At 32.2% G+C, this 55276-nt stretch overlaps 5 protein-coding genes across 11 annotated transcripts; 3 read left to right on the forward strand and 2 right to left on the reverse strand.

Moving 5' to 3' along the window:
* The first annotated feature begins 15420 nt into the window (after positions 1-15420).
* LOC110600286 (probable serine/threonine-protein kinase SIS8) lies at positions 15421-28525 on the forward strand. Of its 4 annotated transcripts, XR_002485674.2 has the most exons (14): positions 15425-16765; positions 18476-18913; positions 20023-20126; positions 20583-21868; positions 21960-22000; positions 22660-22728; positions 23648-23748; positions 24394-24472; positions 24580-24678; positions 24788-24856; positions 24944-24993; positions 25093-25269; positions 27932-28287; positions 28424-28525. XR_002485674.2 is itself a non-coding variant. In XM_021737102.2 (13 exons), exons 1-13 carry the CDS (start codon positions 16286-16288, stop codon positions 28077-28079), a joined length of 3141 nt encoding a protein of 1046 aa, XP_021592794.1. In that variant the 5' UTR covers positions 15425-16285; the 3' UTR covers positions 28080-28525. The 4 variants fall into 4 exon arrangements, 2 of the variants coding, with proteins under 2 accessions (XP_021592794.1, XP_043806089.1); XR_006348417.1 differs by having other exon boundaries at positions 15421-16765; positions 25076-25269; positions 27932-28525; XM_021737102.2 differs by having other exon boundaries at positions 27932-28525.
* A 280-nt stretch (positions 28526-28805) lies between these two features.
* On the forward strand, positions 28806-30296 carry LOC110600288 (peptidyl-prolyl cis-trans isomerase FKBP17-2, chloroplastic). Its single transcript, XM_021737104.2, has 3 exons — positions 28806-29344; positions 29648-29692; positions 29798-30296. Exons 1-3 carry the CDS (start codon positions 28986-28988, stop codon positions 30147-30149), a joined length of 756 nt encoding a protein of 251 aa, XP_021592796.1. The 5' UTR covers positions 28806-28985; the 3' UTR covers positions 30150-30296.
* A 1199-nt stretch (positions 30297-31495) lies between these two features.
* Positions 31496-37030, forward strand: LOC110600289. Of its 4 annotated transcripts, none has more exons than XM_043950158.1 (10): positions 31496-31639; positions 31732-31801; positions 31973-32040; positions 32597-32658; positions 34299-34380; positions 34461-34694; positions 34933-35061; positions 35150-35211; positions 35299-35415; positions 36893-37030. In XM_043950158.1, coding segments are annotated over exons 1-10 (876 nt in total). In that variant the 5' UTR covers positions 31496-31588; the 3' UTR covers positions 36894-37030. The 4 variants fall into 4 exon arrangements, with proteins under 4 accessions (XP_043806093.1, XP_043806090.1, XP_043806092.1 ...); XM_043950155.1 differs by lacking the exon at positions 36893-37030 and adding an exon at positions 35934-36108; XM_043950157.1 differs by lacking the exon at positions 36893-37030 and adding an exon at positions 35940-36108.
* LOC110600287 (golgin candidate 2) lies at positions 36809-44593 on the reverse strand. Its single transcript, XM_021737103.2, has 10 exons — positions 44305-44593; positions 42997-44154; positions 42250-42360; positions 42052-42111; positions 41394-41451; positions 39182-39234; positions 38919-39011; positions 37978-38103; positions 37436-37483; positions 36809-37336 (listed from the first exon to the last, which is right to left on the reverse strand). Exons 1-10 carry the CDS (start codon positions 44356-44358, stop codon positions 36995-36997), a joined length of 2103 nt encoding a protein of 700 aa, XP_021592795.1. The 5' UTR covers positions 44359-44593; the 3' UTR covers positions 36809-36994.
* A 3160-nt stretch (positions 44594-47753) lies between these two features.
* LOC110600376 (ras-related protein RABA6b) lies at positions 47754-49495 on the reverse strand. Its single transcript, XM_021737221.2, has 2 exons — positions 49149-49495; positions 47754-48297 (listed from the first exon to the last, which is right to left on the reverse strand). The coding sequence occupies exons 1-2, from the start codon at positions 49370-49372 to the stop codon at positions 47829-47831; spliced, it is 693 nt and encodes a 230-aa protein (XP_021592913.1). The 5' UTR covers positions 49373-49495; the 3' UTR covers positions 47754-47828.
* Between the last annotated feature and the right edge of the window lie 5781 nt (positions 49496-55276).

Raw genomic sequence — 55276 nt, forward strand, 5'->3', positions numbered from 1 at the left:
TCTTGAGTGCAAAGATGACTGCCGCCATCTCGAGGTCATGGGTGGGGTAATTCAACTCGTGTTTCTTCAGCTGTCTCGAAGCATAAGCAATCACCATGTCGTTCTGCATTAAAACACAACCCAATCCCACTCGGGACGCATCACAGAACACTGTGAAGTCCTCATTACTGACGGGCAGAGCTAACACCGGTGCTGATGTTAATCTTCTCTTTAGCTCCTCAAAGCTCTCTTCACAATGGTCCGACCACACGAACCTCTGATTCTTCTGAGTCAGTTTGGTCATAGGAGCAGCTATCTTTGAGAAGTCCTGAACGAACCTCCTGTAGTAACCTGCCAAACCCAAAAAGCTTTTAATCTCAGTCACTAATGTGGGTCTAGGCCAGTTAGCTACAGCTTCTATCTTCTTGGGGTCTACCTCAATACCTTCGGCTGATACAACATGCCCCAAGAATGAAATGCTCCTCAACCAAAACTCACTCTTAGAGAACTTAGCATATAAACCATGCTCTCTCAGTGTCTGCAGAACTGTCCTCAGATGCTGGGCATGCTCCTCTGCATCTCTGGAATACACTAAGATATCATCTATGAAGACAATAACAAAGTGATCCAGATACTCACTGAAAACTCTGTTCATGAGATCCATGAATGCTGCAGGGGCGTTAGTCAACCCGAACGGCATTACTAAGAACTCATAATGCCCATATCTGGTCCTGAAAGCTGTCTTTGGCACATCTGCTTCTCTGACTCTCAACTGATGATACCCGGACCTCAGATCTATTTTAGAGAAACAACCTGCTCCAGCTAGCTAGTCAAATAGATCGTCGATCCTAGGCAGGGGATACTTATTCTTGGTAGTGACCTTGTTCAACTGCCTGTAGTCAATACAAAGTCTGAGGGATCCATCCTTCTTTCTGACAAATAGCATTGGAGCACCCCAAGGTGAGGTACTAGGGCGGATGAAACCCTTATCTACCAAGTCCTGCAACTGTTCTTTCAGCTCTTTTAACTCTGCTGGCGCCATCCTGTAGGGAGGAATAGAGATAGGTCTGGTACCAGGCAGCAAGTCTATTGCAAACTCTATCTCCCTATCAGGTGGTAGTCCTGGAAGCTCGTCTGGGAAGACGTCTGAAAACTCTCGAACTACTGGAACTGAGGCTGGTTCCCTAACCTGTCTATCTAGCTCTCTCACATGAGTGAGAAACCCGTGACAACCCCTCCTAAGCAAACGACGAGCCTGAAGGGCTGAGATCAAACCTCTAGGTGTCCCCCTCCTGTCTCCTTTGAAGACACACTCTGACCCATCCTGGTCTCTGAGGCTAACTACCTTGTCTCTGCAGTCCAAGGTAGCACCATATGTAGATAGCCAATCCATCCCTAGAATGACATCAAAATCCGTCAAATCTAGAACCACTAGGTCAGCTGGAAGGCATCTACCCTCTATGAACACTGGACTGAAGCGACAGACTGACGCTGTCACTGATGGGTCACATTTGGGTCCACTGACCCAGAGAGGACACTCTAACTCAGAAATGATCAGACCCAATCTCTCCACGGCTCTCGAAGCAATAAAAGAGTGAGAAGCACTGGGGTCCATCAAAGCATACACATCAGAACACCCAATGATGAGATTACCTGACACCATTGTGTTCGACGTGTTTGCCTCCTCTTGTGTCACTGTGAAGATCCGTGCTGGGGCTACCGGACCTTCACCTCGGGAACCTGCTGCTGAAGAAGAGGCTGACCCTCTCCCTCTGCCTCTGCCACTACTCTGAGGTATGGCTGGAGCTACTGGCTGTGCTACACTGCCTGAGCTCATCTGCTGGGATGGTGCCATAAAGGTTGCCTGAGGACATTCCCGTGAAAAATTTCCCTCCTGCCCACACTTATAACAGGCTGAAGATCCCAACCGACAAACTCCTCTGTGCGGTCGCCCACATCTCATGCAGACTGTACTACCTGTGCCAGAGCTTGAGCCACTACCCATTCCCAGACTCGACTTGATCTTGTTCCAGAACTTGCCTTTCTTAGCTTTAAACTTTTCTCCTTTCTTGCTGCCAGAAGCTGCTGCACTGGGGGTCTTAGAACCGAAGACTGTGCCACTTGCTGTTTAACTGTTCCCTGAATAATGGCACTCGCCTCCATTTTCCTGGCGGCATCCACTATAGAGTGGAACCTCTCTTTCTTTGCTGGAAGAATTAAGGAGGAATACCTGGGATGAAGTCTCATGGTATATCTCCTTGCCTTCTTCTGGTCAGTGTCATAAGCCTGACCCACATACTGAAGCAGATCCAGGAACTTGTCTGTGTATTCCTCTACACTCATCTCCTCGGTCTGCCTCAACTGCTCAAATTCAATCACTTTCAGCTCCCTGGAACTGTCAGGAAAAGCCCACCCAGCAAACTCATTGGCGAACTCTCCCCATGACATGCTGTCCAACCTGGGGTCCACATAATTCTTGAACCACTCTCGAACCTTTTTACATTTGAGTGTGAACCCTGCCATCTCAATGGCTCTACTATCATCAGCTCCTAACTCATCGATTATTATCTTAACCGTTCTGAGGTACTCAAATGGATCATCTCCCGGATTGAATTTGGGAGCATCCAACTTCAGGTACTCTGTCATTTTCACTTTGCTTCCCTCAACTGAGCTAGGTTGAGGTACTTAGACAACAGGAGCTACTGGTTCTGGTTCTGGTGGTGGAGAAGGTGCTGAACTTGGCTCTGGGTATGCTGTACTGGGATGAAAAGGTGTGGGTGGATATATGGGATATGGTGGGTAAAAAGGAGGATAAGGCATATAAGGCATGTAGGTAGGATATGGGGAAAAACTAGAGTAATCCGACGTACCCCCAATCGGATACCCTGGGCCCTGTGGAAAGGGTGGATAATGGGGTGAATAACCAAACCCCGAGGCCTGAGCGCCTCCCTGAGATTCTCCCATACCCTCTTCCGACCTGCCCATACCCTTGCTTTCCTCTCTTGGCTGATCCACATCCATAGCCTCCCTCACTTCCTCTGACCTTCCTCCTCTATCTGTTCCTCTTCTACTCTCGTCAATAGACCTTCTAGGGTCTCTTGACGTCTCCTCCCTGCTAGACCTCTGAGACCTTGCCCTTGGCAACGCAGGAGGACGAGCATCTGAACCCTCATTCACTGGTGGGACTCCAGTCAATCGTGCAGATCGACGAGTTCCTCTCATCTTCACTTTCTGGAAAACAATACCTAACAGCACACATCAGCATATAAACATCACATAACAACAATGCACATGCATAACTCATGGCATTACACCTCAGCAAATAGACAGGACTCAACATCCTATCCTAGTGGACATGCTTTCCTATTGTGCTTGACCTACTATAACCTCTATGAGCCCGACACTCTCTATCTCGGTCCGACCATATGAACCTAGGGCTCTGATACCAATCTGTAACAATCCGGAATTCGGACCGCTACCGGCGCTAGGATCCAGGTCGACTTAAGGTCGCCGGGGCCCGTAGCAAGCCTGCTATACTGTCTGTGTACCTGTAAAATCCCATACATGATCATACATTTTCTGTAAAAACATAAAACTGATGCTCTGAACCAAGGCTCAACCTGTGCATGCACTATCTCTGTACTATAAAACCCCTTACTAGAGCTTGCTCTAGACGGGTTCAACTCATACTCTGTTAAGCCTGGTTTTTCACATACTGATAAAAACATTCACAGCACATAAATAGACTATGTATACAAAAAGGATTTACACCATGGATCAAGCACAATACTCTCCACTATACAAGACTAAACCATTTCTTTATAATATTACATGTCCACACTATGCTATTACAAAACTTCTTTACTCTTCCTGTACTCTGCTGAACTTCCCCTTAATTCTGATCCTGCAAGACTGGGGTTAAAGGAGAGGGATGAGCTATACTAGCCCAGTGAGTAGAACAAATAAAACATGTTAATAAATATGCTCACATGGAATGCATCACATCACAAGTAAATCACCCATCTCAGACGGACAGATTCAAAATTCCCTCTGTTCTGTGCCCGGCCCGGGAAGGAGCTACTCAGGACTTCTCTACGCACCCTATAGTGCTCTGTGCCCGGCCCTCTCAAGGCTCCTCAGGACTTTACTTAGAGGGCTAGTGAATCCAAAACTATGTCTGATCCGTACAAGCATAGAATAATGCAATGCGTCACATTAGTGTAGTCTAGTGCACTCAACCTATTACATATCATAATGCATGGATCATGCTCAAAGCATGTAATTTCTCAATGTAAAACAGTAAATTTAGTTCCACTCACCTCTGGCTGACTCTGGCTGACTCTGAAGCAGTGCTCACTGCCGACCTCTTTGGTTCCTCTAGTCCATTCCTACACAGATGGACTCAAATGAGGGACCAAACTAACTCAAGAACACCTTTAGAATACTCCCCAAAACCCCCTTAAAACATCCTAAAAGAATCAAGAAAAACATGCAAAAGAAGGCTGGACAGGGCACTGTTGGCGGCAGGTTCGGCGGCCAAAAGTCCCTTCCAGAGCCGAACCTCAAGCACTTTCGGCGGCACTTCGGCTGCCGAAAGTCCTCTCCAGAGACGAAAGTCCCTAACCTTCGGCGGCCGAAACCCGCCTCCAGAGCCGAAAGTCCAAACTTTCAGGGGCAAGCTTGGGTAAGCTTAGGCAGCCGAAACCACCTCCTTAGCATGTTCGGCGGCCGAACCTTCTTTCGGCGGCCGAAACTGGATTCTCCCGTAAGGCAAAAACTTGTTCTGCTTCATGCAAACGTACCCAATCTCCACTCAAACATGCAATCAACAACTTCACAACCTGCATATACTCAAGTATAGGCACAAAGGGGTCCAAAACTGACTTAAAACCCCAACAAACAACACAACTAAACACATAAGCATGCTTTGACCACAAATCAACCAAAACCTCAACTTACCCTACACATGCATCTCTACCCAAAAACTTCATCAAACCTTCATAAAACATGAAAAGAAGTTCAGGATCTTCACTTACCTCTTACAAACAAGAAGATAAACGATCCCAACGTGGAGATATGGAGAAACTCTCCCTCAAAGTCTCCAACTTCAAAACTTTTGGTTGATTTGCTCAAAAGCTTCAAAACAATATAAAACCCATCAAAACTTTGCAAGATTTGAAGAAAACATGAAAATCACCCAAGGAAGCTCATGGTCTCACCTCTGTCTGTGAATGGAAAGAAAATCTTATCCATTCACCGACCTAGGGCCTTTTATAGGTGGCTGGCCAGACCACCTTCGGCGGCCTATCGTGAAACCAAAACTCATGCATGTTCGGCGGCCGAACTTCACCTTCGGCGGCCGAACCTTGCATTGCTTTCTTGGCTATTTTCTTTCAAAAAAACTCATTTCCTTTTACACGTAAAATATAAAACATACTAAAATCCTTTACAAAAACATAAAGCTTACCCTTCTAGCGGATGCCGACATCCGAGATTCCACCGGAAAGTAGAATGCCGATGCCGAACTGTAGTCGGGTATTACAGTTTCTTTCTTGGTTGCCGCAAGCTTTAGTCTGAGGCCAGCATCTTAGGGACATCATCAACATCGTTCTTCTGGTTGTTCCAATCCCTTAATGGCTTTGATATCTAGAGCTCTGCTATGCTTTCCTTGCTCATTGGATACTTGTTGATGGACTTCTTTCGGCAAAGAGAGGATTGGTCATCTTAAAAAATATTAACAGCACCCACAGCTTGAGTTATTTTGCTCTGGCCAATGTTGCCATGCCTTCTCTCTCGTCTAGTTTGGTGGCGACATATTTATATGAAATTTTCTCTATCTTTCTTTTAGTCTTTGTGTTTTTAGAATTTTAAAATGTTGGAGGTGCGTCTGTATGGTTTCTAAAATTATTTTTTGGCCTTACTTTTCAGGCTTGATTGCTTCTCTTAGAGGTGGACTGACGATAACATTTATTCAAATGGACAGATCCTTCAATTGGGTCGAACTAGGATTTATTCTTAGAATTCTTTCTAGGTCTCGGATTTTAATTTGTCTGAGTTAGAGTAGATATAGATCTTCTATTTATACTATAAGTTGTTGCTATTTTTTTGGATTTGGACCTATAGCCTTTTTTTTCTATCGACAAATTTTATTTTTGTTAGAAAAACAATTATTATAGTAGAAAACAAGTTTATATCAGAAGTACCATCAATACTTGTCGCATAAGAATAAATTTTAATACAAAATGACTTTATTCACATAATTATTTTTTTTTCTATTTTCACAAACATATATATAAGCCTAAACACAAAATAAATTTTATAAAGAAAAAATAAGTATGTAAAAAATTTTAATTGACCGAGAAGTTGATCATATTTTCAAATGGTTATGGCAATCATACAAGGACAAAAAAAAAAAAAAAGCAAAAAGGTATTATGGAAAGTTGTTATTCTGATTACCTACTTTTCCTTTCTCATCCAAATATGGATAAAACTATTACATCAATCATCAATTCAGACCACCACATTCAATTTTAATTTCAGTTAATTTAATTTAATTTTAAATTAAATTGATATTAGATAAAATTATAATTAATTATTTAGTTTAATTTAATTAAAATCAAAACTAAAATATTATAAGTTGTTGACTGGTATAAAATTTCTATAGTCTTTAAAAAATATATCATTTTATACATTATTAAAAATACTATTTAATGGGAGAGAGTGTTTTACTAGAAATTTTGAATTTAAATTTTAAATTATAAATTACTCTTAAAAATTTGAGTAAAAATATTTTATTTTTTAAATGAATCTATTCAGCACGAATTTAAATTAATAAAATAAATAAATTTTCAATATTAAATAGTTTATAAAAAAACCATTTAAAAAAATGGTTAAATATATCTTTCATAATTTTAAATACATTTTTCATTTAAACTCAATTTTTTTTATGTCATTGTCATTTAAACTATAATCACGGGTGGATTTTCACAAGTGTACTTTTATATCAATACAAATAAGCTATCTCTAATTAATTTCATAAATAAATAAATTTATTATGTTGTACAAATTTTTTTTTTTTGTAATATATATAATTTATAACATTATATATATATATAGAAATGTATCATCTTTAAAAAAATTAAAAATCATTGAGATTTTTTTTATTTATCTATTAGATAAAAAAATACGTGGCAGAATCACTATGTAAAAAGTAATAAATTAAAAAAAAATGTAATATAAAATATTTATAAATTAGTTTTTTCACATATCACTATAACAGCAAAATATTTCTAAATTTTATGCTTTTTCCTTTTATGATGATAATTAAAGAAACTCATAGGATAAATGTTTGCCCGTTTAGAAATTTCAAATAAACCAAGTATAATCATCACAATTAAATTATAATATTTTTTTAATAATGAAATTAAGAATGACATTATAAAATAATAAAGAACTGATTAGATTCCGTTAGAAATTTTAATAATATTGTTTGGTTAATATGATATAAAAAAAATAAATAGATTAAACGTTGAAAAATTTTATTAAAATTTTTCAAAATTTAAAAAAAAGTGAGTTTTAGATAGTTAAGGGAAACTATTTATAATGAAAAAAAATTTAATATGTAAAATTATAAAAATATTTTAAAAATAATTAAAATATAAAATTAACTCTTAAACGGTGGAATTTTCATTTCGAATTTTATAAAAATCTGCGGTTCTCGTTACATTTTTAAAAGTCGTGTGTCTTGAAATTGTCTTTTCGAAAAACTACCGTGAATCTCCATCGAATATCGGCGATAAAAATTAGATTGATTCAAATCTATTATAAAATTCAAAACTAATTATTTCGTGTCATAAAAAATAAAATTAAAAATAGTTGTGCCCGTTTTTTAATTTGGAATGGAGTTGCAACAAAAATAAAAATATTAAATTTAACAACATATTAGAAATGAAGTAGCAATATAATTTACAGACAGATAAAAATTCATTGCTAAATCCGGTGAAAAAAATTAATATTATTTATAAAATTTAGAAATAAATTCATTTTCATTTCTAAATTAGAAATTTATTTCTAAATGTAAAACTTGTAACAAAATTCTTAAAAATTAGTAATATATTCCAAATTCCATCACCACAAATTTATCTTTTAATTAGCATGTTTTATGTAATATTAAAATCATAAACAATATTATTAATAAAATTATCAGCATACATATAATATAATAATGTTCATAAATTCCGTAACTTAAAAATTTTAATAAAATTTTACATGAATTTACAATATTATTATACGTAACATTTATTACATCATATACGTTATATGAATGTCTAAATATATTATTTTGATATTATTTATTAAATTAAAATAATATAGATTAAAAAAAATAATGAAATTTACTAGTTAAATTATTATTAAAATATAAAATAGGAATGATAAAATTATCGATTAATTATCAATGAAAAGTCATAATTATATTTTTACTTTTTATTATAATATTTATTTATAAATAAATTTTAAAATTTCTTTTTAAAATATAAAATTAAATAAAAAGTCAAAACTTAGACTAGATTAGAAATATAATTTTAAAATAGCTTAGCTTTCTAACTACGTAATTAACCTCTAGAAGCTAATTAGGTTTTTTAATGATTATGGATTATTTTAAAGCCTAGATAGATAAGAAAAAGGGTTATTTAATATTAGTATGATTTTATTTTAGTTAAATATTAGAGTAAATTATACTTTAATTTTTAATCTTTGAGTTTTAATGTTATTAACGGATTGGTCCTTATATTTTTAAAATCGAACACTTATATTTCTATGTAGTCAATCCGTTCAAATTGGAGGTTTTCCATCCATAATTCTGTTAATTATAACGATCCGAAAATTGAACCGCTACTGGCTTTATAGTTCAAATCGACTTAAGATCGCCGGAACCTATAACAAAGTTACTATATATCCTATTACACCTGATATAATTCCGAACATAATCTTAAAAACATATAAAAATATTTTTGTCTCATGAACCAAATTTCGACATTTACACACTAACATAACTTAAAACATAAAATTCATAGTTAGCTAAGAAGGTTAGCAGTGTTTTAAGTTTTATCATATAAAAATATTTTCATCTCATGAACCAAAATTCCACAGGTATCGGCTCTAGAATCTATTGAGTAGAAATATAATCATAAAAATAGTTTAATAAAATATATAATCGTATAAATGCGTCATAACACAAATAATTCACATCAATATTGACTTGTTACTAGTAACCCTCCATAATTTCAATAATTTTCGTCCCGTAACGGGTGCTCCTCAGAACTTTCTCTTAAACATAATATAACATATCCATAGTGTCAGGAGCGTACAATAGGCACTTCGGTCTTTCTCTTACATAATGCTAGAGGCGTAGAATGGGTCTCGACCTAGATTTCTGTATCCATCATAACATATCATAATATACTCGAGGGCCAATAGGTCATCCAGCATCAATCCACAACAACAATTAATAATGCAATGCATCATATTTGTGAACATTAATGCAAAACAACCTAATCATATACCATGGCATTCGGATGCATAAACATGCTTAAAACATTTGATTTCTTTAAAATAATAGTTTAACTTAGTTTTACTTACCTCTAGCTAACGCAATCCTAACTCTGAAACAGTTTATCTTATTGCCGATCTCTACGGTCTTCCAAATCCAATCCTACATAAATGAAATTAAATAAGGGACCAAACATAACTTTTACAAATATTGAAATTACCCAAAGACCTCTAGCTGACGCAATCCTAGCTCTGAAGCAGTTTATCTTATTATCGATCTCTACAGTCTTCCAAGTCCAATCCTACATAGATAAACTTAAATGAGAGATCAAACATAACTTTTACAAATATTGAAATTACTCGAAAAAACCCCTAAAAATATATAAGACAATATGTAGAAAACGATTGAAAATGGCTGGATAGGGAATTTTCAGCGATAGGCAATTTTCGACGATAAGCTCGGCAACCTAAAATCCTCTTACAGATCCGAAAGTCAAAATTTTAAAGGCAGGTTAAGCGGCCAAAAGGCAGATTTTACAGACAAGTCCGATAGCTAAACCTGAGTTTTTTTGTAATGCAAAACCCGATTCTGCATCATCCAATAGCCCTTAAAACATTATTAAACCCATTTACAACAGCTCAAAACCATAAAGAAACATCTAACATTGACTTAGAAGGTTTAAAACGACTTTTGAAATACCAAGACACCAACATGCAATCAATTCAATACATTTGCCATACAAGGATTAAGTATAAAAGATAAACATAACGTTGCATGCAAAGCTCAAACCCTTAAAACAACTTAAAATTTCTTTAAAAAACTTAAGCAATAGAAATACATTTGCTATAAAGGATTAAGTATAAAAGATAAACATAACGTTGCATGTAAAGCTCAAACCCTTGAAACAACTTAAAATTTCTTTAAAAAACTTAAGCAATAGAAGAGAGACAAGGATTCTAACTTACCTCTTGGAAAAACAATAGTCACATTAGCCAAGAACTCGGAGAAGAGGATAAGATAGACTTCGAAGGGTCCCTGAAGGCTAAAACTCGAAAAATTCAACTTAATTCTTCAAAACAAAGGTAAATCTCATGAATTTTTAAAGGATTTATAATAAACTTAAAGCGAAAATTATCAAGAGATCTTAAGTTCACCTCTGTTCGAAAGAAAAGAGAAAAACTCCTCTCAAAATTGAGTTGGAGGCCTTTTATAACTGGGTCTGTAGCATGTGTTCAGCGGCTGAACCTGAGAGGTTCGACGATCGAACCTTTATGATTTGAAAATATCTCTCTTTCTTTTAAACGCATTTTAAAATACTTAAAATTTATTTTATAAAAACTCATTTTACCCTTTTTAAAGTTTTCAGTTTCAAAATTCTAGATTCCAACAGAGATTCTATCAGAAAGTTGAAATTCTGACCCTAAAGTTTACCGTATCTTACATTAGTCAACTAGTCAAAAGAAGAATAAATATTTCAAATACCTAAACTACTCTCATGAACATTTAGTTCTTTCTAATATAGATAAAGAATTTTATATTATTTAAACTATATTTTAATCCTTAATTTTTAGCATAATTAACAGTTCAATCCTTGTATTTTTATTATTAAATCCTTAAATTCTTTTATATTTAATCTGTCTAAAATTATAATTGTTCTATCTATTATAGACATTAATTCAAAACTAGTGAATGGTCAGATTTCTTCTTAAAGTACAATTTATTTTTAAAATACTTTTTATAAAAGTTTACAATTTATTTAAAAGTTATTTAGTACCACTTAAAAATAATTGAAATTGTAAATATCTTTTAAACATTTTGAAATTATAAATATTGAAGATTTTCATAAATTAAAATTGAAGAATAAAAAGTGTAACTAAATGAAATATAATAGATAAAAGTTAATGGAGAGTTAAATGTTCTTTTGAATAAAAAATGAAAGATCAAAATATTTAAATTATAAAAAATGAGGACGGATTGAGAGACCAGTCCATTAATTATATTAAAATTTAAGAATCACAGTATAGTTTATCTATTTGAAAAGGATAATAAAAGATATTTTCATACTTTTAATGGTAAAAATAGATAGAGAGATCTCTAATTTGGACGGACTAATTATTTAAATATTTAAATATTTAATTTTAAAAATATGAAAATATGTTAATTATGTAAAATTTAAAGAAAATATAATTTATCATAAATATAACCATCATTATCTAAAAAGGATATTCCTCTGATTTTGTACTAAAAAATTAAATATAATAATTATTTTAGAAAAAAATTAGTAAGAAATCAGATTCAACTTACCAATGAAAGCGATTTAACTATATTTTATTTATAAAATAGTCATCAAATTTTAATTTTAAATTGAATGGCGATAGAGTCTACTTTTAATTGCTTTTAAGTTAAGATTTGACTGCAGAGATAAAAAGAGGTAAAAAATGATTTATTATTTAATCATATCAAAATACTGATTAGTTTGTTTTTTTTTATTTTAAAAAATACAATAAAATATTTATTAAATTTTAAAAAATTAATTAGTTATCCATTCTATTAATTTTAGCAGTGATTATATTATTATTTAGTTTATATATTATAAAAAATTATTAATATTTATTAATTAATTTTTTTATATTGAAAATATTCAAATTTAAAATTTTCACAATATATAATGGCTAGAGAAATTAATTAATAATTTTTTTAAAAAAATTATGAATGATTTAATATATATTTTTTAAAATTGAGATTTTAGTTAATAAATTTTTTATATCACATGAATTCAATAATATTAAAAAAAAGAAAGAGATATTATTGAGACGGTAGAGAATTAAAGAGAAGAAAGATAAGATAGAGATTAATGGGAAATAAAATATAAATTATTAAGCTTTAATTGCTGTCTTATTCTAATTACAACTGTTATTTGAGATAATTATAAAAATAGAGTAAAAAATTAAGAGATAAGTATTACAATACTCAAGTATGATATTACTATTAGATTTATGTTTTTTTATAAAATTTATTAATTTTTTTATTTTAAAATTACTCAATTAAAATATTTATATATTTTATAAAATTAAAATTTTTAATTTTTTTTATAAAAAAATCTATTAGTTATAATTTTCATCAGAATCACCTAATAGTATGAATATTTAAAATTATAAAAAATAAATAAAGCATGTAAACAATTTAAACAATTCAATGCGGCAAATGATTTTTCTAACAAAAGGACTAAAGAGTTAAATTTTATAAAATACAAATAGGATGACTAAAGAATTGAATTTTATAAAATATAAAATCGTTTTAATTGAATGATTTTGAAATAAGGATGACTTAATTAATTTTATAAAAATTTAGGTACTTAATAGTAATTTGTTCTAAAATTTACTTGATTAGGTAAACTAAAAGTAAAACATGGCAGATAAATTTTTAGCTTTATTTAATTACTATTAATATTTTCTAGTCTAGTTAATCCAATTCTAATTTTTTATAAGAATTAAAATATTTTTGGACATGATTTTCTAAATAAATAGGCGTTGTATGAATATCATGTGCCTAAGGCTGTTTTGCTTTGTGTTTAAATCGAAAATCTAATGTAACTAATTTGGTATAGTGGAAGCCAAATCGATTTGATTTTATTTATAAGTTTAGTTTTTCATTTTTTAGTTAATTTAGCATAAAAAATTAAACTAATCGAACCGATTGATTTATCTTTTTTCTAAACTTTCGGTTATTTTTATTATCAGTATAAAAAATCTTTTTTTTTTCCTACACAACTCTTTATCTAACAATCTTGAAGTTTCACTTTCCCATCAAATTTTCCCATCAAATTTTATTATGGGGCCTCACCGTCATAACTACAATCACCTTACTTTTGTTAATGAACCTCACTCAAAGAAATCTTAGTAAGATGAAGGCACTCTCGTCTAAAACCCTAGAGTTGATGAAGCCCCTCAACATCATCCAACTCATGGTGATTGCATAGTAGATCTCGTCTCCCTCAATAAAAGCTTAATAAAGGTAGATAAAGCCATTCAATATCTTCTTTTAAAAAAAAAAGTCATTCGAAATCATCCCTTCGATTATAGCAGATATTATTAATTACTATGTTAGTTTGGTTTTTCAAAAATATATCACTTGAATTTTTAGTGTAATTAAATGATATTATGTTTTCATTGTTCTTCGATATTGAAAATTGAGATTCTGTTAATTTTTTAGATATACACGATTGTAGTAGTAATAGTTTAATTGTAGATAAATTTAAATTTTTTTATGAGATTTGTTTGAGAAAATTTGAAGATAAATTGTTAAGATTTTCTTTGATTGTAGAACTAATTGATCAAACTAAATCAATTTGATTTATTTCAATTTAATGTAATTTGGTTAGTTTTTTAAAACTAGTTTGGTTCATTTTGCACTAAATTATGATTCTATTTTTTGAGTTAAGTTTGATTTGGAATAAATTGTTGGATACTCCTCCATAAATTCAGCCAAACACGGTAGATATCTTTCATCGATTAGGTTGAATAATGTGATACTCTATTAAATTAGATAATTCAATATTTATAGTCCCGTTACTTTTTCTTTTAGTTAAATAAACAAATCCCTTTTTATTTCTCACGTGAATTTTCTTTTTACAAAATTGGTTGGATAAGAATTTCCTTTTTTTAACAATATTTTCTTTGTTGCCAAACACAAGAAAATTTTCCTTTCGGGTAGTAAAAATCATTCCAAATTAATGTGGAAAGTCAAGATTCTTTCCCTAATGCCAAAAGAGATCATAGTTGCTATCCTAAATGGCAAGCCAATCATATCCCTAATTTTATTCCGTTATCTTTCCCCATTGGATATTTGAGGCAATGTAAACAAAAATATTTATTTTTTAAAAGCATTATAAAATAATAATATTTTTACATTATAAATATATTATTTATTTTATAAAAAAATTACCACTTAAATTTTTATAATATAAAAAACTCATTAATAAATTTTTAAATTTTAAAAAATATATTAAAATATCACTAATATTTAAAAAATTCTACTAATTAATTTTTTTATTAATTTTATTTTTAAATATTTTATTATCTAGTCCTTATAATTTTAAAAATTTATTAATTCATCCCTTAATTTTTTAAAAAATCTATCAATTAGTCTATCCGTATTAGGGCATTTCAAATTTTTTATAATATTTAATAAATAAAATTAACGTAAAAATTATATTTTAATATATTTTTTAAAATTAATAAATTAACTAGTTAACTAGTGAATTTTTATATATTATATAACTAAATAATAATTTTATCTTTTTTTGAGTCTACATAAATGATTTATTAATATTATAATAAGTGCCAAGGTTTAAAAAAATACTAATAATTTTATTTTTAATTAAAACTTGCTTTTTTGAATGAGAAATTAATATGAATTTATATATATTGGTAATTTTGACTTAAAAGAAGATATCAATACATTAAAAAAATTAATTAACGTAGTAGGAATTATGTGATTATTATAATGAAAGGTCAAAATCATTTAAATTAGACAAGTTTTCTGAAATTAGGGAATTCCAATCCAAGCAATAAAATTAGAAAAAAAAATTAAGAAATAAGAAAATAGAGAGATCGAAAAACTCCTATGGAAAAAAAATACTTTTTGGATATTATTTAAAGATTAAAATTATTTGAAGTTATTATAATTAAAATAATATTATATTTAATTTTCAAGAATATAATTTTTTTTCTCAATTATATATATATATATATATATAGTCCATGAGCTGCAAAAGCAGCAATGCAATGCAAAACGACAAAATTAAAAGGAAAAGGATGAAAAAAAAATTGTAAAAGGAAAAAAGTGGAGAGTCTCATAAAAACACCATCTTTCTCTCACCAACTTGCACATTCAATATTCCATTCTTCGCACAAATTTCCAACTCATGCCTCCACCATGGCTTCGGACTTTGGGACTCCAATCTCACCAAGAGAGAGGACACTGGTAGTATTTCTTTAGGACCCTTTTAGAGAGAGAGAGATCCAGCCAGGGCCAGTTGAGTTGGGTTGAGTAGAGTTTTGTGGGTGTTAGTCACTGTTTTGCCACCGAATTAACCTTTTAATGGGGCCGTGAAATCCTTGTGCCTCAAAAACTACAAGTGGGTCATTGAGGTCCTACTCTCTCCCACTTGTTGGTCTTTGCTGTCTCTGCTGCTCTGCATCTCTTAACTTTTTTCAAAACTAACCCCTCTTCTCTCTTTTCTATGTGCTATCTTCCTCCCTGAGTCCAAACAAAGATCTATCTTTTTCACTATCTGGGTATTGGTTTATTCTTGTTCTAGATTACAAGGATCATAGTTTTCTTGATGGTACTATTGGCTGTTCTGTGCATGCATGCCAGTGGGCTATGCGTTTGAGTATAAATTCTGTTTCTTTGTGTTATCTTCAAGAATAAGGTTGTTGTCGTTCTTGTTGTTTTGTGAAAAGGAGGCTGTTATCTTTCAATTCAAGCATCTGGGTGTTCTTGATATTGAGAAAGCTGTACTGGGTATTTCTTGAAGTGAGTATTGCGGCTCTTGGATTTGATGGGTTGATTTTGGGGTCAGCTGTGGGTGTGAATCAAAAGGGGCTTTTTGGATTTGGTTCAACCTTTTATTTTCTGAGTTGGTATTTTTTACTGATTAAGTTTTCATGCTTGGTCCAAGACAATGGAGAGGTTTATGGCCAGATTTTTATTTCTTTAGCATTGAACGATTCAAGAACTTTGGGAAATAATATGAAGAACTTTCTTAAGAAGCTCCACATCATGCCTAGTCAATCACATGATTCAGAGGGTTCAAATTCATCAAGGGGCAATAAGTCCATTGATGTATCTTCCCCTGATAGGCTTTTGCCCTCTAGGTCCAATGAGCATAAAACCTTCTCAGGTATTTCCAATTGGTTGAATTCTGTTGCTAATAAAAAAAGTCCTAGTCCACCATCATCTTCAAATGTGACTAGAGGAGAGAGGACCGAACCATCTGATTCGATTAGTAGTAGTGGTTTGGATGTCGTTTCTGATCCTGCCAGGCGTGATTCAGGGTCTTCTACGTCAAGGGATCCTGAAATTGAGGAGGAATATCAAATTCAGCTGGCTCTGGAGTTGAGTGCTAGAGAGGATCCTGAGGCAGTTCAGATTGAGGCTGTTAAGCAAATAAGTTTGGGCTCTTGTGCTCCGGAAAATACTCCAGCTGAAGTTGTTGCTTATAGATACTGGGTAAGTTTGTCTTTTTATTCTCACCTCTCCAATCTATCAATTTCAAAATATTGGTTCTCACAATCTGAATACTTGAAATTCTTACTGAGAAAATATTTTCTTAGTCAATCATTAAGTAATTCCAGTATGATCTAATTGCGAAGTCAACTCCTCTATGGTAAAGTGTGTATGATAAGTTTTGTGACATGGAGATATTCATCTTATCATTCTGCAAACGCCTTAGATGTTGCCAATAAGCTTCTTAAAATGGTTTCAGTGCATTGGATGCTTATGCAATGCAATTGTATTTAGTTCACAAATGGGATTGCACTCAACATAATAGATGTACTTGTGCAGAGTGAAAGGATATAAGTAGTAGGAGAAAAGAAGCGGGAAGATAGAGCTGATGGATTAAAGAGGTAAATAAGAATTTGATATTTTGTCTGGTTATGGCCTGCATGATCCTGGATGGATAAAAAATGAAGGAGAAAGATCCATGTAAGCTACCTCAATTGGATTGGGACTGGACCTTTGTTGGGTTGAGCGTTTAGGCTTAAAAACTGGAGTTCGGATCAAGGCCAATATCATCTTTTACAAGTCTAGAGATGCTTGTTCTTCTACAATTTCTGTACCTTTAACAATTTTTTTTGAAAAAAATTGTAACTGGCAATGTATATTGTTAGTCTGTTATTGTACAGCCTGCCGCTTCATAACCTTTAGCTATTTGCAAAATGTGGATTCTCTGCAAAGAGGAAAAGCAAAAGGAAAGGATTGAGACTTTATCTTCTGATGAACAGAAAACATTTTATAAATGATAGAATCTTGCAGAAGAGGAAGAGAAGGAGTGGATGGCAAGTGGCACCTATTGATCATTTATATGTGAAGCTATGGTTGTTAAGCTGGTGGAGTATTTGACGTCTGATCATGTCCTATTTCCTCATCTATCACTGGAAATTTGCTAATATTTGAAATTGGTTATTTCAAATGAACTTCTATTTTATGCTCATGTTTTTAATAACATTGCAAAAGAGTTGGTCATTTTGGTCAACATCATCTGAACCTCCTTTATTCGGTTATTCAATTTCTCTTGGCTAAGTGGTTTATGATTAAAGTATCATTGAGAAAAAAAAAAGTCTTGAGGCGTGTTATTATTGGAGCACACATTATGAAGAAGATATTTGATGGTCCATTGTCCTCAAAATTGGAGAAGATGGATTCAAATATTGGGGTAATGGAAGACAAATAGGATTTATATATTCACAAGCATGCATTGTCAACTTTCAAGGATTGACCTATTGTTAATACAAATCAAGTAGATAGAAGTTTATGCTTCTATATATTTCCTTTACTCAACCTGGAAAGCCCAGTAAAGTAATGAAAGCATTTTTTTTGCCTCCTGTCTTTTTTGTCGGTATGGGTTTTAATATCCTTTCTCAAGGCTAAAACTACAAGAAGCATACATTCTCTTGGCTTTAGAAATTAGAGGTTGTATTCAGCATAAAGTAGCAGTGAAGTGAATCAATTAATTGACTATATGTTCTTCAGTTTATTCATTAAGATAATTTCTTGTCTTCACTATTTGCTTATAGTATTGATTTTGAGGTGAATAGGAAAACTATATGATGTAAACTAGAATTATTCGACTATTTGACCCTTTTCTGAACTTTTCTTATTTTCATGTTTATTCCTTTCTAACCAATCTCATATCGTAGATTTATCCATGCTTCACAGAATTACAATGTTCTTGGCTATGATGACAAGATATTGGATGGTTTTTATGACCTGTATGGAATTTTGACCGAGTCCACATCAGAACGAATGCCTTCTCTCGTTGATTTGCAAGGAACACCAATTAAAGATGGTGTCAGCTGGGAAGCAGTGCTAGTGAATAGGGCTGCTGACGCTAACTTGTTGAAACTTGAGCAGAAGGCACTAGAGATGGCAGTCAAGTCAAAGTCTGAATCTCTAGTTTTCATGGATAGAGATTTTGTGCGGAAGCTTGCTATTTTAGTTTCTGATTACATGGGTGGATCAGTCGGCGATCCTGACAACATGACAAGAGCATGGCGGAGTCTTAGCTACAGTTTGAAAGCAACACTTGGTAGCATGGTTTTGCCCCTTGGTTCTCTTACAATTGGATTGGCCCGTCATCGTGCATTAATGTTCAAGGTACTTGCTTTCACGATTTACATTGTGTACACTCAGATGCACCTAGTCTAGTGTGCTAATATGGCATTTATGTGACAGATGAACCTGCTGAATCTATATTCAAACCTTTTTTTTTCAGATGATAGTTACAGAATATTTGCTTGAGCATATTTATTATGCTCTTTCTATTTGTCAGTAGAATCACAAACTTGCTGGTAGGAGAAACTTGAAGGAATGGAAGGGAAAGGATGGAAGAGAAGAAAAATGACTAAAAGGGCTACATTACTCAGTATCTATCATCTCTTACATAATACATAGTGCATATTCATAATGAAAAATTACCAAGATATAGATCTTTAAATTTAGGAAGACACATCCCTTAAATTAAGGAGACACTTCTAATTGACCAATCCTAGCTCTCTAAAACTCAGCAGATAAAAATATAGTGCTTTTACATTTCTGAAGCAAAATTAGGTTCTGTGAGATGGTGATGGTGCTGAAAACCTTTTCCTAAGTTGGTCCTAGTTTCTAAAACTTTTGTGGATGGCTTGTCTTGCTGAAGCTATAATGGTTTTTTTTCCTAGGAAGTCTATTCAGTCCTTTGGTTTTGTTAATCTTCAATTTTTCGAGACCTACTCAGAAAATTTACACAAAATAATCACTGGTCATTTCTTCTCATATGGGTGGAACGTATGTTTTGTAAATTTCTGGTTCTTGCTATCTTAAGCATTGTACTTCACGAGCCAGTCATTGTCAAGTTAGAGGTGTAGAGTGATCACTTCCACTTACTGTTGTTAACAGCATTTGTTGTTTGCAGCTCCTATCAAGTCATTGAGGGATGTTGTGCAAATATTTTAGCAGTTTATCTGCTCACTTGTGAAATTTTTTCATAAATTTAGCAGCTTTCTAAAACAAGTTTATTTTATCTTGTAAAAATTGTTTTGATAATTGCACTTTTTTTCACTGAAGTAAAACTGTTGGTCAAATTTCTTGCCTGATTATTAGAGCCTCTTGTTTCCCTCACTCCATTAGAACTATATTTCTCTTTGTCAGTTTGGCTGCAGTTTTCATTTTGTCTCTCAACTAATTTCTTTTCTTTTTTGTACCTACTGCTTTTTGGGGTTATGCAGGTTTTGGCTGACAGCATAGGTGTTCCATGCCGACTGGTAAAAGGTCATCAATACACTGGTTCTGATGATGTTGCCATGAATTTTGTAAAGATTGATGATGGAAGGTAATTACAGTTACAACTTTCTATTTCATTTTATTTCCTTTTTCCAATGATGACTATTTTTCTCGTGGTTTTGTTATTTTTTAAGTCAGCTGGATTATTTAGGATTTAGTTCACTGTTTGCTCTGCAACAGAACATGATCTATCTTGCAAATGTGAGCTGCTATACTGTTAAGACTTCTTTTCAATGTTTAATTCTCATAAGTAGGTTAAGCTATCATATCTTAGTTTAAGAAACCAGGTATTTGGCTATTCATAGATGGGATTCTTGGAAAAGGCAACTTCATCATGTTGGACATATCTTTATGTATTAGCGTTGGTTTTGAGGTTGTTGCTAGCATTAATGGTCAAATATCAGCTCTGGAGATCTCAGAGAAGGGAAATTTTCCTCTAAAATTTTAATTTATTCATTTAGAAACATTGAATTACTTATTAAGTTGATGGATGGCATGGTTTCAGGGAATACATTGTTGATTTAATGGCAGACCCTGGAACACTTATTCCTTCTGATGTTGCTGGATCACATGTAGAATATGAGTCGTCTTTCTTTTCTGCTAGTCCTTTGTCTCGAGACATTGACTCATCTCATAGAGCTTCTTCTAGTAGTGGGTTAGCTAGTTCTTTTGAAGAACATTCGGATGCTGGGACCTTGGAGAAGAGATCCAGAATCAGGAATGTTGCAGCTGCAGGAAAACAATCTGATGAGAAGTGTGAATTTCATGAATTTGCAAATGTGCCCAGTATAGTTAAAGGTGAAGAAGAAGCCAAGTCGTCCTTAGATGATTCTAAGAAACCTTCCAATGCAGAGAAGGTGATGGTGCGGGAGAGTCCTGGAAGGCCTAGTTATACTCATGCTCATGCAAGATCTCCTTCATGGACTGAAGGTGTTAGCTCTCCAGCTGTACGTAGAATGAAAGTCAAAGATGTTTCACAATACATGATTGACGCAGCCAAAGAGAATCCACAGTTGGCCCAGAAACTTCATGATGTGTTACTGGAAAGTGGTGTTGTTGCTCCCCCTAGCTTGTTTACTGAAATTTATCATGAGCAGTTAGATGGATCAACTACTGAGGCCAAATCCCCTATAGAAAATAAGGATGACTACAAACAGAAGAGTGAAGCATGGCATATGAAAGATCAAGATGATCTTGGTCCTGCTCGATTTTTGCCCCCTCTGCCTCATTACAGATTGCATTCTAAAGCAAGTCCTGCTTTTAACCAACCTGAGCAACTTAAACCTGTGGAAGGTTTAGGGGTCAATTATCCTTTTGATATGAGAGAGGTCACTGGACAAACCGTATCTTCGCAGTCTGAAGTAACTCCTGTAAGTTATGTGCAAAAAGTTCCTGTTGCTGCAGCAGCAGCAGCTGCTGCAGCTGTTGTTGCATCTTCTATGGTTGCTGCTGCAGCAAAGTCAAGCACTGACTCAAACCTTCCTGTAGCAGCTGCTGCCACTGCAACTGCTGCAGCTGTTGTGGCAACAACTGCGGCTGTCAGTAAGCAGTATGAGCAGTGTGCACGAAGTGATGGAGATGCAAATAATTCTGGTTATGAGCCAAAAGGTAGTGGGGACCGTGGTAGTGGGGGCCAAGAACGTGATGCTTTAGGAGAAACTTCAGAAGGCGAAAAAACATTGAATAGATCAGTTGGCAGTGAAAGTTCAAAGTCTGATGCAGCACTAGATGATGTTGCAGAGTGTGAGATTCCATGGGAGGAAATCACCTTGGGTGAACGCATTGGACTTGGTACTGGCCTCTGACTATTCTATCAATGCAACCCTGACTATTGCTTTATACTTAGATACATTTCATACTTGTTGTGTTCTTTGTTTTGCAGGATCATACGGGGAGGTATATCACGGAGACTGGCATGGAACTGTGGGTGTTCTCGTGTCAATTAAACTTTTTCATGATTTTATAATTTTTGTTCTGCATATGTGCCAAAATGTTTAATGTTCATAATATGCTTACTTTGGAGATGGCTAACCAACATGAAGCATGCCAGAAAATGTGACATTAGGTTTGAAGAATTCTCTTCTTTCTAGAGGAGCTGGCACCAGTAAATATGCAGACTTACTATTAGGTGGAAAGCCATAAAGGCTTTTTTTTTTTTTAAATACGAGTGAAGAAACTAAACGTGGCAGGTTTATGCAATGGCTTTAAATATGAAACAAAAAGAATTTAGCAAAAGTTGTTATTATCTATCTGAAAAACCAAATGTGCAAGGTGTTACCTGATTTACATAAAAACAATTTAAGACCTGTCTTTCCCAAACTGTTGGGGAACATGTTCTCTGGGCAATCATTACATCTTGCTGTTGTTTTTCATTTTAGGAATTGTATTTTGGAGATTATCAATCTTTTAGTTTCTTAAATTCTTAGAACATGAGCTAGGATGCAGGTTTTACTTAAAGGAAAAGGTTATGGGTCAAAGTTCAATGTTCAGCACTTGTTTGTATAATGGATCATGGATAAACTAGATCAATCGAATTTGTCATCTGCTAATAATTCTAACTGTTACCATTTTGTTTTTAATAGGAAGTGGCTGTGAAGAGGTTCCTGGACCAAGGTATTTCTGTTGAATCACTTGAAGAATTCAGAAGTGAGGTACAAACTCTTCTTTGTTCTTTTTCCTATCTTAGAATTGCTGATATTATGATCCTCTAAGGGAAGGCATGGAAGAATATTCCTACAGTTCTACTTGTTTGTTAGAAATGCCCCTTGTATTAATTTCTATCTTATAAATGATGCCATGTCCGAGCTGCATCCTTCGTATGCCCCTATTATTTCTAGACTATATGATGCTGTAAAGCATCTTGGATACTGTTATTGTAGTTGATCAGATACCATAAGTATCAAGATGAAGGGGCTTAGGAAATAACTATTCTAGTTTAAGTAGATTTTCTTGAAACTTAATGATGGAGGAAGAATATAAGTTGTAAGCAACATAAAAATTCTCTTCGAGTTCACTTTTGGATGTGTATTCTTTTGGCTCTGTTATCTTTGTGACAGAATGGTTTGCTCCCAATTGTTAGTCCTTTCATCTTCAGTGAAGGTGAAATTCTCACTTAGGTCTGCAGTGCACCTTTGCCAATAAGTCGACACTGTTTTCTATGACCTTAGGATTCAAGTTAAACTGTTTTATTGGAGGTGCCTTCATTTGACATTTATATGCCTTACTCATTCATGCATGTTTGGAATTTGAAAATTAACATACATTGGTTGTCGGAAAAATCTGCTATGCTGTTAAATTTGCTTCCAATTGTTATTTGCTTGAATTCAGCTCTTTGATTAAAATATTTATTGCAAAATGATTCAATTCTGCAGTTATCAACAAGTGGGTTTAGAATTACTGTCATTTTATTTTTCCTTGCTCAAATATTATATCGTAGCTTTGCTAAATTTCACATTGTGTTTTTATGCGTCTACATTAGATATTATGGATAAATTTGTCCATCTTATCGTGATATCTTTGAAGCATGAGAATTTTATTAAATAGCCAATTTACTTGTGATTTGAATGCAAGGTTCGAATCATGAAAAGGCTCAGACATCCCAATGTGGTTCTTTTCATGGGAGCAGTAACTCGTGCCCCAAATCTTTCAATTGTTACAGAGTTTCTTCCTAGGTATGTTGCCATGCTCCCATTTCTTTTCTCTTTTTCCCCCTCAAATACATTTTGGAATCCAAAGTTTTGGGATTTTATTATCATTTAAGGGAACAATGTGAGTTAACTGTGCTCTATAAGCAGAAACATCATAACCTTGGAGGACTGAACTGATTAAAACTTTCAACATAAGTTATAGTTTAATGCAATGGCTAATATGTTTAATAACTATCACAGGTCATTGCCTAATTATGAGTTATTTCAGGTTCTTATCAAGTATATATTTGTAGAGTGAATGACGGGAGTGAAATAATTAAACCTGTAAGATAACCGGATGAACTTCATAATGATCATGATGGGTCATGGGTTACCAAAATGTTAATGATCAAGGAATATTAGTTTTTGGATTTCTGTGTCAGAGTTGCTCATCTTTCACCTCCATTTTGCATGTTATTATTTTTAAATATGTCCATTTAGATGCAGAGTGGTGGTTGTTTCTTTGGGCTCCATAATTTGGCCTACTGAACAGATTATTATTTTATGTTTCCATTCCATGCATGTTTAACAATAGTATACAGTGCCTTTCAAATCTCATTGGAGTTGCTGTCTTTCTTTATCTAATATTCATGTTAATGGGAGTATTGAGGGTTGATTTATATTTTGCAGAGGTAGTTTGTATAGACTAATCCACAGGCCTAACAATCAATTAGATGAGCGGAGACGTTTGAGGATGGCCCTTGATGCTGTATGATTTTCTATTCATGCTTTATCTAAATATTAGTTGGCACGCTTCTTTTTTTTCTTCTTCTGTATTGATTGGAGATTTTTTTTTCTATATGACTGAACTTCCAGGCTCGAGGAATGAATTATTTGCACAACTGCACTCCAATGATAGTACACCGTGATTTAAAGTCCCCAAATCTTCTGGTTGATAAAAACTGGGTAGTGAAGGTACTCTTGTCTTTTCATGGAGACCATGAAATCTTTCAACATGCCCTTCCACCCAGATTATTTCCCAAGTCTAAGCGAGCATTATTTGAAACTTTTTGCCTGTCTTTAGGTTTGTGATTTTGGGCTATCGCGAATGAAGCACAGCACATTTCTCTCTTCAAGGTCAACTGCAGGGACGGTAAGCTACACTAGTATTTGGTCCTTCTCTCATAATTATTTATTTTTATAATTTTCTTGGTATCATTTGCTGCATTATTGCCTTCAGGCTGAGTGGATGGCCCCAGAAGTGCTAAGAAATGAACCTTCAGATGAAAAGTATGCAAATTCTCTTTCCCACTTGGTGTTCTTGGTATTTCTTTTTGGAACCTTGTTAAATTTTCATCATAGTAATATAAAGTGAGGATCAATATGCAGGTGTGACGTTTATAGTTTTGGGGTTATACTATGGGAACTCTGTACATTGCAGCAACCATGGGGGGGAATGAACCCAATGCAAGTTGTTGGTGCTGTTGGATTTCAACAACGACGTCTTGACATTCCAGATAGTATGGATCCAGTCATTGCAGATATTATTAGGAAATGCTGGCAGACGTGAGTATTTGGTCTTTTATTCTGAATATTCTGTTTTTTCTTTAATTTTATTTATTTATTTTTCAAATTTTAATATTGTGGTTTTGCCAAATATTATTGGTTGCCTTATCTTGCATGACTGTACTATCAACAATTTCTACTGCACTAGATGCTATACTTATAATAATGTTGGAACTTGCAGCTTGAAGAGACATGTAGATACAAATGCCTGTGGTTTCCATTTTCTAGTTTATAGGTCTTTGTTTCTTTTTTCCTTTGCTTTTCTCCTTTTATCTAAATTATTTTATACTTCTTTTCCCCCAAAAAATGCTGATATAGGCAAAATAGTTAAAAAAATGCATCCCCTTGAAAATTTCAATAAGCTAGATAACCCGTTACTCCTTAGTAACGAGTCTATTCTGTTTGTCCTCAAAAGTTGGAGATAGTATCTGCAATGTAGGCCTTGAAACCTAAATGCGAATGTGTTCTTTTTTGAGCTTCTCAAGTTAAGCTGGTCAAGGTTTTCATCTCTTTAAGCTGTGGGGAAGAGTTGGATTAAGAAAAACATGTTCATAAATTCCTAGTACAATAAGCATTTCTATTTCTACCTTGCGATAGAGAAAGGAACTTAAATAATTCAACATTGAATTTAATTTAGGATACACATCTCAGAGAAATGCTTATCATGCTAAAACTAGCAGTTTACAGGCTCAATTTCATGCAAGGAAAGAGAATAAACACCAAAAAATTGCAATAACCATTGAAAGATGGCTAAGTATAGCCCCAGGAACTCGTCCCATGCACAAAACCATTCTGCCTCAAAAGATGATAAATCCTCAGCTGCCTTTCACCTGCAACCTTCCTCCACATCTACTCATCATCCTCTCCTTCTGTCCCCATCCAGATATCAAAGAAACCGGTTCTTCCTCTGATGTCCAACTCGACTTTTTCTTTCAGCCCAACCAGTAAAATACTTCTGCTTTCGATTCTGTACTTAGAATACACTTAGGAATGTCCTCGCGCCAGGGCCTTTATTTCCCTTCCTATCGCTTTATAAAACCAACTATTTATATTGACTTCAGCCAAAAGAAGTCATTTGTCCAAATTGTTCAATTTATGGTGATAGTAAAACTCAAAAGCTTTAAGACCAGCACAGTTGGGTTGTCTGTATAGAACCATTTTCTACACTCCACTAAGTCGAGGGAATTTATCATGACATTTTGAGCTATATAAAATCGGAAAAAAAAACCCTTGAACTGCAAGTCACTAGATGCTATTCAGTATTGCCTATGGTATAATGTGAGTGATGGCAACATACACTGACTTGTTCCTTAGACTGTGCCTTGTGTGCCTAGGCAATGTCTTAGACCATATTATTAAGGGAAAAATATTAATTAGTACCTGTCACAGGGAACTCATTAGTTAGTGCTTTTATTTTGAAAATTACATCATTAAAATGTTTGAGGTTTTAAAATATCTACTAAGTACTCCCTCCGTTAGTTTTAGTTATATATTTACTATTTAGTCCTTGTGATATAGAAGAACTCATCCATAGTTAATCCCTCAGTTTTTAAAAAAAAGTCTATTAATTAGGTTCTCTATATTGATGACATTTTAGACTTTTCTCTAACATTGAAAGGCTAAAATTAATGAAGAGACTAATTATTAGACTTTTTAAAATATTAAAAATGTTTTCATGTATTTTTCAAAATTGAGAAGTGAGTTTTTCTATACTTTAGGGATTAAATAGTAATTTTTTCTATTATTAAAGGCAAGGAACCATGCCTGATCAAGTCTGATAAACTCTTCTCAATTCATGACATCACATGATGATAAATTTATTCAAATACCAGAGCAAAAAAGGATATTTTTCCGTCTAGTTCCCCTAAGTCTCTTCCCCACTCCTCTCTCCCTTTCCAAAATGTTCCAATGTGCTATATATGTACTTGCCTATTATCTGTATGCTGTAGCTGATGTAGTTGTCACTCAGAATGCTTTCACAGTTTCATATTGGCCTCAAAGTTGAAAGTCGAAGTAATTTAGAGATTGACTTTTAATTATAATGGATTTATGGTTCGTTAATGCTTTAGCTGACAATTTGACTGTTACAACAGGCTTCTTTCAAATACACACTGCTAATTGAAAGACTAGTGCAATTTGGATTCTGTTAGTGCCTTTATTACCTTGGCCTTTTATTCTCTATTATCAACAAGTTGTATTTTAAACTGTACCTTGCAGGTAAATGGCTTTGTATCTCCTAGTGTAAATGCCCCTGAAAGCCCTGCCAGTCTTCGTGTTCTCCTCTTTGTAGATGAATGCGCTCCTGCTTTTTTAAATCACTAACTATTTTCTTTTCTTCTTTTGTTTACTAAAAAGGAAGTGTTGAAATCTGACATGTCAAAACCAGTGTAGCACGGGAACTTCTATTTCCTCTGCAGCCGCAAAAGATCTGATTTTTCAATTTTTCTTTTTGTGCATGAAAGAATACATGTAATTAGCAAAATGCACATCGCCTAGAATTGTGGTCAATTACATGCCGTAGCTAGTGAAAATATCATGGACATAGAGCTTACTTGCTTTGTGCTTTGCATGCTCTGTTCCATAGTGTGATTCTTGGATTTGTTGTATGTTTAGTTGGTCAAGTTGATATAAGATTAACTTTTGGCCTCATTGTAAATTGTAGGGACCCGAGATTGAGGCCAACATTTGCAGAGATAATGGCTGCTTTGAAGCCATTACAGAAGCCTATAACTGGTGCACAAGCGCTGAGACCAAGTTCATCTACGAGAGGTGGACATGAGAAAGGTCAGCAGTCGCGAGAAGCAGAATAGCAGGCAGGCTAATTGAACAAGTTATGATGAAGTCGAACTTCAGCTAGTCGGACTGCCAAAAACATGGAGGCAAATTATGGACTGTCTGTGACAAGAATGCGCATCGAACTGTGAAAATATAGAGGAATATATGGACTGTTTGGGACAAGAATTTGAAAGAGATTGATCGAAGATCATGAACCAACATACGCTCCAATTTGAGATGATTGTGATTCTTTTTTCAATGTTTCCCTTTTTCTTCTCTTGTATTCTTGTGCAGCAATCCTCAAAGTGTATTTGTTTGTAGAAAGAAAATCCATTTGAAATTGTTGTAATCAATGTTGTGTTTTTTCTTGTGCTTACAGTTTGATACCAAGCAAATACAAACTGAAGAAAGCAGTTGGAAAAACTTTTCTTCTATGAAGAGTGATGCAGTAGATTTACTTGCAAGCTTGGCTAGATCAAAATGATGCCATTTTGTTGCTGATAAGGAATCTGATGAAGGGTGGGGAATATTGTCCAAGTATCAATATTTTCCATCATTTTCTCTTGGAAAGTTTCCTAGAGCTATTGATCAAGTTTGAGTGAACTGTCACAAGTCCTCAAAATTGATACAGGTCATGTGTCTGGCTCCTGAGTTAATCTCTAAAACATGGTGCTTAGGTTTTGCAATCTTAGATTAGATAAAGAAAAAGAGAGTTTAAGTCTATGACAGGGATAAGGGAATTTTTCTTTTGGGTTTCCCTGCAGCCAAACAGCTTCATAAAAAGGTTTAGAAAGTGAGAGGAAGAGACCCCATCATTTAAAATCCATCACATGCATGGATAAGGTAGGGACCAGCTACTGCTATGTTATTTCAAAGATAATCATCTTTTTCTATCTCACATCCTAATATCTACAGAAAGAAACTATCAATAAGCCTGAAAGATGGCTACCTTGTTTGGCTCTCCACCATTCCTCTCTCACCCGTTAACCAGAACTAATCACATCTCTTCCTCGTCACAAACGCCGCCGCCTCCATCCACTCCACCTTCACAACCACAACCTCCACCGTCGCCGCAGCTAAGCACGAGCTTATCTGAGCAGCCGACACCAGTCTTCTCTGCTAAAGTGCAAGAACAGAAGAAATCTACCAAAGTTGAAAGCACTGACTGGATAGCTTCCACATTAACAAGGCGTTTTGGTCTTGGTGCTGGCCTTGCTTGGGCTGCTTTTCTTGCAGTTGGTGTGGTCTCTGAACAGATTAAGACCCGACTTGAAGTCTCCCAACAAGAAGCAAATACAAGGTCTGAAATCTAACTTCTCTATATATCCATTTCATTCTCTTACCTTTGTGAAACTTGTGTCTACAGATTATATACAAGTTTTCCAACATTCCATTAATTAGTCTGCTTCTGCAAAGAACAGTAGGATGGCTTTAATTCTCGGAAATTAGTATATATCTAAAAAACAATCCATAAAATACACGTATTATATTTAAGAAAGTATTTTGCTCAACTGCAACTGATAATATTTTGATACTTTTCACAGTTCAAATGGTAGACTTAGTCTTAAAATGAGCTTTTCCTAACTAGTTCACTGTTTTGCAGAGATGTAGAGAAGGAAGAAGAGGTGTTATTGCCTAATGGCATAAGGTACACACACTTGGACAATGTCGCCAAAGAGTGGTTGTTGAAATATATAACGTTGTCTTATATATACATAACGTCTGTGACTGTATACATGTATTTTTGAAACAGGTACACTGAGTTGAGAGTTGGTGGTGGAGCTTCTCCAAGGGCAGGGGATTTGGTGGTGATTGAGCTAAAGGGAAAAGTAGAAGAAAGTGGAAAAGTGTTTGTTGATACATTTGGAGAGAAGAAGCCTTTGGCTCTGGTAATGGGTTCAAGGCCTTACAGTAAAGGAATATGTGAAGGTATAGAATATGCACTGAGAAGTATGAAGGCAGGAGGAAAAAGGAAAGTTATAGTTCCAGCTAATTTAGGGTTTGGAGAGAATGGTGCTGATTTAGGTCCTGATGTGCAAATTCCACCATTTGCTACTCTTGAGTATATTGTTGAGGTTGAGAGAGTTTCCATTGCACCTGCATGATTTTTTTTTCTTTTTCTTTTTCTTTTTCACCAAACATCTCTGAGAAAATACTTATCATTTTAAGAATATATTTTCTCTATATTTCATGAATATAGAGAATGGTAGAATTTCTCAAAAATTTATATATATAGTTGCTTTTCTTTTTTATTTCTCTCTATTTTTTTGAATTGGACAGTATAATTGGACCTGCAGAATGAAATAAAATGGTGAGAGATCCACAGTATAATTTGACTAAGAAAATAAAAATATGATTACTGGTTTGGTTTAATTTTATTTATGTATTTATTATGAATACTGAATTTAATACATTTTTATGACTATCGGATTTCATTCACTCTGGATCAGACCGGAATCGAAAAAATAGAGTCGGTCCAAAACCCGTGAAGTCCTTTAAGCCGAACAATCCGGCTCCTCAGGTCTCTAGAAACATGGGGCATGACATACCCAATCACTTCGCAGCTTTTTTTGCATGCGTGTCGAAGGAATTAAATGGCCGTCTGGCGTGAAGAAGGCGTCTGACACTTTCGTACATACGGACTTGCGTGACAGAGACAGGTGGCACTATAGCAGAGAGGCTTAGACATCACTGACAGATAAATAGAAAAGAATAAAATGAGAGAAACACATTCTATCCATCTAACTCACAAAAATACTGTAAATTTTATTTTTTGAATGTCAACTTTATTTTCTAGATGTGAGAGCATTAATTTTTAAACTTTTTATTAAATTACTCCAAATTAATTTATTTTAAAATTTTAAGCTAAATTTCTTGATTTAAATTAAAAATCAAAAAGTCAATTTCTTGGTTTAGAATCTCAATCTGATTTTTAGGTTAATTGAATTCAAATTAAAACTGTTGGACCAATTTAAATAATAATAATAATAAATAATAGAGTAAAATTGAATTTTGTATTAAAGCCTATATTTAAATATGTGAAAAATAGAAGGGAAGGAAAATAATTATGGAAAATAATGAAGGGAAACAAAATAATTTTTATTTTCCTTTGGTTACTTTCTCTTCAATTTAGAGAGAAAATAAGAAAAAAAATATTTTTATTTTAAATATATATATATACCTCTACATGAACAATAAAAAGAATAAAAAAAATATAATAGTAAATTTAAAAACATATCATTATTTTTCTTTCCTCTTTTATTTCTAAATGAAGGAAAATAATTTTTTTTTTCGTTTATTTTATTTTTTAAAAATCCAAACAAGAGAAAAGAAAATAACGAATGGAAAATAATCCAAACAAGAGGAGGAAAATAACAAGAGGCGTTCCTGTGGCAGAAAGCCAGCCACGTAGAAGCGTACCCATTGAAGGAATGGATTCAAGCAATACAGCCAATAGGATTTTTTTTTTTTTTTTCTTTTCACGACACCAACCCAAAAGCTATAATTACAGAACCAAAGATCAAACAACGTAATCCTGTCCAAAATGGGAACAGTCATCGACTCCCACTTTCTAGCTCTGACTGCCATCGTCACTGTAACTCTCTGCCCCTTTCTCTCTCAGATTGTTTTAAGTTTCTTTTGCTTATTTATTTTCTGTTTTTTTTTTTTTTTTTTTTTTTTCTGTAGGTGGGATACCAGTTGCTATTTTTTATAGTCACTGCTCTTCTCAAGTTTGATAAAGTCACTGACTTTGCTGGTATCTTTTCTCTGTATCCCATCTTTCAAGGCTCTATCTTTTCTTTGTCTCCACTTAAAGTAATGAATTTTTGGCGCTCAATTCTCAGTTTTTGCTGAGAATTTGTTGATGGGTTGCTGAGAAATGGCTGGATTTAATGGAATTAATTCTGTTTGGTTTTTGTTATCTCAGGAAGCACGAATTTTGTTATACTTGCTGTGTTGACTCTGATTTTGAAAGGGACATGGCATTTCAGGCAGGTATGGTGTATTGACAACCCAGCTCTCTTTTCCAGTGGTGCCTTTGTGTTGTCCTTCTGGGTTTTATTCATAGGCCAGACATTTTAGAGTTCAGATGAGTTGGATTTGTTGTCTTCTTTAAGTTGATGCTTAAACTTCTAGTTCCAGAGAGATTGATAATGTGAATTTCTTAAGTTCCATGGTCCTCGACAATGTCAACCGCATAAAATGAGTCTACAGAGTTATATTTTGACTGTTTCTTCCACCTGTCTTCTTAAATTAAGTTCTTTGGAAAAGGATTTTTTTTGGGTTTCTACCTCTATTCAATTGGATTATTTGATGAATTAATGGGTGGTGTGACTGAAGTACACTAGATGATTATATGAAGTGCAAAAAAAAAAAAAATTGATAACAGCAAAATTTACAAGATTATCAACAATGGAAGAACTAAACCTTTATTTATTATATCTCTTTTTGAAAATTGAGTTTGTTTTGTTATATTTGATCCTGATATGGCTCTTTTCCTTTTTCTTAAATTTGTACTCCCTATTTGTGATTCTGCTGTTGTGTCTTTCAGGTAGTTTTGAGTTTACTTGTAGTATTGTGGGGTCTTCGCCTGGGATTGTTCCTGTTAATGAGGTATTAATCGCATGGCATTTCATGACAATTTTCATGCATAATCTGCTATGAATAATAATTATTATTATTTATTGTTGCCTGAGTTGCTGAAGTGTGTTTCATTAGCAAGATTAGTGTATGTGTTTTATTTGTTGGTTTATTAGTCATGTAAGATCTTGAAGTCAGTAGAGTCTAGCTTCCCAACAAATTTACATCAGTTAAAGTTTCTGTGACATCCATTGGGGGCTGTGCCTTCTTTTGGAATGGTTTGTCTTGTAGAGGATGTTAAAGGTACTTTTGGAAGGTTGCCTACCATGAATGTGATTCAAAAAGCATAAATTCCCCAAAATATTATAAACAATTTAAGTCTCACAATCTTCTCCTTGAAGAAACATAGAAAAAACAAAAGATGGAAAGGAAGGAAATGCACGAGTAACTCGTGGAATTTGTTAAATTTTGTTATAGGAAGTAAATATGTATATATATTTTAGCTTGATCATAGGGCTTGATTATAGGACTTGATTTTATGCAATAATTCATCTAATGAAATACACACAAATATATATTTCATTAGTCCTACAACATTGTATCAGAGCACTATTCATGGGTACTATTCATGGGTATTATTTATGGCACTGTTCAAGCTTAAGTGTCTGTGTTTGAGTAGTGTGGTTTTTGTCGTCATATGAGTTGTTAGTTATATGTTGTTGTGAGAAAGGTTTTTGCTTTCTACCTATTAATCTCATCAAGTGAAAGCGTTAGCATTGATGAGATTTCATACTATAATTAAGGAGAATGTTAGGGAAAGTTATTGCTATATAATATAGGATTTGTTTGTATTCTATATATTTCCAAAATAGGGGAACTTGATATATTCCTTAATATATGGTATCATATCACGTATGTCTTAATTTTTCCACTATAAATAGGGAAATCTTTGTATTATGAGATATGTAATCCAATTCAATAAATATGTAGTGTTTTGAAGTTTTGTATTTGTCGATAACTTGTAGCCGAACCACGTAAGTCTTCTCGTGTTATTTCTAATTTTAATAAGTTTTTACCTTAGTCTGGGATAGGGGTAATGTGTTTTTATAGAAAGTGTTTGGCCGATATTGGATGAAGAGGTTCTAATATATCTGAAGGAAATGGGCCGAACTTAACTCACTAAGAAAATGGTAACTATAAATGTTATGTTACCATTATCCTAAATCAATGTGGGAATTTAACAGAATTGATGTCCTATGGAGCTATTATACACAATTGAAATTTATTTTATTTGCTAACAAGAATAGATTAGAGTTGTTACTTTATGTGAAAAAAAAAAGCTGTTTAAAAAACTAAAGGAAGAAGCAGTTTTAGAAACTATTCTCATAGAATGATCCCCATCCCTATTCTCCATGGCATAGCATCATATAAGCATGTAAACACTTCCTTGTGATGTATTGAGTCGCATCAGTAGTTCAAGACTTTTTTTAAAGAGTCTTTTAGAAAGTAGGCATTTCATTGTTATTCAACCCTGAGAAGTTGGAAGAATAACACTAAAATCCATTGCATGTTTAAATATGCAAATATGAATCTATGCATAGATCATCTTTTATGTACATACTGTACATTGATGAATTTTCTTCATAACTTATTATATAGAATGCTTTAAACAGGATTCTGCAATGGGGAGAGGATAGACGCTTTGATGAAATGCGTAATAATTTGGGGAGATTAGCAATTTTCTGGATATTTCAGGTTCTTGAGCAACCTTCATTTTACCTTTACATCAACAGTCTTGAGCATCCTTCATTATTTGATACACTCCTTTTCTGCAGGCTGTCTGGGTTTGGACAGTGAGTTTACCTGTAACAGTGGTTAATGCAAGTGATAGAAATCCATCTATTCAGGCTGAGGATATAATTGGATGGATTATGTGGTCTGTGGGGGTTTCAGTTGAAGCTGCAGCTGATCAACAAAAGCTTACATTCAAGAACTCTCCAGAAAATAGAGGAAAATGGTGCAATGTTGGACTATGGAAATACTCTCGTCACCCAAATTATTTTGGCGAGGTTTATCCTGAAATTTTATTTCAATACTTCTATTTTGGAAGCATTGCCATTTTTTTTCTTTTTTTTCCTGCTGCTTGCTTGTAAAATAAATTATGATTATGTGATTCTGCTTGTACAGTAGCTTTGAAGTGTATTGGAGAATACCTGCTTCTGTATTAAACATGCTCTAAAAGTAAAAGCTACATGTGGTCTTTCTTAATTTAACTCTTATCACTATCAAACATGAACTTGTTCACAGATTTTCCTCTGGTGGGGAATTTTTGTGGCTTCTACAGCTTTGTTGAAAGGTGCTGAATGGCTTGTAATCCTCAGTCCCATCTTTCTTACACTGTTGCTTTTTTTCGTCAGTGGCATACCATTGCTTGAGGTTTGCTTTCCTCGTTATTAATCTTACTCTTCAAACTACACCAACATCATTCGTGAATGGCTAATATGTACCACACGAATCATATCAGGAATCTGCTGACAAGAAATTTGGCAATGTGGCTTCATATAGGGCGTATAAGAGATCAACCAGGTTAAGTATTCCTTTGCTTATGTTCTTTGCTTGTTTTGAATGAAAATTTGAAGGAAAAACTAGCTGAACTTACATATTCTGTTTCAGTCCTCTGATTCCTCTGCCTCCAGTAGTGTATGGAAACTTGCCTTCATGGTTCAAGACAACTTTTCTCTTTGAATACCCTTTCTATAGTCGGAATCTTCCGAATGAGGGGACAACATGGTGAGACTACTGTGAAACTCAGAAACCTCTTTCACCTTTGCATATGATTTGATCAATTTGTATTTCTGATGATGGTTTTATGTGAAATTTAATGCTTGTTCTTTATGTAAACTTGCTGTCTTCCCAGGAGAATTAGCAGTTGGTAGTGTGCATGAAACAGTTGGGAAGCAGCATTTTGGAATTTTAGACTTCCAAGCTGTTTATTTGTTCTTGACGTCTATTATTTTGGTGTCTCTGTTTAAATTTTGATTGTTAAAAAATTTAATCTTTTTTGGTTGGAGAATTTGTTTCAATTTTTATTAAAAATATGCAATTCTCTGGCTTTTCCTCTTCTTTATATGCTTCTATTGGAAAATTTTATTAAAGAACTCGAATGAATTCCATTTCTTTTACAATGAAAAACTCTTTTGAATAAAGAGATTAAATGAAAAATATTTTTTAAATATAAAAGTTCCTTTATGTTTGACATTTGGGTTACAAATTGTAATGTTTCTAAGACTCTTACCGCTTGGTGCAAGGAATAGAATGGAACAAAGCTCAGTAGGAGTCAGCAGTGGATTGAAGAAGATGAGTTAGATTTTGATTCTTTGGAATTGCTTTGCTTTATACTTGCTTGGTTCTGTTCAAGTTAATTTTTCATTTTTGTAAAATTCATTTCCCATAGTAATATGATACCTACTGGCTTTTGATTCATTATACTTATTGAAGGTTTTAAATATTTGCATGACAATAGATTTGTTAGTGATACCAAATTGTATTGAAAATCTTATTGCATATGTGAAGTTGAATGTGAGTTTTAACCTAACATTATCAATCCAGTTTGTACTTTTTCCTCATTCTTATTTATTTGGATGATTTCACTGAAGAATGTTTTAGAATTTTATTTAAAGCTAAAGGTATAACAAAGATCACTTTACCTGTTCAACTTTTATTTTATTTTAAAAAAAAATATGCATTTAGGCTTAGCCTTTATTTAAAAATAAACTTAACAAGTTTCAATTGTAGAAATAGAAAGCAAAGATCTTCATGTATTTTATTTTGCAGGGTTAAATAGCTGTGTATTCCTATATTTTAACAAAATTAATAAATTAGTCATATTTTGAAATGTATAATTAAAATATTTATGTATTTTATAAAATCTAAGAATTTAGTGTTTCTACCTCGTTACTCAAATTGTTTTAATAAAAAGACAAAATAGTGTAATTTTGTAAAATATAGAAATATTTTAATTGGATATTTCAAAAGAAAAGAATTAAGAAATGAAAAGAATTAAGTAAATAATTCTGATAAATACAGACACCCATTACAAATTTGCCCTTTGATTAATTATGTCTTCAATGACTTCTGGCAAAATCTATAGGCAATTAATTGAATAATAAAAAATGGTGCATAATGATTAAAAGGAAATAGAATAGATTATATTACTCTCTTAATATACAAATTAGTTACAATCGTTTTAATGCTTTGTTTTTATTAGACGTTAGGGTGGGAGCTACAGAAATTACACCCCAGGGCAATGCACAACTCTTAGAAGCTGAGGCAAAAAGAAATTGGTGTAAAAGAATACCATAGACAAAAATTACATAGCTGCGGTGTTGTTGATGTTTTCCAAGGATATAACAGCACCAGATCTGCTCTCATCTGAGCCTTGTGAATGTGTTAAAAGAATGTAAATCACCCAAAAGTGTAGGCATACCAAGTAAACCAGTGACCATAACTTTGCAGTTGGATTTCTCCTTACAAACACTGCACCGGCCACGAAAATTGCATCCAACTGCAGAAGCAGGGATCCCAGATGTTCACTTCCTGATCGAATTTTGTCCTCCAATAGAGGCCTCAACTTTGACTTGGGGATTTCCCATGTACCTGATTCCACGTCCCTTGAAATCGACCTGTTTTCCTCAAGCAACCTTGAAACTGCCTGTGATGCGTTACAGCATAAAGAACAAATCACAATAATCAATTAATTATCCTTTTTTCAGGTCACTGATACTGATGAGTCCAGGAACAAGTAGTGCACCTCTATTCTGAATAAAAGGGTTGCCTTCTCTGAGGAGAGTGCCTCAACCTGGCTCAGTAGGCACAAAGAAAACTTTCAGTATTTACACAAGCACTGAAATGTTTCTTGTAATTTATTTGATGAATTGAAATGAAAAATATACCGCAATCGAATTCAATATGATTGAATTTTGGCCTCTAACATATTCTTATAATGAAGCTCAAAGGTGAAAGTATTCTTTTATTTTATTTTTTCAATGTTTCCTTTTTTTTGTGTCCCAATGCATTTGTATGCAATATCACTGTTTTCGGCATAGTTTATTCCTTACTGTGAATCACAGATGCAAAATACACGGAACCCAGCATATGACAGTAGCATTAAATATGCATAACCCAGCGTCTGACAGTTGCCTCTGTTTTTTTTTTGGTCAGAGTTAGGACACACACGGACCACAACACTTAAAGTGTATGACAGTTGCATACACTTAAGCATACAGAAAACGAATACACCATCATTTAATAAAGTTCGCATGAAAAATTGCAAAAGATGTTGGAAACACAAACCTGGGCTTGTTTCTGAATTAAATGGTCAGTCAACTGAGCAAGTCTTCTCTTAAGCTCAACCTCTACTTCTGTTGGATCCTCTAGATCCTTCTTTGTCATTTCAATATTTGCTTCTAGTTTCTTTGCCTGGGATAGATCAAGTAAACCTTATTTACAAATAAATAAAATCAATAAAAAACATAAACATTGGATCTGCCTAAAATCATCCAAACACATGCCCAAGACAATTACTTTTGTTAACCCATCAATGAGGTAATGATCATAGCTTCTGTAGCATAGATACTATTTGACAAAGGAGGAATAACTTTTATGGTTGATAATCACAGTTGTCAATGAGATCATGACACAACCAAAAACCTCTCTCTCTCTCTCTCCCTCTCTCTCACTCTCACACACAATCACACACACATGTAAACCTAAAAAAAAAAACAAATTCGTCAGTAATCTCAAATATGCATTGGTGTTAGTAAATAAGCCTATACAACACCATCTGCTGATATGTAATTTGGTTTATGGTCAGCTAGTCAATGAACTTCCAACCCCAAATAGTTAACTGTCAGAGTTGTCACAATCATGCTGGATGCATCTACCAAAAACATCAATATATGACCATTGTTTTTAATTGCATCAACATCATGACCAGTTCTCCACAATTTATTCCATTCTTGTCCTTTCCTGGAGAGGTCTTTCACCAAGGAACTAGAAAGATCTTATGTTTTATCTGCTCAAAAGTAGATTCATGCTACACACATAAGCTACCACAACTGTTCCAAGTTCAAACCCTTTGTACTCAAACAAAAAGGCATGCTTCTAGAACATTATACTCAAGTATAAATCTTCAAGCATTTAAGGAAAAACTGCTAAGTTATTGGCCTCAAAAATCTATTACAGCGAGTTGATAGTCGAGAAACAGCATACCATATTGAAAGTCAAAAGCTAACCTTATCTTCCAATCTCCCAATTTTATCGGTTAAAAAGGAGTACTCTGCTTCAAGTATATCCCTTTCAAATTCAAGTCCTTTAGAAGCTGCTCCCTATAAATTTTCCAATTAAGTACAAAGATAATCAAAAAATGGCCAAGAAAAACTTGTTCACTTAGAAAAGCTTGAGAAGAGCAAAATAAAGCATCCAGGCACTTGTGAGGATATGACAACCTTTGCCCCTGTTTATGCACCAATATGATCACAGTAAAAGCATAACTCACTTGGCCTAAATATGTCCCAGTTTGATGAGTCTTGGAGACCTTCCTCCTAAGCTCTACAACAGGAAACAAGTTTCAACTTTCAATAGTGGCTAGACTTCATAATAACATCGAATCAATCTTCTCTCAAAAAAAAAAAAATCAAATGAATCTTAAAAAACTCATTTATGAATGTTATTCATATACGGTAAGACTATCCATTAACAGCTGCTTCGCGGGGCTCAATTTTCAAGGAAAAATGTAAAATCATTACTACAACAGTATCATTTACATTATAAATGCACAAACTTTTATTTTGTTTTCTTCCAAGTCCTAAATCCGAAGGAAAGCAATGAAAAGAAATCAATAAAAGCAAAGGAAGAATAACATTCAACCAGTCTTTATGTCTGAAAGAAACTATTTGCTCAATAGAAATTTATCTATTGGAATTGCATCTCTATACCCTTTAAAAATTAAGAAAGCTTGAAGAAGCAATTACAAGCTGGAACAACTGCATCTTCACTCCAAGTTCCTCTTTAATCTCAGAACTTAAACCCACTTCAAGCAATTAATCTCAAAACTTAAACTCGAGGTTGAGTTTTCACCAATCAAGGGAAACTGATGCATATAAGGAATTCAAGGATATCCATAGTCAAATACCCAAGAAACTTAGGATTATGGTTCAATTTAATCTAGAGTTCTTTGGGAAATTTATAGAGTACTTTCAAGTTCTTCGATTTTTATTAAATTGTTGGTGGTCTATGAAAGTCATTGTAGGATTATGCACAGTTCCTGGGGTTCCTAAACCGACCGCAGAACCACCATATGGTACTGGAACCAGAAAAAGAAAAAGGTTATTGTAGGAACCAAACTGAACTTATGTTTATTGTTTTAGGATCTGTCTGGTTCTTCATCAATAGCCTGCAACCGTCCCAAACTATATTGAATTGGAACTGAACTAAAGAACCAATTTGATATATATGGTTTTAGATATATTTTATATTTAATAAGATATATCTACATTTATTTGTAATTATATTGTATATATATATATATAAAACTTAATTTATCTTCAGTTAATAAGTGTATATAATTCAATATTATCTATTACTTTTTTTACTTTTCAAATAATTTGAGTGATAAATGCATTAAATTACCTTATATCCTTAATTATATGACTGAATCATATATTAGTTATATAAACTTCTATGTAATATATACGATAGATTTTTTTTTAAATTATTATTATTATTATTTGAACTATTTTTATGGTAGAAATTTAACATTGTTTTATCATTTTAAAATAAACATAAGAATGTGGTAATTTTACATGTAAAAATCAAGATATGATCTGAAATTGAAACCAACATTAAAGTCAAAATGGAACCAAAATAAGAACTGAAACTATCCTGAAATGTCTAGACTCTAGAACAAAACTGGAGCCAAAAGTATGATTCTTTGATTATGCTTGTTCATTTACTGATACAAATCCACCAGTTATGTTGTGAGTTGTGTGATGCAAAACCCTGGGAGTGATGCCGAAGAAAGTTTAAATCTGAAGCCTAAACATTTCACTTAACTGTTCACAGCCTATAAATCTTCTTTTCTTATTTAAATGCACTTCTCAATACCATCCTTTTACAAACCCTAGTTATTTCACCTAAATCCTGCTATGTTTATCCCTCAAGTAAATCCCATATTCAACCTTAATTCTAAAACCTGCACACTGTCTTGCATCAAGTGAAGAATAAGTGGCAAGATATGAGATTAACTAAAGCAGGGGGGATACACACTATGAATGACTTGGTGATGGAACCATACTGATTGCTACTGGTTGGAGCAGCAAATTATATTTTAACATGCATGTTTATAAATTGATCTGAGCAATAAAATAGTAGAATGCTTGAATTTTAGTAAAAAGGGTACGAAAAGGAATAGAAGAGGTTGAACACTGACATATCTATATGGAAGAGAAGGAGACGAAGAAATGGAAGAAGAATGGGAGGATATAGTCCAACTATGATTGAATGGCTTCAAGTTCAAACACAAACAAAAATAAGCAATCACTCATCATCAAAAGTCCTAAGAAATAACATAGTATCTAGTTACTAAATAAAATATAAACAAACCATAATCAGTTCCTACAATATCATCTGCTATAGCCAGGTAAGAGGAAAACAATATGTCGTTTCCACAGTCATTCAAACAACCAAGATCAAAATCCAGAATAGCATACCTTCATGAGCCACTTCTTTCAACTCAAGTTGTCGTCGAAGTTCTGCGACCCGATTAATCTGGTCCATAAGAAATGCATATATAAATAAACTTATTTGCATTCATGTCTACACTGACACAAGCACACACATGGAATCAAGTCTATGAGCAATATAAGATGTCAAAAGTATTATGTAAGCTCATGTATGAAAATCTCCCCTTTTATTCAAAATCACCATGTAACATCCTCCCCTCCCCCCCCCCCACCGGTGCCTTTGTATAGGTGAAATGAATAGAAGAAAAAAGATTTTTTTTTCAAGAAATAAAACTTGATGCACTGAGCCTCGGAAAAAAGAAATTAAAAGTTCTATCAGGTGATAAACTGGAAATTCATTAAAGGTTACAATCCGCACTGTGAAATAATGAATCAACATGTCCATTAAAGTTTTTCAGCTGGATGACTAAAAGTGAGACTTTAGGCTATCTAGATTCATATTTCATAAGAAGCAAAAACAGAAAGGTAGTAAATTCTGGTAAAAATTTCATGATATCTGTCTTCTATTAGTGCCAGAAGCTTCCTTCAACTGTCACTCCACAAAATGACATTCTTTTAAAAATAGTGCATAAAGAACAAGATGGTAAATATATCAACTTAGCCATTTGAATCCGATTTACCATACCTCCATCTCAAGATTCTTCTCTGCAGTAGCAAGGGATCTTGCAAGATCAGCAGTTGCAGTCTGCAATGACATTGACCTTTAGAAACAATTACATTAACTCTATCTATTTGCAGTTAATTCTAATAAAGATATCTAAATGATAAAGAAAGAATTATAACCCAAATAAATTTAAATGACTATGAAACAGGAAATAGGTACCTCCAGTTTAACCAATCGAGCTAGGGCTTCCATTCTTGTATTATTATGTTTCTGCTTTTCCAACTCAACAGCCTGCATTGTCTCCATCATGGTTTTCTGAAGCTCTGAAGCCTGATGCAAGAAAAAAGGGTAAAATTATCCAAGTAATTAGCACTTAAAAAATAAAGAATACTTTGATAATGTCCAAATTTTATCAAGATTTGCAAATTTTAAATCAAAAGCAAGAGAGGTGCCTTCAGCTGCAAGTAATAATAATATTTGCTCAATGATCCTGAGATGTAGGGTATAGCTGAAATATTTAGTTTATCTCAATGAATTTTTATTATGAAAGACAAGAACAAGCTAGTGCTGCAGCTCATTGCTGCACCTTGCACATTAGACTGACTTGGTCTTGGGCAGTTGAGTTGCAAGGTGTTTGCATACTTGCTCAAAAAGCCATCGCCAAACACATAATCCAAATCTATCTGTCCTCTAATTCAACCCATCTAACCTATTTTCACTTCTGATATGAAATTATTTTTCCTAATATAGGAGATCAAATAAACCAGAGAATACAAGTATTGAAGAAAAACAAAATTATGCGAAAAAGTTTTCATAGCTATTGGTCAAGCACACAACCAAAGACAACATATTAACAATTTTTACTTCCCCCAGTCAGAAATGAAAGATGATTAATGTTAAGGAAGCAAAAAGGAAACACAAAATTACAACAGTGAAAAAGTGAAAACCACCAAAAAGAAAACTTACCTCCTGTGCTTGCTGTTTTGCTCGTTCTTCAAGTATTTTCTCCAAGCTTTGTTTCTCTCCTTCTAATCTGGCAACCATATTCTCCCGCTCTTTGATTACCTCCAAAGCTTTAGCCGCAGCCTTCTGAGCCAAAATTTTCTCTCTCATCTCCCTCTCTTGTTCATTCTCGGAATCAGATGTTGACACTGAATCACTGTCTGAATCAGACCCTTCATCACTTGTTGAAGAACCTTTCTTCAAATCATCAGAGGCAGCACTTCTAGATGCACTGCCAGATCGATGCTTCCCCTTTACTGTGTTTCTCAGTCTATCATAAACATTGCTCACTCCCTTCTTGACATCAGATGCCTCACCCACTTTCTCTGACACACAAGACATTTCCGAAGAATCACCCTTTCCCCCTTGTAAAATATTCTCTTCAGATATATTCCTAGATTCAGTAAGCCCCAGCCCCCCTTTTTTCTCATATCCCTTATTGCTCTGTTTTTCCATGAGATCAACAACAATGTCCTTATGATCCAGATCTTCCCTATCCAAATTCTTTGCATCACTATGCAATTCAACACTCGAAGACCTTGCAGAAGATGTAGACTCTTCCTCATCACTTGGTTTCCCATTTAACCTATTTCCAAGTGCAACATCCAATCTCTTCTTAGACTTAACTCCTCCGCTACTCTTCAGATTCATCTTCCCCTCTAGCACTGAGAAATTTGAGCCAGGACTCCCCTGCCTCCTACCACCATCCTTCCTCAACCCTCGAATTACAGATACCCCATTACTGCGATTCGAAGAAGATGAAGTTGTGGCCTGAGTTGGAGTACTCAGAAGCTCAGTCCAGTCACTATCAGTAAGTGTAGACCTAGCTTTTACAAAAGGTTTTGGGGCATTTGCAATCTCTTTCTCTCCTCCATTGCTATTACTACTAACATTACTAAAATCACCGATATTGTTAGTATCAGTGTTCAATTTTCCAAAATACTCATGGGTATTACTATTGATAGTTTCATGAGTTGTTTTCTTCTTCAACTGCTCCTTCAACGACACCGTTCCACCACCACCACCTCCTCCTCCTGTTTTTGTAGGTACATGAAATTTTCTATCATCAGATCGCGACGGATTCTCGTTCTTCTTCAGCGACTCCGCCGCTTGCTGATCAATCTGAGCCATCACCGCCGCCAACAAATCAACAATTCAATCCCAATTAACCCCAAATTAAACAAAAACAACAACAACAACAACAATAATTCTTCAAAAAATAAATAAAAATCCAAAGTTCAAAAAAAAAGGGAAAAATTAAAGGAAAATTGCCTGTTCAAAGAAGGTCTCAGCGACTCTGAGTTTCGAGGAGATCCAATTCGCCATTTTCTTTCCCTCACTGATTTTGAAAGATCCGAAATCGTCACTGCTCTATACACATATAGCGCATATTAGCAAAAGCTGTGTGAGAATGAGTTGCAGAGAAGGAAGAGAAGAAGCAAGGAGAGGGATGAAAGGTAGCTTGTGAATGCTAACGTGACAGGTACGCGCGATTTTTAGGTGTGGGTTTTAGACGGAACCACGCAGAAGAATAGGAAGGGTTTGGTAAATTAGATTCTGCCTGGTTTGTCTGTGACGAAGGAAAGGTCACAGATTAGTGTTTGTTGCATTTTTCTGCACGTGCCGTCGAAATTACGCTTCACACGTGCATGAAAACTATGAGGCAACGTTATCTTGGTTGGGCTTCAGCCCAGAATAGGACCTAACAGCTTGGCTGGACGAGACCCGGGCAACGATTTTCTGCTAAATCTGCTTCTTCTTTTTTTAAGTGAAAAATCTTATTCAATTTTTAGTTATTTAATTGAAAAAAATTACGTAAGAAATTTTGAGCTCGTGATGTTCATATTGATATATTATATGCCTATGCTTCTAGCATTTGGTAGTCTTTTATAATAACTGTTCCAACTCTATTCTATCTTTTGTTTTAAATAATTAATTTAGCAATATCACAAAAATGAGTAAAAATTGATAAAAATTGGTATATATGGAATGAATTTAGATCTAAAAGCTACAACACGTTGAGCAAAATTGTTAATAAAATCTAAGCTCAGAAATATTATTAGTAAGAGTGAGTATTCAATCGGTTTAATTTAAAATAAAATCAAACCGAATAAATTAAAATTTTAGTATTTATAAAATCAAAGTGAATTGAGTTTAGGCAGAAATCAATTCGAATCGAACCAGTCTAATTTAATTTGGTTTGATTTGATCAATTAGACTTCTTATATTTTACACCTTATTTTTAAAATTTAATTAATTATTTCAATCTCGGTTATGATCTAATCTCCTTATATTATCAAAATTAATATATTATTGCTTACTAATCAATTCAGTTTTATCAATTTTTTAGACCAAAATCAAACCGAACCAAAAAATTGAAATTTTTGAAAATAAAAACCAAACAAAATTGAAAAGAATAAAAAAAATTGAATTTTTGAATTAATTTAGTTTGATCCGCTTTTTTTGTTTGAATCGAATACTGCTCAATTCTAACTAGTACTATTTCTGAGCTAGACTTGTTAGTATATACGAAAAGACTTGGCACATGATAAAATCATTGACATTTTGCAGTTGCATTATGATTCTAAATATGGTCAAATGACTCATTGGGTCCGAAATTCCCTTATATTTTGTCCAAACTGGATAACTAGAATTTTGGTGGCGAAGTTCCACTAGAATCTCATCAAACAAAGGCAAGTCATCCTCATTCTCTTTTTGAAATTTCTGTACAACACATACTAGCTTTCAATCTACACTTTTTGGAGTCTCATTCGAGGACTTCTCATCTTTAAATTTGATCTTCCCTTTGAAATGGGCATGGGCGCTTCTCCCCTAGTCTTAGGTGTTCTTTGAGAAGTCTCTTCTTGTATCATGGAAACACCTTAGGACGCCTCCTTCCGAATCTTATATTGCTTAAGAGTAGCCTGCAACCTTTTGATATATTGCACCATTTGTTCATTGTTGAGATTGTTAAGATCCATTTCAGCTGACATAGGGGGAGTGTTTTGTCCACTTCCCAAAATGGAACTGACATAGGGGGAGTGTTTTGTCCACTTCCCAAAATGGAAGAGACAATAATCCCTCTATTTGCAACGAATTTAGTAATTGCTCGTGAGATATTGGCCATTAGAGATAAAGTAGGTCTTGAATAAGAGGGAAAAGAAATAGAAAGTATTGAACAAGTCAGATTTTCCAAAATGGCAAAAAAACTCTTTGAAATCCCAACAATGGAATTAGATGATGTTGCCAAAAATGCTCATTAGCAATTGCAAAGAGGAAAAGTGAGGTAGTTGGTGCATAGAGGCAAATATTCTGAAGCTCAAGTTAGAAAATATTCAAGTGAATAAGTGAAGCAAGAACTGTAATAAGCTTAAGTGAGTAGTAAATGTACCTTAACTCTGTAGTCTGAATCGCTTTTATACTATAAGAAGAGTAGGTTAGTTAGTAGCATCCCTAAGAATCCAGAATGTGTCGGCTAGTGGATAAGGGATTACGTACTTAAAGGAATTTCGGTGATTGCTTTGTAACTACCCTCAATACTAAGAAGTAAAAAAGGATCGAGACTTTACCTAGACGAGACAATTCTCCGAAGATATGTATGCTTGGGAGGGTGTCACTAGTGACCGAGTCTTCATGCCTTGAACGGCTGAGCCTGATGTCTGGCTATCTAATTGTGAACATGTCATTATATGATCTAATGAAAGATTTCCACTGTGTAAGATAGTTTGGGTGAGAACTGAGTTACATCACTTAGTTCTCATGATATGGAAAACTCATTAGTTGGTTTCTTAATTTTGAAAAATATACTAAAATATCTCTTACGTTTTAAAAAATCTACTAATTAGTCTTTTCGTTCATTTAAGCCATAAAGTATTTTATTATTTAATCCATATGGTTTTAAAAACTCATTAGTTTGTCTCTCAAGTTTCTAAAAATCTTACTAATTAGTCCCTTTGTATTAGAGGCATTTAAAATTTTTTTTATAATATTTAACGACTAAAATTAATGAAAAGACTAATTAGTAAACTTTTTAAAATTTCAGAAACTCTTTAATATATCTTTTAAAACAAAGATATCAACTAATGAATTTCTCTAGAATATTGAAACTAAATACTTCTTTCATCCCATAATTTTTGTCCATTTTACTTTTTCACATACTAGAGAATAATTTTTTTTTATTAACTTTTCAATTATCTCCGTCTTAAATATAATAAATTTATTAAATATTACAAGAGATTTTGAAAGATTTCTCGATAATAAGATAAAATTAAATATGGTTATAATAATTAATTTATATGTTATTATAGTATGAGACGGGAAAATCAACGGTAATTTTGAAAATTATGAAACAACGTGGAGAGTAAGAAATTTTTCAAATTTATTCAAACATTTCTAGTTAATTTATCTAATGTTAATAAGTTATTATATATAATTAGCTCCCTAAAAACTTATCTTTTTCTTTCCTCTTATCCTTTATTTTTTTTTTATTTACTTTAATTTCAAATTTGTTTGCATTTTTTAACTGATATTAAAAAATTTATTTTATTATTTTATTAATTTTTTACTGAATGCTTGGTTTAACTATTTATATCTATCAACTATCAGTTATATTTAACTGTTAAATTAAATATTTTTAAGTATAATAATTATAAAAAATTACAAATATTATACTTAATTTTAATTTTAAAAATTACTATAAAAATAAAATATAATAACACCAACAAGAAGAAATCACCATCAACTTCTAAGAATAATTCAGAAAAATAATTCAAACAAAAAAAAAATCCTCAAATTGCCTAAGTACAACACCTTGGTTGGTTATTTACAGTTACTTCATCAATACTGATTATTTGTTTTCCAACAGGAATTGCCATTTTAAGATCACTGCTACTAATAATATTATTATTATTATTATTTTCAATATTATTTTTAGCTTGTAAACTTTTCTGAGTTGTAATTTCATGGATTTTAAAAATCATTTCTAAAAATGCTTCATCAACATTCTTCTTCTCCAAAGCTGAAGTTTCCATGAAACATAAACCTTGAGCTTCTGCAAAATTCATGGCTTCTTCTTCACCAATTTGCCTTGAATTTCCCAAATCAGATTTATTCCCAACAAGAACAATCACCATATCTGCTTTCCCAAATTCTTTTATTTCATTCAACCATTTCCCCACATTCTCAAATGTTGATCTTCTTGTTATGTCATACACTAATAATGCACCTAATGCTCCTCTATAGTATGAACTTGTTATTGCTCTAAACCTGCAATACAAAATCAATCTTGTTTTAATAAAAAGGAATTTTCTATGAAATAAATTAATTAAAAAATTTATTTAATTGCATAAAAATATAGAAATATTATTATTTAATCTATGCGTTATGAAAAATTCATTAACCGATATTTTAATTTTAAAAAATACATTAAAATATTACTAAAATTTTAAAAGGTTATTAATTAGTGTTTTCAATAATTTTAGTAGTTAAATATTAATGAAAAAATAAAATACTCTCAATATAAAAAGACTAATTAATAAATATAATAAAAGATTGATTAGATTTCGTTCTGAATTTTAATCAATATCGTTTGGTTAAAATAATATAATAGGTTAAAAAATAAAAAATCTTATTGGAATTTTTTCAAATATTGAAAAGTGAGTCTCTAATAGTCAAGAAATACTATTTATAATAAAAAAAAATAATATGCAAAGTTATACAAATATAAAAAAATAATTAAAATACAAAATTGATCGTAAATGGAATTTTCATATCGAATTTTGTGATAAAACTATAGTTCTCGTTATATTTTTGAAAGTTATAAATCTTGAAATTCTTTTTTTAAAAAGTTATTTTAGTTTTCCATCGAATATCACCAGCAAAAATTAGATTCAATTTAAATCTGTCATAAAATTTAAGTTTAGTTGTTCCGTATTAAAATATTTTTAAATTTAAATATTTTAATATATTTTTAAAAATTGAAAGAATAATCGATAATAAATTTTTCTATATCATAAAAATTAAATAACAAATCTTAAACGATTAAGATTAACAAAATACTGGTATGTAATGTAATTTCGAACTTGAAGTAGATTAACAGATAATAAAGGAATATGTACCTTTCTTGGCCAGCAGTGTCCCAAATTTGAGCTTTGATGAGCTTATCACCAACTCTAATATTCTTGTAAGCAAATTCCACCCCTATAGTTGGCTTTGAATCTAATCTGAATTCATCTTTTGAAAATCTTGATAGAAGATTTGATTTCCCAACTGCAGAATCCCCAATTAGAACTGCTTTATACAAGTAATCACACCCTTCTTCATATGACTCCCCCATCATCATTCTTTTTCTTTCCCTTTCTCTCAAAACAAACAGGATCAAGAAAATAGCCCAAGAACAGAAAGGAAACTTGAAGAATTCAAGAAACTCAAAGAACAAGAGGAGGATGCTGGGATTGGTGGGAAGTCATCTATATATATATATATATTAAAAAAAATTATATTAAAGTATTTTTAATAATCATATCTCTCTTGGGATTAAAATTAATTGGCTTTGATGGGTTTTGAGTGTTAGCATGTGAATCCATGAAAAAAGACATGATTTCTAATCTCTAATGATGCTGCCAAGAAAAATTAAATAATAAATTCTTTATTATTTCCTTTTCCCTGTGGTTAGCTCTCCTATCAAAGCCTTGGTCAAAGACCACTCATAAAGTTCCATCTGTCCCTTGCTGTCATTTTCCCGCTCAAGTATTCTTCTAATATGCTTTTATAAGTAAAAAATTATGTAAATTCTTTTATTTTTTAATATAAAAATAAATATCTCAAAATATATTAATGAAAATTCGAATTAAAAATTTCGAACACTTTCTATATTTTTAAAAATAAAGAAACACTAATTAAACTACTCTATTTTGATATTAATTTTCTATTAAAATTACATTTACATACACTTAAATGCATATAAATTATTTTATTGGACTGTCTTCAGATAATTTTAACAGTCTTGTAACTCTATCATGCATTAATTTTTTTTCTTCTTTAGACTCAAATGTTATATTAATTGGTTGTTTGAGGCTATTATGGTTTGCTATAATGACTAATAATTTCAGATTTCCTTTTGTTGTTGGAAATTTTAGTTTTTGAATTTAAATTTAAGTCGGTGATTAGTTTATTTTCTATTCGGAATAAATGGTATTCAATTAAAACTGAAAAAATTGACTGAATTGAATTAATTTGAAAATTCAATTCGGTTTTTTATTTATTTTAATTTAATTCGATTTTTAATTTTAAAAATTTCAGTTATTTTATTTCGGTTCGATTTTAATAAAAAAGTAAAAAATCTGAACCAAACTGATTAGTGATAATAATATATTATTTTCAATAATACAGAAAGATCAGATCATATTAAAATTAAAATATTTTATTTAAATTTTAAAATGTATAAAAAATAAAAAAATTTATTAAAAATTCAAACCGATTAAATCGAATTAAATCAGACCGGTTTAGTTCGATTTAATTTTTTATTAAAATCAATTCGATTCTATTTTTATAAATAATAAAATTTTAATTTTCAATTCATTTAATTCGGTTTAATTTAATTTTAAATCAAATCAACCGAATGTTGACTCACCCCTAACCGATAACTAAGATTAGAACGTCTTTTATTAATAATAATTTCTTTTTAAAAAATAAAATAAAATCACCTGTCTATTTTTTTCTTTTTTTATAATAATATCCAAGTATAACTACTCTATTAAATTTTAAACAATTAATAAGAGACCCAAAAATATTTAATGGACCCAATACATTACTTATAAATTAATTACATCTTATACTAAATTAATAATCTCGTCTAATTATGTATAGCTCCTCAATTTAGTAGGGAATGTATTCTAGGGTTCTAACCAAAACACTTAATTATATCAATTTAATTCAATTTTTTTATAAATAATTCAATTTTTTTTAATTCCATCTCATTATTAATTATTAAAAAAATAAAAAATTCAAGCCAATCAAATTAAATGAAAATTAAAAAAAAAAAACTATATAGCTTTTATATACCCTATAAAACTCAAAATATTTAAGAATATTATTATTTAATTTTTATAGTATATAGCATAATTATTAAATTTTACATTAATTTGAAATAGAGTAATGTTTTTTTTTTTTTGAAATGAGTAATGTTACCTTTAAAGGGTTTTAAATACTTTCCCTATTGAATTAATTTTTGAATTAATTTTTAAGTAAGTTAAGCCTGATTATATAGTATCAGAGTCTATTCACCGATATTGAATTTCCCGTAAATATTTCACTGACATGAGGGGTAAATTGAATTTCACTGTTCCTGAGCGTAGGAGTAAATTGAATAGGAATAATATATCCTTTATAAGATTTTTTTAGGTATTTCTCATCTTTAAATTATTTTTTGAGTGAGTTAGAATTGACACAAATTTAACGGTTTAATTACTTTTTATATGTTTAAAAATATATTAAATAATATTTATTATTTTCAAAACTCACCTAAAAAATTTATTTCGTTTAGTGCTAAAACTCAATGGGAGCTATGTTTTTAGTTCAGATTTTACGAATTTTTTAATGTATTTTTAAAATATAAAACTTAACTAATTCTTCTCATCATATCATAGACATATAATAATAATTCTAATTTTAAGAAATTATGTTGTTGTTTTTGTTTAAAATACTCCAATTTTTAAAAAATATATTTTAAAAGAAATATATTTTCAGTAATTTTACTTTTATATAAATTAATTTGACGAAAATTAAATTTGTTTTTAACTTATACAAGTATATGAGATTTTTTAATTTAGAAAAAAAAATTGTATGTAAATGAAGATTTGGAATTGAAGTCACGGATAGACAATAGATACCTATGTGAATGTCACGGGTCTTAATTGAACCAAAACAAAGGTAATTTTGGCGGACTGCTTTTTGGAGCTTTGCTTGTCTACCATCTCTCTCACGGGATACATAATTTCAAATATAAACATACTTGCCTTGCTTTATTTTTAAAAAAGTACTTATTTTATTTTATTTTATGTTTGATGTGATTAAAAAAATTAGTAAATAAAAATATTTTTATTAATTAAAGATAAAATTATTATAATTAAATAATAGAAAATTATTATTTTAAAAAAATTATTTACTTAGAAAAACATTTTTCATATGAAAGAAATGGAGCCTTATTAAATATATAATTTTATTCTTTACTGAAATTTAAATTTAAAATTTTAAAATTTTAAAATTTTAAAAACAACTTTAATACCATTGAAAATTTATTTATATTCTCGGTATTCACCGAAATAAATAAAAACTTCTAACATATATAATACTAATATTATTTATATCAAACTAATAAATATCATATTTTAATTTTAAATTAATATTAAATATTTATAATATTATATAATATTTTCATCTAAAATATTTCAAAATATTAAATAACTAAATATAATATAATTTTCACTATTATGATTTTCAAACTCTTAAAAAAAACAAGAAAAAAATTCCAATAAAACTTTTTAAAGTATGGTTGTAATTTTTTTACAAGAAATAAATTCCAACTAAATGAATTTTTATTATTTATTTGATATGTTATAAATTTATTTAGTTTCCTCTGTTTTTTTATAGTAAAACTATGTAGTTTTAGATAAAATTATGTAATTTAGCTGAAAATAGTATATCTTTAAAAAAATAGTTACAATTATTTTAATTTAATTTATTTCTAATTTTATAAAATTATATTTTATTAATATATATAATTTAATTAATAATTATATATATAATAACAATTATAAATAATATATAATATATAATATAATCTATTTAAATAAAACAAACTATAATTAACGAATTAAATTAGTTCTATCATATCATTATAAATCTTTAATAATTGATTAGTGATTAAAATATATAATAATTTTATATTATTATTATTATTATTATTATTATTATTATATAATTATTTTAATAATTTATATTCCAGTAGTATGACTATTACTATGGAAATAGTTTATATATTATATATATAATTTTATTGAAATTATTTATTAGAATTATATATATATATATATATATATATATAATTAATTAATTTTTTAGTATGGTTTCAATTCAATATAGGTTTAGTACAGTTTCGATACGGATTTTGATAAAAAAAATTAAAATCAAAGCTAAATAGTTAAATAAATTTAGATTCAATACAGTTCGATTTCTACACCATCGATTTTTTTTTTGTTTTAGTTCGATTTTGTATGATTTTTCGGTTCGGTTCGATACTCTAAAAACCATTCACAGCTCTAATTACATGTCTACATAGACAAAGCTTTTAGAGATCCACTCGCTCGCTATCATGTGAATTCATGCTTCACATGCAATATGCTCACAATGACAAGTTGTGTTGAAAAATATATATATATTTTTTTAGATATTTATCATATCACGATTAAAATTTAGGTGTATAGTAAGTAACGGTGCTAAAATACAAATATGCAAATAAATATGTGATCAATTACAATTAATCCATTGAATATCTAAATAAAAATTGTAAGATATTCAACACTTGAATTTATAAAAATTATAAAAGTTAAAAATAACTTAGTTATATTATCGATAATTTATTAAAAAAATTGATAATATATATTGTTCACTATGCTTTAAATTTTGCTAATTATGCTCTTAATTTTTATAAATGGATAAAGCTAAATGTTAGTAATTTTATCATTTATGAAAAATTATAATCAAATTAATAAAATCTCAAATACAATTAGTAATAAATTAAACTATTTCTTACTCTATTTGGTAAATCATCAGTAATATTATTAATATTACACAATAATTGTCCAAAGAAAGACTATGTGTTGTCACCCGAAAATAAAGTTACATGATAAGAGTCTGATCAGATAATTCTCGGTCCCATCGAGGGAAAATAAGGCTCGAACACTTCAAGTCGATCTCAGTTCAATTCGTCAAGACTCGCCCTCTCAACTACAGAGCGAAGCTCCATAGGAAAGTATCACTAAGTATCACTAATGACTACAATCCAATAGACCCCTATTAAGCCTGTAATTACAGAATTATCGATTAATTAGCTGGTGAGATCCCTTATTAATTAGTCAGTCACATCATCATCGGATTTCCAAAAAATACTATAGTTAACTCTCTCTTCTTACTGTATAAAAACTAGTGATTACAGAGACAAATGGACGCGATTCTTACACAACTACTCTTGAGTTCTAAGCAACTCCTTATACTCGCTTCATTCTTCAGTTTACTGACTTGAGCATTGAAGTGGTTGTCGTAGGTGCCGACCACCTCACATTCTCTTTCTTGCAGAATTAACCAGTTACAGTACAATTTTGTTTCAACTACATCATCAAATTTGTTTCAATAATATCATTTAGTTCAATTGTTAGGAAATCCATTGAATTCTCTTTATTCATCTCGATTAAAATCGGTCTCTTATCCCTTTTTTCTTAAAAAAAAATCCCTCTTTCCTCTCTTAAAATGGCCGGTAATTCACAAGTTGCTGCTAAGGTTGCTTCCAATGAGGATGATACCATTCTTCCACTCCTAGTAGTGGACAAAACACACTCTCTAGGATCAACGAAGCATATCATTGAGCAAATACTCCAGTACGTCAGAAGGTTGTAGGTTACTTTCGAGCAATGCAAAGTTCAGGAGGAGGCATCACTCATGGCTCCCAGGAGAAGGGAGGAATCCTCTGTTGATACCTTAAGGACTCGGACAAAGGCAATCGAAAGGCAGTCCAAAGGGAAGGACAAGTTCGAGAAAGAGGAGTCATCAAATAATGCTTCGAAGGACGTCGATTGGAAGCTAATACAGGTTGCTCCAAGGTACCAGGAAGGACAGGAAGAGGATAAAAAGACGAGCCAAAAGCAAGATCAAAAGTCAGAGAAGCAAGGATATGGGAGAGACCACATGTAACGACCTGGAAACCGGACCGCTACCGGCGGTAGGGTTCAGATCGACTTAAGGTCGTTGGAGCCCGTAGCAAGCCTACTATACATTCTGTTACACTTGATAAAATCCCATACATGATCACACAAAAACAAAAAACTTAAATGTTTCATGAACCAAGACTCGATCTGTGCATGTATCAAAACTGAAAACATAAACCCATACTAGAGCCCTCACCAAAAGCTCCAGTATGGTAGACATCACATGCCTCAAGCTTAGTTCAAATACAACTCATAATTAAAACTTT

Source organism: Manihot esculenta, chromosome 14 (assembly GCF_001659605.2).
Source record: "Manihot esculenta cultivar AM560-2 chromosome 14, M.esculenta_v8, whole genome shotgun sequence".
NCBI lineage: Eukaryota > Viridiplantae > Streptophyta > Magnoliopsida > Malpighiales > Euphorbiaceae > Manihot > Manihot esculenta.

Bases quoted from the DNA above. Each gene is read 5' to 3' on its own strand.
- LOC110600289 (XM_043950155.1), top strand. From the start codon at position 31,589: ATGGGAACAGTCATCGACTCCCACTTTCTAGCTCTGACTGCCATCGTC. The intron at 31,802-31,972 runs GTATCTTTTCTC...TTGTTATCTCAG, and splicing joins TAAAGTCACTGACTTTGCTG to GAAGCACGAATTTTGTTATA. The intron at 35,062-35,149 runs GTTTGCTTTCCT...GAATCATATCAG, and splicing joins GTGGCATACCATTGCTTGAG to GAATCTGCTGACAAGAAATT.
- LOC110600376 (XM_021737221.2), bottom strand. From the start codon at position 49,372: ATGATGATGGGGGAGTCATATGAAGAAGGGTGTGATTACTTGTATAAA. The intron at 48,298-49,148 runs GTACATATTCCT...TTTGTATTGCAG, and splicing joins GACACTGCTGGCCAAGAAAG to GTTTAGAGCAATAACAAGTT.
- LOC110600288 (XM_021737104.2), top strand. From the start codon at position 28,986: ATGGCTACCTTGTTTGGCTCTCCACCATTCCTCTCTCACCCGTTAACC. The intron at 29,345-29,647 runs GTCTGAAATCTA...ACTGTTTTGCAG, and splicing joins CAACAAGAAGCAAATACAAG to AGATGTAGAGAAGGAAGAAG. The intron at 29,693-29,797 runs GTACACACACTT...TTTTTGAAACAG, and splicing joins TTATTGCCTAATGGCATAAG to GTACACTGAGTTGAGAGTTG.
- LOC110600287 (XM_021737103.2), bottom strand. From the start codon at position 44,358: ATGGCGAATTGGATCTCCTCGAAACTCAGAGTCGCTGAGACCTTCTTT. The intron at 38,104-38,918 runs GTTAGCTTTTGA...GATCTATCCCAG, and splicing joins TTGGGAGATTGGAAGATAAG to GCAAAGAAACTAGAAGCAAA. The intron at 37,337-37,435 runs GTGCACTACTTG...AACGCATCACAG, and splicing joins CCCTTTTATTCAGAATAGAG to GCAGTTTCAAGGTTGCTTGA.
- LOC110600286 (XM_021737102.2), top strand. From the start codon at position 16,286: ATGAAGAACTTTCTTAAGAAGCTCCACATCATGCCTAGTCAATCACAT. The intron at 16,766-18,475 runs GTAAGTTTGTCT...CATGCTTCACAG, and splicing joins TTGTTGCTTATAGATACTGG to AATTACAATGTTCTTGGCTA. The intron at 23,749-24,393 runs GTATGTTGCCAT...TATATTTTGCAG, and splicing joins GTTACAGAGTTTCTTCCTAG to AGGTAGTTTGTATAGACTAA.